The sequence below is a fragment of the Cervus elaphus genome, chromosome 33 (assembly GCF_910594005.1).
Source record: "Cervus elaphus chromosome 33, mCerEla1.1, whole genome shotgun sequence".
Classification (NCBI taxonomy): domain Eukaryota; kingdom Metazoa; phylum Chordata; class Mammalia; order Artiodactyla; family Cervidae; genus Cervus; species Cervus elaphus.
Window position 1 is genome coordinate 51,420,852 of NC_057847.1, and position 72,089 is coordinate 51,492,940.

Sequence of the window (72,089 nt, forward strand, 5' to 3'; positions counted from 1 at the left end):
TTTGCCTAGGGGCATACCACCCTGGATTGTGATCTTAGATGTGATAGACTGAGCAAAGTTTAGTCCAACTTTAGGTTGTGGAGGCCAGAAAGACCACCTAGGAGAGTTGTGCATGTGATCACTTAACTCCCGATTTACTGATGCAATAAGAAAGCCATGAAATAATATGGATTCTTAAGCGGATTTAAAAAAAAAATCTGGAATTGAGACAAGGAAGTTAGAAAATGGTTTGATGACCTTTGATTATACTTGAATCATTTTATTCTTTATTTGGTATATATGTTATAGGATACTTAATAAGCAATTTCAAAGGTAAGATTTATTAATAGCTACTAAATGCCTAACGCTGGGCTGTCTCATTTACTCTTGGAACAACCTCCTGAAAGATGCACCTCTATTTTGCACATGAGGAAACCAAGTCTCAAGGATGCTAATCTATTAAAATGGAGCTCTAAGAGGAAAGAAAGGAGCCAAAGTGTGGGATAGGTGAATCAGACTTAGTCTATAAAAGAGTGCCAGTTTTTAAACTTTTAGGTGTTTATTGATTCGAAAGCATTTCAAAAGTTAACTTTTAGACTGTAGGATTAGGCCAAAGTGAAACATCTATTGGTTGAAACCTAACTTCAAGTCTTTGGTACTCCTTTAAGAACCGTGGCAACTTTTAACTTGTACAGAAATAGAGATGCCAGGATTTATGCCAATCTCCAGTTTATCTAAAAGTCCTCCCACAATTTCAACATGCTCCTAGCACTGACTGAATGAGTATGGCTATGAAAACACATAAGCGTGGCTGTACCATTAATCAGGTGCGATCTTTCAAAGTATCATAAATTTCAGTGATCAATGCCAAGGCTCATTTTGATGACTTGGGAACTAAACCCATGGATCAGCCTGACAGAGACAAATAAGAAACTAAATAGGGATGTGATAGTCTGTTAGGGGCGGGAGCTACTTCTTAGATTTTCAGACATGTCACTTGTGAAAGATGCTGGGTAATTTGAAACTCTACATATCTCTCATCTATAATTCCTTATGCTTGAAAGTGGAATTTTGCATCATTACTAACAGACTTTATTTGGATTAAATAAAAAAATTATCATTTAAGTAATTAAAAAATTATTTCTGCTTGAATTTCAAATGAATTAAAATTAAAAGCAATGAAAATAAATTTACTTTACCCATTTGTTTCTTGTGAGTTTATGAAGATTCAGTGGGAAATTTTAGGTTGATTTCCTAAGAATATGTTTCCTGACAATGTAATACAATTGATAATTTTACCTTAAAATTAATAACAATATGTACAAAATTTATAATTATTTTTATTATTATAATGATTGTAAATCTTTAGATATTTAAATATTAAAAAATAGATATGTTACTTGAACAGCCATGCAGTATAATCTATTCAGTTCAATTCAGTTGCTCAGTCGTGTCCGAATCTTTGAGAACCCATGAACCACAGAATACCAGACCTCCCTATCCTACACCAACTACCAGTGTCTACCCAAACCCATGTCCATTGAGTCAGTGAGGCCAACCAACCATCTCATCCAATGTTGTCCCCTTCTCCTCCTGCCCCCAATCTTTCCCAGCATCAAGGTCTTTTCCAATGAGTCAGTTCTTTGCATCAGGTGGCCAAAGTATTGGAGTTTCAGCTTCAACATCAGTCCTTCCAATGAACACCCAGGCCTGATCTCCTTTAGGATGGACTGGTTGGATCTTTCTGCAGTCCAAGGGGCTCTCAAGAGTCTTCTCCAACACCACAGTTCAAAAGCATCAATTCTGCACTCAGCTTTCTTTGTAGTCCAACTCTGATATCCATACATGGCTACTGGAAAAACCATAGCCTTGACTAGATGGACCTTTGTTGACAAAGTAATGTCTCTGCTTTTTAATATGCTGTCTAGGTTGCATAATTGTCCTTCGAAGGAGTAAGTGTCTTTTAATTTCATGGCTACAGTCACCATTACAGTGATTTTGGAGCCCCCCAAAATAAAGTCAGCCACTGTTTTCGCTGTTTCCCCATCTATTTCCCATGAAGTGATGGGACCAGATGCCCTGATCTTAGTGTTCTGAATGTTGAGCTTTAAGCCAACTTTTTCACTCTCCTCTTTCACTTTCATCAAGAAGCTCTTTAGGTCTTCTTCAATTTCTGCCATAAGGGTGGTGTCATCTATGTATCTGAGGTTATTGATATTTCTCCCAGCAATCCTGATTCCAGCTTGTGCTTCCTCCAGTCCAGCATCTCTCAGGATGTACTCTGCATATAAGTTAAATAAGCAGGGTGACAATATACAGCCTTGACATACTCCTTTCCCAATTTTGAACCAGTCTGTTGTTCCATGTCCAGTTCTAACTGTTGCTTCCTGACCTGAATACAAGTTTCTCAAGAGGCAGGTCAGGTGGTCTGGTATTCCCATCTCTTTCAGAATTTTCCACAGTTTATTGTGATACACACAGTCAAAGGCTTTGGCATAATCAATAAAGCAGAAATTGATGTTTTTCTGAAACTTTCTTGCTTTTTCGATGATCCAGCAGATATTGCCAATTTGATCTCTGGTTCCTCTGCCTTTTCTAAGACCAGCTGGAACATCTGGAAGTTCATGGTTCATATATTGCTGACGCCTGGCTTGTAGAATTTTGAGCATTACTAGCATGTGAGATGAGTGCAATTGTGGGGTAGTTTGAGCATTCTTTGGGATTGCCTTTCTTAGGGACTGGAATGAAAACTGACCTTTTCCAGTCCTCTGGCCACTGCTGAGTTTTCCAAATTTGCTGACATATCGAGTGCAGTACTTTCACAGCATCATCTTTTAGGACTTGAGATAGCTCAACTGGAATTCCATCACCTCCACTAGCTATGTTTGTAGTGATGCTTCCTAAGGTCCACTTGACTTCACATTCCAGGATGTCTGGCTCTAGGTGAGTGATCACACCATCGTGATTATCTGGGTGGTGAAGATATTTTTTGTACAGTTCTTCTGTGTATTGTTGCCACCTCTTTTTAATATCTTCTGTTTCTGTTAGGTCCATACCATTTCTGTCCTTTATTGAGCCCATCTTTGCATGAAGTGTTCCCTTGGTATCTCTAATTTTCTTGAAGAGATCTCTAGTCTTTCCCATTCTATTGTTTTCCTCTATTTCTTTGCATTGATCACTGAGGAAGGCTTTCTTATCTCTCCTTGCTATTCTTTGGAACTCTGCATTCAAATCGGTATATCTTTCCTTTTCTCCTTTGCTTTTCACTTCTCTCCTTTTCACAGCTATGTGTAAGGCCTCCTCAGACAGTCATTTTGCTTTTTCGTTTTTGGGGGGATGGTCTTGATTCTTGTCTCCTGTACAATGTCACAAACCTCCATCAGGCACTGTGTCTATCAGATCTAGTCCCTTAAATCTATTTCTCACTTCTACTGCATAGTCATAAGGGATTTGATTTAGGTCATACCTGAATGGTCTAGTGGTTTTCCCCACTTTCTTCAATTTAAGTCTGAACTTGGCAATAAGAAATTCATGATCTTAGCCACAGCTCTGGGTCTTGTTTTTGCTGTCTGTACAGAGCTTCTCCATCTTTGGCTGCAAAGATCTGATTTTGGTATTGACCATCTGGTGATATCCATGTGTAGAGACTTCTCTTGTCTGGTTGGACAAGGGTGTTTTCTATGATCAGTGTGTTCTCTTGGCAGAACTCTATTAGCCTTTGCACTGCTTCATTCTGCACTCCAAGGCCAAATTTGCCTGTTACTCCAGGTATTTCTTGACTTCCTACTTTTACATTCCAGTCCCCTAGAATGAAAAGGCCATCTTTTGGAGGTGTTAGTTCTAGACGGTCTTGTAAGTCTTCATAGAACCCTTCAACTTCAGCTTCTTCAGCATTACTGGTCAGGGCATAGACTTGGATTACAGTGATATTGAATGGTTTGCCTTGGAAACGAACAGAGATCATTTTGTTGTTTTTGAGATTGCATCCAAGTACTGCATTTTGGACCCTTTTGTTGACTATGTTGGCTACTCCATTTCTTCTAAGGGATTCCTGCCCACAGTAGTAGATATAATGGTCATCTGAGTTAAATTCACCCATTCCAGTCCCTCTTAGTTTGCTGATTCCTAGAATGTTGACATTCACTCTTGCCATCTCCTGTTTGACTACTTCCAATTTGCCTTGATGCATGGACCTAACATTCCAGGTTCCTATGCAATATTGCTCTTTACAGCATTGGACCTTGCTTCTAGCACCATTCTTATCCACAACTGGGTGTTGTTTCTGTTTTGTCTTCATCCCTTCATTCTTTCTGGAGTTATTTCTCCACTGATCTCCAGTAGCATATTGGGGAATTCATCTTTCATATTGGGGAGTTCATATTGGGGAGTTCACCTAACACCCTGGGGAGTTCACCTTTCAGTGTCCTATCTTTTTGCCTTTTCATACTGTTCATGGGGTTCTCAAGGCAAGAATACTGAAGTGGTTTGCCATTCCCTTTTCCAGTGGACCACATTCTGTCAGACCTCTCCACCATGACCCGTTTGTATTGGGTGATGCCACACGGCATGGCTTAGTTTCATTGAGTTAGACCTTACTATAGTCTATGTGATCAGATTGGCTACTTGTCTGATTGTGGTTTTACTCTGTCTGCCCTCTGATGCCCTCTCTCAGTGCCTGCCATCTTATTTGAGTTTCTCTTACCTTGGACGTGGGGTATCTGTTCAAGGCTGCTCCAGCAAAGCACAGATGCTGCTCCTTACCTTGGACGTGGGGTAGCTCCTCTCGGCTGCTGCTGCACTGTCTGTGGATGATGTCAAATGTCTTCCATAAGGATGTTCAGTATTACTCAGGGCATCAGTCAGTATTTGTTTAGAAAAACAAGAACTGGTCGACATGTCTTTAATAACATACAGAATCAGAGGCATCTATAGTTGGGGATGCCAGAACAGAGAAGGGCAGTAAGCTGTCACTAGCTTTCTTGACCAGCAGAATGGAAGTGGTGGATCTCAGGAGCTTGTGTTGGAGCCATTGCAGAACTCAGGTACCTCTGAGACGTGCCCTGTGTTTGTCTCAGACAGTTGCAATTAAGGTAGAGTGGCTCCCAAGGGGCCTTATCAGCTATGCCAGCTGCAATGAGCACTGAAGTGCAGACTTTGCAAAAGTTCACCCTGAATTACCTGCACACTTCACAACTGATACCTGCTCATGTGTCTGTCTGCAACTGCCTCCACTGAATAATTATATTTTCTTCCCTTTTATTTTCCAAAGCTCACATGGGTGACTATCAGTGGTAGACTCTAACTCCACAGGAAACTATTCTGGAAAAAGGATTCTGGAGAATGTGATACTAGTCTCTTCTGCAATGAAGAGAAGACTATCAAAGGGGGTGACAGTGATATTGACTTAACAGCAGTTAATCCAGCATAGTCCAACCATATCTCCTCTCAGCATCCTATCACATTCTTATACCCACATTTTAAATTCTGATTACTACCACCACCGACTAATCATGGTGTTAACATGACACAAACACACATATCCCTCATATGATGGAAGCTCTGATCACCTTCTCTATATAAAATTGTGGGGGTGGGGGAGACACAATTTCCCATATGTCACCATATCTATATCTAGAATATCTCTAGATATTCATTCCTTTACTGGACTAGTGGAATCCCTCTTTAACATCCTGTAACTTAAAGACCAAATTATAGGATCAAAGTATGAACATATGATAGAAAGTAATGTAGTAGGCTTGTCTTTTTATTTCATATTGATCAAGAGGAGTTCTAACAGGTTTTGATGAAAAGGCAGCAGGGATTATCTAGAGATTCTGTATTTTAAGCTTGAAAATGTGACCACATGGATTGTTTCCTTTTGGGGAGGTTGAGTGTATTTACATGCAGGGAAGAGAGTGAAGCAGGCTTTTTTGTCTTTATCAAAAGACAAGTCTTTAGAGTTCTTTATCAAATATTTCTGGTCCATCTGAGTAAGTGGTGGTGTGGTATTTCTCCTTTGTTTATAAATAGGTATGGTTATGTGACTGGTTTTGAACAATGAAACATGAGCAGAGATATGGTATATGCGACACTGTTTGTAAGCTCTGAAAGCCAGTGTATGATTTGCCATGCTCTCTCTCTCCCATGGCTACTGGAAATATTACAAACACCAGCTGCTCCATGAACCTGAATCTTGGAATGAGGATGATGAGTAACAGAGCCTCTACCAGAGCTCTGACAGGCATATAATGTGTTGGAAAAAGAAAAGTATATACTGGATAGACAACAATATTGTGTTATAGACATCAAACTTTCTAAGAGACTAGATCTAAATTATTCCCACTACAAAAAAGAAATAACTATATAAAGTGACAAAAGTGCTAGCTACTGCTACAATGGCAATCATACTGAATTATTTAAGTGTATCAAATCAGCATGTTGTAGACTCTATACAATAATATGTCAAATAATTCAATAAAGTGAAAAAAGTGTTTTAAAAAAGACTTTTACAATGTGAAGCAGCTGAGACTTGGGGTGTTTTTTTTATTGTAGCCATGTCCCATTCTGAATAATGTATCCAATATTAAATATTAAAAAATTATATCTATATAGTATCAAGTTTTAAAGTCTGCAACTTGTCAAACACTCGGAAAGCAAAAGTTATTAGAACACGATCTTAGCATTTCATGAAGTTAAGAAAATAGGAGACTGAACTGGTTGAGTATATTTCTGATTATGTCATGGTTTATTATACAGCATAAAACTTTTCATAAACTTTCATCACATTCCATATTATGGGGCATGGAGGACTAGCAAATTAGCCATGTGGTGATTTGTCTACATAATATCTGGCAGTGCTGCTGATCAGCAGTTTTCTCTCCTGATACTTTTACAAGTGTCATATGAACCAGTCTATTGAATGTAGGCATTCAATAGAATGTAGGCATGCCTAGCTCTGTTTTATGTGCTTACAGATATATCAAAGTCACTTTTCAAACTATTTTGAAAAATTGATACTATTACAGATAATCCAAAGTATTCTTAATTCTTCAAAACCAGGGTGTGTTATATTAAGGCTGACATATCTAGGAAAAATATACTTCTGTGAAATAAATAAGGACATGAACAAAGGGTCAATAAAGTTATTAATAGCCATATTACTTGCTTTAAATACTAAATTTTCAATTCAAATTTTAGCTTATAAAAACTGAGGATAATAACTACTTCATAAATTTGTAGTAAGGTTTGATTAGTGCATCAAAGCAGCTGTTCAACATATATATTGGGTTTTTATTTAAAATTTTATCCTCAATATAAATGGGATCAGAGAAATTTCTTAGTGATTACTTGATAGTAAGTAATAAACGTGTCTCTCCTCTTATCCCACTGCCTATCACTTGGACAATGTGACGAGAGCCTGTGGATTTTTTCCCATGTGAGTAGCCAAACAGTTCATAGGCAAGAGATCAGAAAAATTGATTTTCTCTGCATGTGTATGGAGGTGGCTATCTCCACCCACACTTGAAAGGATCTCTTTGGAAGTGTAGTGGGTCTCAGTACTATCTTTTATTTGATGGACTGGCTAGTGGCTCAGACAGTAAAGAATCTGCCTGCAATGCAGGAGACCCAGGTTTGATCCCTGGGTCTGGAAGATCCCTTGGAGAAGTGAATGGATCTCATTACTATCTTTTATTTGATACTGTCTTTGGCATGGTGTATCTGCATTAGGCACCAAGCAATCCTCCCCATTGGCAGGAACAACTGCTCAGCCAAGAATAACATTCTCCCAGCATCTGTAAGACAACTCCTTAAAGATAACGTTTCTTTCTTGATTTTGTCAACGGTCTCATGACCCACCATTGTGCCACTTAGACCTAGATTGAATAAACTGTCGATAATATGACATTTGGTGTCCAACCTCTGTCTCTAAAACCTTACCTGTTTTGTATATTTATGTACATATACTCACATCAATTGAATTTGGGGATATTTATTTCAGTTTTTTTTAAAGAGTGACTTTTTTTTAAAAGTTTTTTTCTCGATGTTTCTGAGTGGTTGAAAGCCCTCAATCACCTAAGTCCCGTGGCGCCACCTTTTCCTTCTAACAGTCCTGTTATCTCAGCTGTTTGGCAGAATTAAATGGAAAAGTTTCACCAGCGGACAATGTCTAGAAGGCATGTGGCCATGGCACAGGGCAGTAGCTGTGAGATGTTTTCTTCTGACTCTAACTAGGAAGCCATGGAGCATGAGAAACCCTTTCCTGGACAATGTGAAATGAAACAGGAAAGTACACTCCAATTACTGTCCCACATAAATATCCAAAGGGAACACAGCACATCAGTCAGGAGGCTATTGTCTCCCTAATTAAGTTCCAAATTGGAAATGGCAACTTGTTTTCTTCCTCACATAATAGTTCTCTAAATAAATTGTCTTCTCCCGCTGTCTGCTGCTCTCTTGAGGATTCGGTTATTTAGGGATAAAGAACTTTGTGGTTGTGAAAAGCATGGGTTACAGCCAGCTCCCTGTCTGAGAGAGAAAATGGAAATGAGCACTGGGGTTAAGACATACTGAAAATCAGATACGTTTCAGCAATTCATTTGTGGTGTTGGATACCCTGGAAGCCTTTTATACATTTTATATACATCTCTTATAATTTAGACTATTGACCTGGCCCACTCTAATGAATGACTTTGCTTCCTAAACATCACAAATAGAATGTTTGATACCTCTTTGTTAAATTAGCTTGATAGGTATTCAAAATAAGAATTTATTTGGGAATTTAAGAGAAAAACTTTCATTAGTATTAGTTAAGCTTTACCATAAGTTCATGTTTCCTATGTATTTTTCAAAAAACTATTTGCCTTCAGAATGTTTCCAGAATTCAACCTTAACAACATTTGATGCTGAAATTTTTTTACACATTTTTTATATATATTTTATACATTATTTTTATATATATTTTTTATACATTTATTTTTTTTGCTTAAAGATTTCCTCCAATTATGAAATACCTTCTATGATTTTCCTTATGAGAATGTTACTGCGTTTAAGCTTTGTCAATAAAATATCTCACTTGTAAGGTAAAAAATTCAGTGGTGGATGTTGCATGAATAATCTATCCGAAGTTTGTTTACTTATTTGTTATTATTTTTGTCTTATATTCATAGAACTTGCTTTCATTCTTGAAAATGGTTATCAACTCATTACCATCTGTGAATATGGCCATGAAATGATATCTTTATTTTGGTCCTAAACTAATTTCTCCTGAGTCCTCTCAAAGTGTTTTTAAGTTACTAAGGATGTAAATTATTCATAGGTTCCAATATATTGATATTGTCCTTTAGGAAGTTTTGTTTACTTTGTGGTCTATGTATTACTTAAATCTTATGTATCAAAAGTGATTAGAATATACTTTGTCTGTTGCTTCGTTTGCTATTATTTTCTCCCAATCTGAGGGCTGTCTTTTCACCTTGCTTATAGTTTCCCTTGTTGTGCAAAAGCTTTTAGATGTCCATCAGCAGACGAATGGATGAGGAAGCTGTGGTACAAATACACCATGGAATATTACTAAGCCATTAAAAAGAATTCATTTGAATCAGTTCTAATGAGATGGATGAAACTGGAGCCCATTATACAGAGTGAAGTAAGCCAGAAAGATAAAGACCAATACAGTATACTAACGCATATATATGGAATTTAGAAAGATGGTAACGATAACCCTATATGCAAAACAGAAAAAGAGACACAGGTGTACAGAACAGACTTTTGGACTCTGTGGGAGAAGGTGAGGGTGGGATGTTTCGAGAGAACAGCATCAAAACATGTATATTATCTAGGGTGAAACAGATCACCAGCCCAGGTTGGATGCATGAGACAAGTGCTTGGGCCTGGTGCACTGGGAAGACCCAGAGGGATGGGATGGAGAGGCAGGCAGGAGGGGGGATCGGGATGGGGAATACATGTAAATCCATGGCTGATTCATGTCAATGTATGACAAAACCCACTACAATATTGTAAAGTAATTAGCTTCCAACTAATAAAAATAAATGGAAAAAAAAGTGATTAGAAGATAGTGCGTCATAGATTTTTAATCTTAATATTTTGTCTTTTATTATAGTGTAAATAATTAACATAATATTTTAACAAAGTGAAGTTACAAAAACTAAAGACATAAAACACTAAGAAGCAAAAGCTTAGGATACCTTTAAATGAAAGTTACAGAAACTTAATTCTCAAGGAAACTTGTATATATCAGTGTCATTTTCCTGAGCATAAATGTAGCATAGAATAAACTGTGATAAAAAATTAATCCAACAGTTTACTGTCAAGTATAAGAATACAAATAATAAGTATGTTATTATTTGAAAACTTATTCTAATTACTTTGGATTTTTCTTTATTGCTCTTTTTTTAAAGTATAGTTGATTTCCAACTTTGATTGATCAGAAAGCCTCTCTGTTGAAATATATTTTCATGTAAAAGTATAAAAGCTCCTAGGACCTCTTTTGCTGTTTTGGAGAATTCCATGTTTGTCTGATCAACAATTTTAGAGTTATTAAAAACTTGCAAAATTCTACATAGACCCATTTGTCGCCCCACTTCCCACTTTTGGTTTTATTTTGTTTTTTTTTCCCTCCAAACTTAGGCATTACTTTTTCTTTGAGATTTACATGCATTTGTTTATTTAGTCATCAAAATAATCCCACTGATTAAAGTTGATTTATCAATTTGATAACAATGAGTTTCAGAAACTTTAGTAATTGGACAAAATTGCATGTATACAATGTCACGTGCATTTAAAACATACAGTAAGAAGTGAGACAGATACAATTACAATTTGAATTTCTCTCTCAGACATTTGTTTTTGGTTATTGATTATGTTTCACAAAGTATCCATTTTTCTTCAACTTCATTGTGGAGATTTGGGTTTCTTGGCAATTGGTAATAATTTTTAGGTAAACTTCTCTAGATTTTAATTCATAACTAATAAAGCAGATTGAATTATAAAAGATAAATAGCCAGACTGACCATTCATATTTGAATTGATATAATAAAACTAGATGCACAGGCAGGAAGCAAGGAGCAGTGTTGAGGAACACCACTTCTGCTCATAGGTGTTTTTAACATTCCTGAACATTTTATGTTCACAAATGGAGTGGGATGAATGAAAAACCCAGGTTAGTTAGTGATGGCAGTAGAGATGAAGTTTCCTTCCATATACTATTCCCCACCTGAGCTATTACAGATCATCTAATGCTATCCAGTGAGTATGGAATAACTGATGTAGATAAGGCATGACATTTTCATCCGAGGTTTCTGATTATTTTCATATACAGCTAAGCCTTTTTAGATATCATGTCAGGTTCACCTAAAAAAAAGGCAACAAAACAAATGGACACCCTCTTTTTCCGTTAGATCAAATATAATGACATTCATTTGCCTAACCTTGGAAGTGGACTGTATTAGGAACCAGAGCACTATCTAAATTTTAAGATAAACCTAAAAATCTATACCTAAAATATAAGCAGGCCTAATAATTACTCTGGTGATGACTGACAAGTAAAAAATTCCTCTTGAATTTCCCTATAGCTCAATTTAATTCATATAGGCTAATATATAAATTTTCATTCTTCCTGTCTATGTGAATACTTAAGGCTAATTATTCATGGAAACAGGTAATTAAGGATCATGTTTAAATATCTGTAAGTACCATGTTGCCTTATAACAGGAATGTAGGGTTTCAGTAAATAAGCTATATATTATGATACATATAACCAAAGTTTTCTAATCTTCATACAAGTCCAGTGGATTAATGGCAGATTTAGTTTCAGATGAGAATGTACAAATTCACATGAGTAGATCAGACAGTACAGTTTTCAATTCTTTGCTAAAATATACTTTTTTTAAATAGCATTTTCAATTATCAGGGCAAACTCACGTGGAACTCTTTCCCAGCTTTCCTCACAATGTGTTAGTGTGATAGGTAAGTGTATTTCTGATGAAAACTCAGAAATCTTAAGCTTCTTGCTCAGTAACCCTGACTATCAGTTGCTGCACTCTTTAGGAGTCACAAGCCTAGACTATGCTGCAGATTTTCTTGAAATATCTGTTCAGTTGTACTTTGGACTAAAGATGTTTTGGTTGGTGAATATGCTATTTGTGTTGGGAAAATGGTTATCTGTGCAATGGTTTTATGATAACAACCAGTGATGATAAATCCAGGTAAGCTGATAAGCTTTTTTTGTTATTGATAGGGTGGCTTTGATCTTTATCTTTTCATGAAATGGACCTTTTCCCAGACATATTCCTTAATGTAATTAGTTACATGTACATACAGCTGTGTGTGTGTCTATGGGTCTGTGTGTGTAAGACAGGCAGGCATGAATAGTATTACACACTCATAAGAATGAGTTATGGTTGAAATATCAAATTCACTCCTCCAGAATATGAAAAAACATGGGACAGATGAGAGTATTGATTCCACAGTGTCACATGCCATGTGAATTAGTCACTAATGCAGTTGGAAAACTCAAACAATAGCTTTTGAGATTGCTGTTATGTGTTTGGGTAGATCTTCAAGGTTTTATAGATGAATTCACTAGCTTCAGATTCACATTTTATTTCAGAAGAGAGCATTGCAAGTTTGTTTTTTGTTTTATTTATTTTTTGTCAAATCAGCTATGTTTGAAAGGAGTTTGTATAGAATGTAGTCTGTAGTTAAACTGGAAAATACATTCTGGTTTTCAAATAAATAATGAATTAACCAAGATTTGAGTAATTTCTCTTAGGGTAAGTTTTTATAAGCTATGCTGGGGAATGATATATAGTGTTTGAAGCATTTTCTGCATCACTTGTGATATAAAACTAATAGGATGGAAAATTACTTTGAGAAGAAAGTGAGTTCCATGTTAGTTAATTGGCCCTTTTTATTTAGAAGTATTCAATAACTGAATGACAATTGGGGAATTCAGCATTTATGATGCTGAAATAATATCTCTGTAAAAATCTATAATTTAAACAGGTGTATTTTTAGTACATAAGTGGAATATATTACATGGTAGCAAGAGGCAGATTTTTTTCAGGTCCTTTTAAAAGTATACTTTATTAGGTATCTCACACACTGTGAAATCACAATATTTTACTTTTATTGTCATTATTTTTATTTCTGGCTTTATGAAAAGTAAGATTTTCCCCTTTAATTTTCTCCAACATTAACTTTATTCTTAAATATTAGTAAGTTCAAGGAAGATAGAATCTTTGAAATAGTTAGGCAAATAAAATGTCATTTTAGAAAATTGAGTGTTCCTTGATATATTAATTTTCTACATCCCTAAAACAACTAATTGTTTTAAGTTAAATTATCAGTAAATTATCAATTCTACATATATCATGTACATCTATATCCATACAGCAACTTTAATTCATTTTTTGACAGTTGCTAATAAATTTGCTTGAAAAATGGAATACACTAAAATTGTGGTAAATCTACCAATTGGAGAATTTGGTCAACAGTAGGGGAAGCGCCCTTCTTCCCTTTTGTCTTTTTCAACCCTCTTCTCATTGTCCAGAATTAAGACGTACTGAGCAACTATCTTTAAGAATAAACAACAAAATATTGACTCAGTTAATCCCCAAAGACATTTTTTTTTAAACTTCTGTCCCTAGCCAGGTCAGCTTCTTCCTTTCACTATAGGATGGTTGTGTCAGTAGTTGGTGACAGCTTTCTGAACCCCCTTGCTAGTAGTTCTTTCTACACCTTGTTAGCTAAAGTTTGTTTTTCCTGGCTGGCCCCCTTCTACTCTACTTCATTCCTTTCCTCAAATTTCCATGGATCTCTACTAATTATTCTTCTTCATTTCCCTTCAATCCCACCCCTTCTCCAGAACTGACGTCAGTTTACTTCAACTGCTTCAGCCTAGAATGTGAATGTGTTAGCAAGTATCCTCTGCCTCCTTATCTTCCATCTTAAATTGACTTTTCAGTCAATACTAGAATAATCCTAATGATGATAATGACAAAAAGTTGGTATATATTTAGTGCTTACTTGTGCCAAGTCTAACCCAAGTGCTTTATGTGGATTTGCTCGTAGGATTCTTTCAACCACATCATGAAGTAGCTGCTTCAGTTATCTCCAGGTTATAGCCTAAGAAACTGAGGCTTACTGTGGTCACCAGGCTAGGAACTGGCAGAAACGAAGTCTGAACCAGGGTTATTGTTTTGCAAAAGCCTCATATCTATGTAGGAGGGATCTGTCCTCTACAGAGGCAGGGTATCTAACTAGTGAAAAAAAAAGTATTGAGACTTCTAAGTTTTCTTACCATTTATAGGGATCCTCACTCCATGGCCACATCCAGATTTATACTCCATTAAATAGATGTTTACTGATCACCTACGAAGTCTTAGGCCATATTCTAAGTATTGAGGTAAGCAATGAACAAAATTGATTAAGTCACAAATATGCCATTTGCATTCTAATGGGAATGAGCAGGTGATAGTACAAATATAATACATATAGTAGAAGTAAGTTCTATTAAAAAAATAAAGCAGGGTAAAGAGAAAGAATGTAACTGTGCAGATGAATAACATTTTTCCTGTTCATCTCCTTTAATAAAGTGATATTTGAATAGAGACCAAAATAAAGTGAGGAAGTGAGCCATTAAAATATCTGAGGAAAGAGAAGTACAGGTTGAAAAACAGTATATACAAAGCACTTGATATGGAAGTATGTTCTACTTGGTATTTGTAAGGACAGCCAAGGACTAGACTGAAATGAACTTCAGACTAGATTGAAATGAACAGGGGAAAAATAGTAGGAGAAGAGATCAAGGATGGAGAGAAGTCACAGGTCATAACGAACCTTGTAGGTCATAAGCAAGCTCTTCAGAATTTGCTTGGAGAGATATAAGAAGCCACAGGAAGCTTTTGAACAGATTAGTTGAGTTATCTTGCTGCCCTGGGGAGAATAAACTCTAGGGAGTAAAGAATCGACAGGAAGCTATTGTAATAATCCAAGTGAAAGATTCAGGTGGTGTAGAATAAAGCAGTTGTAAAGGTGGTCATTGTATAGGTATATGTATGTGTGTGTGTACATATAAATACACATTTATATACCCCTGAACTTTTTAATTGAAAATGTCTCTGCTAGACAGCATATTAAAAAGCAGAGACATCACTTTGCTGACAAAGGTCCATATAGTCAAAGGTATGGTTTTTTCAGTAGTTAGGTATGTGCGCCTGTGAGTGTTAACAACCATAAAGAAGGCTGAACACTGAAGAACTGATACTTTTGAACTGTAATACTGGAGAAGACTCTTGAGGATTCTTTGGACTACAAGTAGATCAAACCAATCAATCCTAAAGGAAATCAGTCCTGAATATTCATTGAAAGGACTGGTGCTGAAGCTAAAGCTGCAGTACTTGGGCCACCTGATGTGAAGTGTTGACCCACTGGAAAAGACCCTGATGCTGGGAAAGACTGATGGCAGGAGGAGAGGGAACAGCAGAGGAAGAGATGGTTGGATGGCATCCTTGACTCAGTGGACATGAATGTGAGCAAAGTCCAGGAGGTAATGAAAGACAGGGAAGCCTGGTGTGCTGCAGTCCATGGGGTCTCAAAGAGTTGGACATGATTTAGTGACTAAACAACAATATAGTGTGTGTGTCTGTATACACACGCTTGTCAGGCAAAGAAAAGAGAGCAAATGTATCATAAAGGGGAATGTTGCAGCACCCTTCACTAGGGATACACACACACACACACATTTACATCCCCCCAAACTTTTTATTGAAATGTAGTATTCATATATAGAACGCATGCACCATAGGTGTATGGCTGGATGAATTTGTTTTACTGAGCACTGAAAGAAAGAAAAAGAAAGAAAGAAAGAAAGAAAAAAAAGAAAAGAAAAGAAAAGGGAAAGGAAAGGGAAAGGAAAGGGAAAAGAAAAGAAAAAAAGGAAGGAAGAAAGGAAGAAAGTGAAGTCGCTCAGTTGTGTCCGAGTCTTTGCGACCCCATGGACTGTAGCCTACCAGGCTCCTCTGTCCATGGGGTTTTCCAGGGAAGAATACTGGAGTGGGTTGCCATTTCTCTCCAGGAGAGCTTCCCAACCCAGGGATCGAAGCTGGGTCTCCTGCATTGTAGGCAGACACTTTACCAGGGGAGTCCTTACTGAGCACTAGTGCAGCTAATCCTCATATCAAGAAACAGAACATTAGAACTTTAGAAACCCCCTTATGCTACATTCTAGTCATTACCCCTACCACCCTTGGCAAAGATAAGTACTGTTCTAAAACAGAGGTTGGCAAACTCTTTCTGCAAAAGATCAGAAAGTAAATATTTTAGGCTTTAAAGGCCACATGTAGTTTCTGACACATACTGTTTTTCCCAACTGTCTTTGTAGTTTTGTTATGTATATATTTCTCTGCTGGAAATAAGTATGCCATTATAATTTTGAGAGCCTTCCTCTTCAGTCTTATACTTTTCAGAGGAATATAAAATTTTGAGATCATAATCTTTCATTTCTGACTTATAAGCCCTCAGATGAGGCACCTTTTGATCTAGAGATTTGGACTTTTTCCCAAAAATAAAGCTGTCTGTCGCACTCCCCATCCCCGGCATATAATGTGACTCAGTGACTCAGTTTTGTCTTCATTGGATTGTCCTATATATCAAATATTGAGTGATCAAATGTTTTATAATGCAAATGCTATTCAAATATTGGTCTCATTTTAGGAAAGTAAGCAGGTTCACTACATTTAGATTGCTCAGGTTTCACAGTACTCAGAGAAGCAGATATTTCTGATGTTATACCAGAGGCTGTCCAATCCTGGGACAGTCTTTATCTAATCCAGAAGTATACTTTCCTCAGAACCAATATTTTAAAAGAAAAGGGGACCTTGACTACCAAGAGAGTTCTGGATACTTGGAGGGATTTCCTAGAGATATAGTGGCACCCTTCACTAGGGATTTAGTGACATGCCTTCACAATACATTTGCTCTCTTTTCTTTGTCTGGCAAGTAATCAGATTTTAAGAATGTATGAGGCCAATAGTATTGATAGGGATCCCCAAGACCACCTTCAGTTTCAGGGATTTCCTGGGAGAGCTCATGGAGCTCTGAAATCTGTTAGGGTTTATTAAAGTGAAAGGATACAGATTAGTATCAACAAACGTGGAAGCCATGTAGGGCAGAATCCAGGATAGACTAGATGTAAACTTCTAGTTCACCTTTCCTAGAAGTCTCTAACACCAACTAGGAGTCTCACAGCATCTACTTCTTCCAGCAACACTATGTGACAACACATATGGGTTTTCTTAAGCCAGGAAGTACACCTAAGACTTGATGTCTAGATTTTTTTTTTTAAATTTGGGGTTAGTTATGTAGACATGGAGTGCCCATGTGGTTGACCTTACTCTCCAATCCCTTTGAATGTCAAACCAATATCATGTGATCCAAAGCCCCCAACATAAGTTACATTGTCAGCATAAACTACCTAGCTTAGCTGAAGGCACCAGATAAATGAAGACACTCTTTGAGGCAGAATTTTTCAAAGGCTTGGAGGTTATCTCCCAGCACCGGTCAAGTACCAAACCTCTATTTGAAACATGTGGGGTTTGAAAACCTCAGATCCACTGAATCAATCCCTCCCTATATAAGTAAATTTTATAACTCAAAACTAGGGTTAAATTTCATACAAGGTATCTGTGCATAGATTTCTCAAGCTCAAACTTGATTTTAAAATATTACCTTACATATTGAAAGAGCTTTTCCCCCCATTTCTGGTTGAAATTCACTTATCTTCTTATTATGATAAATTCACTTATCAAGTTATAGAACATTTCAGGCTGTGAAATATTTTGTTGCTGCTATATCATTCAATATTTGAAGACTCTAGAAAGCTGTAGCAGTCAGATTTTGCTAGGCGACATGCAATAACAAAAATATCCATGGCAAACAAAACTCAGTACTTCTTGCTCATGTAAGAAAGCACATCCTGGTGGCCTGTGAATTATCTGTAATTGTCTGTGTCTGTGAGGCAAGGCAACTCTGCTCCATTTACCTCATTTAGAGTACTCTGCTGGAGGGGGAGCATCTACCTGGGTATGTTCTTCTCATGGCTATGACAGGAGCATAAGAGGACAACCAGAAGTGTCTAATCATATTTCAAGCTTCTACTCAGGTCACATCTATCAATCACTGGCCAAAGCAAATCACATGGCCAATACGAAAGTTTAGGGATAATTCCACCTACCATAAGGCCATCATAAAGGAATGGGTGAGTGTTAACAGTACAGGGGAGAGAATTGGGACCATTATTCAGTCTACCACAGAGGTCATGGTATAGTAGAAAGGTTCAGAATGACTTTCAAACCTTGGCTTGATGACTGTCTAGATCATAGATTTGGATGTAGTTAATCAACATCTTTGGGCTTCCCTGGTGGCTCAGTGGTAAAGAATCTGCCTGCAGTGCAGGAGATGTGGGTTTGATTCCTGGGTCAGGAAGATCCCCTGGAGAAGGAAATCACAACCCATTTCAGTATTCTTGCCTGGGAAATCCCCTAGACAGAGGAACCTGGTGGGCTACAGTCCATGGGGTTGCAAAAGAGTTGGACATGACTTAGTAACTAGACAACAACAATCGACATCATTATTACTTGGTTTTCTTATATGTAAAAAGGAAGTCAAAATAACTATTTAGAGTTTTGTTATAAGCATTGAACATAACATATGAAGTGCCAAGCACAGTGACCTAATCACAGGTGCATAGCAAGGTTAATTGCTATAATATTGGTGAAGACCCTAAGAAGCACTAATAAGGGTAAATTGATATGGACTGAACATTTATTGAATATATATTGAGCATTTATTGTATATATATGTGTGTATATATACATATAGACATATTGTATATGTATGTATATGTATATATGTGCAATATGTACATATATACAATATATGTACCATATGTTACCCTAAATGCTTAACATAAAAGGTAGGTACTCTTCTTTTTTTTCTCACCATTTTTTAATTGAGGAAGAAAAGCTGAGAAAAGTTTAAGAAATGTGCCCAAAGTTAGCTCCCATTGTATCTCAATAGTCACATTTTAAATGACATAGATTACAAGGAAGAATGATGGATTATTACCAGTTTTGGAAATGCCAGTTTGCCTTCTGGCTGCAGTTTTCATATCCCTTCCCATGTAACTTATATTCTTCTTTATCTGAGTACCTCTAAAAGTCAGACCATGGAACTATAATATCAAACTTAAATTCTAGGATGTAAATTATCCATGTAAAATTCAGATGAAACTTATATGTGAATTTCCCTGATACAGACACTCATAAAATGAAATAATCTATCCCACAACCATCTGATATAAATTGATACAGGAATAGGGTAAGTTCAATAGATCTACCATTCCAAAAGACCAAAAAACGAGAAGTGCATAGCAGTGACTGGCCAATAGCACTTTTAAAGTCTAGGTGGGAAAGTCGTCAGGCTCCTTTAACTTGATAATGAATATTCTTTGATTAAGGCAAGATTATTCCTTGAGTGTTTGCAATGACCAGTGTGTTCTCTTGGCAAAACTCTGTTAGCCTTTGCCCTGATTCATTTTGTACTCCAGGGCCAAGCTTGCCTATTATTCCAGGTATCTGATGACTTACTACTTTTGCATTCCAATTCCCTATGATGATAAGGACATCTTTTTGGGGGGAAGCCTAGCATGCTGCAGTCCATGGGCTGCAAAGAGTCGGACAAGATTTAGTGAGTGAACAACAATAACAATGTTCCTTGGGAGTAGGTCCCCCACTTGTTTTTCATGGCTCTTGGATCTACCCTCTGGGCTGCTGACACTGTCCTCTAGAACATCTTTCCTTTATGATTTTCTTCCTTAGCCTTTTGAAAAATTTTCTTAACCAGCTTCCTGACTATAAAGTTGGAGTCCAGAGGGCTTTTTGCAATTTGAGCAAAATCATTCTCAGTGAGACAATGTTGCTTTTATATATCCAAGTCATATGGACTTAGTATAAGTTTGATTTGTGCTTATTCCATTTGTGAAAAAACCTTACCCATGATTGTCTCTAAGACTTGTGCGTCTCCAAATAGACTTGTTTATGTCTCTTTGGAGTTGGACTTTTGTGAAAGCACACTCTTAAGAATGTGAGGAGCAGTTTTGTCTATTTGAGAGAGTCTATTTGACAACATATTCTTTCAGATATCTCAAGAAAGGGTTTTGGAGCTACACTCTTGAATAGATCTTTTTCCTCAGGCCTCATTTTACTTTGAGAATTTTTTACTGGCTGGGAAGACTAAAGATAAAAAACAAATTCCTTTATATCCCAGAAAATTTTGTCCCCTCTCTATTCCTTCAAAATTCTTCTTGCAAACTGGCCAGGTCTTTATTTAGCCCATTTCTTTCTTCCTGTACATACATGCAGCTAGGACCAACCAGCTGACATTTCAACATTCTGTGGAGATCTCTTTAGCCAAAATCAAAAGTTAATTATATACATTCACCATCTTTCAAGTTCCTGTAGGCAGCGCTTTTGCCAATTATTTTATTCTAAAAAGCATAGATCGCCATTTTTTCTAACCTTCAATAACAATTTGCTTTATTTTTTCCCCCAGCATTTGCTAAGAGTTTGTTTGCCATTTTTTCCAGCCTCTGCTCGGTGCTCACTGCCAATGGCGCTTATTTTAGATTTTTGTCATGGCAGCACCTCAATTCTAGGAACCAATTACTTCTGCATCAGTTAGCTTTTCTCATGGGGAAAAAAAATTACAAAACTTACTGGCTTAAAATAATAATCATTTAAAATTTTTTTTAGATGATTCTGCTGGTCATTAGTATGGGCTGGGCTTTGCAGCTTATGTCAGTAGTCAGCTACCAGGTCAGCTGGGGGCTGTTTAGTCCAGAATGGCTTTTGTTGAGGCTGCTCATCTCGGTTCCATGTGTTCTTTCATCATCCAGCAGGTAGCCTGTGATTGTTCTCATAGTGGCTGCTCAGGCTTCCAAGAGAATGAACAGAGAGAGGCAAGTAAGGCACTTGGGACCTTGGATTGAACTCGCACACCATCACTCCTGTTGCATTTTCCTGCCTCAAACAAGTTACAAGGCCAGTCCAGATTTGGGAGAAGGGAATATGGACTCAAGCTCTTGATGTGAAAAGCTGCAAAGTCACATTGTAAAGAATATAAATATAGAGTAGGAGAAACGTGCAATGTACAATACAGTGGCACTAGTATTGGTGGTAAAGAACTTGCCTGCCAAAGCATGAGATGTAAGAGATGTGGGTTTGATCCCTGATTCAGGAAGATCCCCTGGAGGAGGGCATGACAGCCTACTCTAGTATTCTTGTCTGGAGAATCCCACGGACAGAGGAGCCTGGTAGGCCACAGTCCATAGGATTGCAAAGAGTTGGACACAGCTGGTGACTTAGCATGCATAGCATGAACTGACATATCCAGTGAAAGGCTATCACATTGATCACAGCAAAAGAGCAATGGGAGCCCTGATAGGTCAGCTTGCAAAGGGACCTGCTGCCCAGCAATGGCCAGAGCTGTACTCAGGGCCAGCTTTGATGCCCTCAGACACCCTGTACCTGTATCTTACTACCAGTAAATTTTGTTACAATTATTGTTTTCTCAAGAAACACAACAAAGTAATTATTATTCCTTCCAAAAAAGGATGGCTGTAGCCTCACCAAACTTTTATATTTCTTTAGGAATTTATTCTAATTTTCTTACCGCACAGCTCACTTACCCCCGTATCTATTACTAACCTACTCCCGATACCCCTCAGTAGTCTACTTGTTTCAATAGATTGGGATTAGGAGTTGTCATCTCCCAATCTGACTCTTGCCTGCCTGCCTGTCCCCATCTCTGAACAACATCAACAGGTTGGATCCAGACCTGTCTTTGGAGTGGCTTCTGATACCTCACCCACTTTGTAATCATTGTTAGCACTGCTTAGCCTATTGTTGGAAGGGACACTCAGCTAAGTCTCTGTAAATCTCATCTCAGTGGTGAACATGGTCTAAAGTGCCCTGTTTTCCCACGCACTTCCTTTTGATTAGCTTGACGACTGTTCTTGTCTCATGAGGTACAAGTTTTCTAAAAAACTCAGCATGTAAAATATATAACTCAGTTCTCTTTTCATAATCTATGAAGAGTGAAGTCTAAGTTTGATTATTGAGGCTCTCGAATTTTGCTGAGGTGAATTTCCTACATAAAAATATCCTTCATTTAACATTTTTGCTTAGAAGATACATGGGTAGGATTGGCTCAGGGTGAGGTGACAGGGCTTAAAAAATGTAGAAGTTTCCTTTATTATATATTTTATATAACAGAAATTAACAACTACTCAATTTATCATGGTCAATTATTTAATAATTAATTTGGTAATATTTGACCTAATTGCTGATCAGTTTTCTCAACACTCTCAAGTTGATTTCTTATAGTGTTAGAAGTTTTTGCAAGAAAGAATCTTCTCCACCTGTCACACAGAAACAGTGGTGCAATAATCTACATAAAAATATATTGGGAGAGTCGTTTGCTGTTCTTTGAAGAAGCATCCTCAGCTGAGTGATTCATCCTGTATTTCAGCTCTGTAAGAGGGTTTAATCAGATTGATTTGACACTTCCAGCACGGGGCGGTTTATGAGCATTCTCTCAAAGTGACCTGTATTCAAATACATTTGTTTAACCATGTAATGCCTTAGACATTAAAAAAAATTGCTGTGGTAATTGTTTATATGACTTTGACAGTAGTCTCCAGCCTAATCTAGGCTAGCATCTAATTTCATGCCACATATGGTCTGATTCCCATATGTGTTGGTTCTGCATCTACAGATTCGACTAACCATGTATTGAAAATATTTGAAAAAAATATTCCAGAAAGATCCAAAAAACAAAACTTGAATTTGCCGCAAGTAATTAAATAGCATTTACATTATACAGTTGACCCTTGATCAACATAGGTTTGAAATGCACAGGTCAATTTATATCCAGATTTTTTTCAATAAAGTATACTATAGTATTGGATAATCTGCGATTGGTTTGATATATGGATGTAGGACCACAGATATGCATGGCTGACTGTAAAGTCATATGAGAATTTTTGACTGAGAAAAGTTCACCACCTTTAACCCTTGCATTGTTCAAGGGTTAATTGTAATTGCAACTATTTGCATAACATTTACACTTCATTAGGTATTATGAGTAATAGTGTCTGAGCCTCCAAAGAGGAGGGTGAAAAAGCCAGCTTAAAACTGATTGTTAGAAAAACTAAGATCATGACATCCAGCTCCATTACTTCATGGCTAATAGGAGGGGAAAAGTTGGAAACAGTGACAAATTACCTCTTCTTGGACTCTTAAATTACTGTGGATGGTGACTGCAGCCCTGAAATCAGAAGACAGTTGCTTCTTGGGAGAAAAGCTATGACAAACATAGACAGCGTGTTGAAAACCAGACATCACTCTGCCGACAAAGGTCCATGTAGTCAAGACTATGATCTTCCCAGTGGTCATGTACAGTTGTGAGAGCTAGACCGTACAGAAGGCAAAGTGCCAAATAATTGGTGCCTTCAAACTGCGGTGCTGAAGAAGACTCCTGTGAGTCCCTTGGACAGCAAGGGGATCAAACCTGTCAATCTTAAGGAAATCAACCCTGAATACTCATTGGAAGGACTGATGTTGAAGCTGAAGCTCCAGTATTTTGGCCACCTGATGTGAACAGCCAACTCATTGGAAAAGTTGAGGGCAGAAGAAGAGGGCACTAGAGGATGAGATGGCTGGATGGCATCACCAATGCAAGGGACATGAACTTTGGCAAACTCCAGGAGATGGTGAAGGACAGGGAGGCCTGGCGTGCTGCAGTTCTGAGGTGACAAAGAGTTGGCTATGACTTGGCGACTGAACAACAACAAGAATAAATAATATAGAGATGATTTAAAGTATATGGGAGGATGCAAATACAACAGAATTTCATATAAGAGACTTGAGTGTCTCTGACGTTTGGTACCTGAAGGGGTTCTTGGAACCAATCCCCATGAATACTGAAGGACATATGGATATGCCCCATTGTGACAGCAATTACTAAAGTAGGGAAACTTTGTTGGAGCCACTTTCTTCAAAAACTAGCCATGTTGAAAAGAGGAATAGAGTGCTTAGCTAGGTCAATGGTATCAACTCTAAAAGAATATACTGTATAGAAATGTTTGTTATATAATACAACCTTATAACTATCTTTTTCCTCCTACAGTGAAAATAAAACTTACTTTCTCTGAGAAACTTCACATGTAACATATAGAAGCAATATTTGTTGAATGACTGATTAATAATCCCCCTCCAAGGTTGTAAGATAATTGACCTTATTTTAATCATTGTGAGAACTGTACTTTTACTTTTTCTACATTTATGAAAATGATGAGGACAATGAAACAGGGATGTATTCATCTGACATGTTAGTGTTATACCTGGTTGTTAGCTGTTAGGTCATCTTTGAGCTCTCCAACCTGCTGAGGCTGTGTTGAAACATTCAAATAATGATTTCAGCCCTCATATCACATATGATAGAAATCCTCAAATCTTTCTAATATATCCCATGATTTTTGAGGAACTTTTCTGATAATGTTGAGAAAGGTGGTAAAGTGGAAGTTTTCAAAGGTGTTTTTGAAGATTAGAAAAGAGAGTAGACTAAGAAAACCAGAAGGATTATCAGGCAGGTGTGAAAGTCCAGTTGAAATTATGGCCATAGGTTTTAAAGTTGAATGAGCGTGTGAGGTGGTAGGATTTTTCTTTTCTTCAGTAGTGTGATAGCAGAAGTAAAAGCACCAGATAACCAATTAACCCAAGTGTGTTTTAACCCTATGGGGAAATTAACATATGTTTTTTTATTAACATAAAAAAACAAATAATTATTTTATAATAGAGATTGCAAATTTATGTAATAATTACTTTTTTTAACGTTCTTTGACTTTTAATAGGAAGTTGCTTGTGAACAGATATCTAGAACTTAACCCAATGCCATTTTAACAGAAGTCTTTAGATTACTTTGGGAGCCAAGCTGTTTGTTTCAAGAAAACACACATAAACCCACAAAAATTGAAGCCCAAAGACCTGTTGCTATACACAGAAATTTTTATAAATTAGTGGAGGAAATTACAACCCACTCCAGTATTCTTGCCTGAAAAATCCCATGGATAGGGGAGCCTAGCAGGCTACTAGTCCTGGGATTGCAAAGAGTCAGATGTGACTTAGCAACTAAACAACAACAAATTCAGCTTTTAGTTATTTCACCACTTTAGATCACAATTTCTCCAATCATTAGTAAGTTTTCTTTTTACCTTTCATGTTTTTATAGATAATTCTTCCACAAACGAGATATAGAATTTAGTTGAGAATGTTCAAAGAATTCAATTTTCAAGGTACAGAATAATACCAAGGGCACACATTCATTAAGTTGAACAGTATAATCACAGCATACCTCTCAAGAACTATTTAAAAGTCTGTAATGTATTTACTTGTGAATAAATGCTTATTCTCTTATTTTTCATAAAGGATAAAATAATTTTGAGTTGATTCTGAATTTTTAAGTTTGCAAATTAAAAGCACAAGATTCCTTTATTGTTCACACATACATACAACATAGATGATAAAAAGTATTCCTTTCCTCTTAGATAGCTTCAATAAGAATTTTCCCACAAAAGAAGCAAATATCTATCTATATATATACATGCCAATTGGCCTTGCTTACTTTAAATAGAAGACAACTCTAATTTCTAATTGATTCATCAAAGTATACCATTATAATATTAAGAAACTGAACAATAATTTTGAGAACTGGTATTGTAAAACCAATATATTGGTATATTCATATTTTTCTTATAGCCCCTGATGCAATATTTAGCAAGCCAACATTTACTTTAGAATAGTGCTAATATATATACATTTGAGAGGAACAGATATGACTAGGTCTATAAATTATAGGAATTGTTAATATACCCACTTAAATTTAAGATATACAAGAAAAATGGATGCTTAGAAAATACAAAAGGGAAACAATTACTACAGCAGTTTTTTTTTGTAAAGGCTACCATATTATATGGTTATATTTTTGTAAACCAAGCTGTATGGGATAACTTTTAACTTTTTTTCTAGCAAGAACTAAATACAGTCCTGAAATAAATTTGCATATGATTTACAAATTCTCACTCATATGTGTTCTCTGGCCTTTTTTTGACATTCAGTAAAGAATATAAGAATTTGAAACTAAAAATTGATCAGTTCAACCTTACAATGAAAAGTACTTCAACATAAAATCTTTAACATCATTATATATATATATATATATATATATATATATTATTATTTGTTTGTTTGTTTCTTATATGTTAGAACATAAGACTTTTTTCCTTGAGTATCCAATTTGAATTTTAACAAAATTTAAACTTTTTTCTTTCAGCATGGACTCTGAGGAGCTGAATGAGATGGTGGCATCAGCAGAGACTCTTTAAGGTATGCTTCCCTTCTTACCTCAGCCCAACCAGCAGATTAACATTGCCCTACAGCATACCTCAGGGCAATATCTAGACAAGATCCTTATTTGTTCAAAAAATTCACCCAAGAATAAACGTTCCATCTAATCTCTCAGCTGTAATGGAAAGGAGCTATGACAACAATTAAGTTTCACAAAGTTGAACCAAAATGCCTAGAAGTGCACAACAAAACTTGTTCAGAAATGTTCTGAAAGGCAGGCACATGAAGGGCACCTAATTCTTGTCCTTTGGTGGGGACATGAGACAGTGTCATTGAAAGGATCAAGCTGCCCACCTCTGGAGGGCAGAGAAGTCTGTCTAGCACTAGTGGAGATCATAAGTAATCTTAGGGAAAAAAATCAGGAATGGTGAAATTATCTAAGGCACAAAGCAATATGCTTCTGTTTAAGAAAAATCAGCTGTTACTGGAATTCGGCCTGGACCTAATATATATGCAGTTGGGTCTTCTCGGCTCAGATCAGGAAGTGCTGAATGGGGGCAGTTCAGTTCAGATGGGAAAACAGTGAAGCGCTCTGAGAGTTCTCTCAATTTGCCCTGCTGTAGGCACAGCACATCACCTTTGGGTTTACCAGCTTCTGTCTAGGAAAGATACACAGAAAGTAGCATGTCATAAATATGACTGGAAGAATTGGTGTATAATGTTGTCGCACATCTTCAGAAAATGGAATCCAGGCTCTAGTTCCATTAATGATTATGGCACTCCAGTCAAATTTTACATTTGATTTTTATATGCCTACATAGATTTAAGTGACAAGTATTTGTCTGTTTTATGATATGCAGTTAATATCATGTGAAAAAGAGGCATCAACCTTAAACTGTCCTTTGTAATTTATCAAGAAACCTGTTTTCTTTAAATTTTTAAATAATCACAGAGAAGGAGCTATTATATTTTGACTAATTTTAACAGTAATCTATTCACTTTTGTCAGATATGCCTTTTAATACCTAACCATCTCTTACTTCCTAGAACAGTCAACTGTTTACAATTTGATTTTTTCTGAATAAGAATCCAAGTGTAAAAAAAAACTGTCATTTCTTTATAAAGAGCAATTCTATTGTAATAGTTACTATTATTTTGACAAACCTGTTTATGAAAACAAACCATCTTGAACTCTTTGGGACTTAAAACTGGAAGGTTTATTTCTATGCTACATACTCTTATCATATCAGCTCTCCTTTGTTCTGTCCTCACTAAATGAACAAACTGATGAAGCAGTTGCCATTTGGACATTTTCTTTTACTGTGGTGAGGGAAAGGTGAGTTGTAGTGAAATATGTAGCATGGTAGAATATTTCTACTAATTTCATGTTGTTAGCCAAAGTAAATCACATAGCCATACATGAAATTACTCAATGAGGAAGGAAAGTACAATCCAATCAGAATCAGGGCTTTGTTAAAAGCCTCAGTGACCATCTCAGGGAAAACTTGGCAAAAAGCACTCAAAATTAAAAATGTATAGATTTGATTGAGTGATTTGATTTCTAAGAATTGACACTATAGCACAAGCATGTTCATTTCTGTGTTTTTATAATGGAAAGGAGAAAATCCTTAAGAAAGGTTTTTGGTTAAATAAATCTAGTGCAACCCATTTAGTGAGATACCTCATGAGTGAGTGAAATCCCTCAGTCGTGTCTGACTCTTTGCGACCCCGTGGACTGTAGCCTACCACGCTCCTCCGTCCATGGGATTTTCCAGGCAAGAGTACTATAGTGGGTTGCCATTTCCTTCTCCAGAGGATCTTCACAACCCAGGGATCGAACCCAAGTCTCCTGCACTGTAAGCAGATTCCCTACTGTCTGAGCCACCAAGGAAGTCTCATAGCCTTTGAAAAATGAGTGAGATGTGTTTGAGTTAACATGGTAAACTATTTTAAGATGATATTTTAAATAGTAATTAAAGTGCATGTGTCTTTGATGGTGGGAGTGGTGATTTGGTGCTGGAGTTGTGTGTGTGTGTGTGTGTGTGTGTGTGTGTGTGGATGTGAATGTGTGGGTAAATAAATACCTGCAAAGCACTTACAGCAGTGCTTGGCAAAAGTAATGATTGTAACAACTTACTATGTGTAAGGTACTCTGCTAAAAATTTCACATTTTTTTAAGTAATTGGATACAAAAATCATTTGTGATGATATTATTATTCTTAGTTTTCAAATGAGGAAACAGTATATGCATGAACAATGTCTGGAATGATTTTGAGAGCTATCTGGAAAGAGTGTGGAGTGGGACTAAAGGATGTAGTGGACTTTTACAATTTTGCTGTGTTGCTTACTTTTGCTATTAGAATTTTTTATCATGACCACATATTACTATCATAGTAAGACTTTGGTAATAAAAATATGTGTCATGAAAATGAGTCAAGAGGAGCTGACGTACTTTTGCTAGAATGTATCCTGCACTCTGATGAAGGTGGAGGTGTTCCTATGTAGGAAGAATACTTAAGATCTAAACTCAACTCCAATTCTTCTCTTGGTCATAATGAAAGAAAGTCTGAGTGGATCACTTAAGAAAATTAAAATTAAAAAAAACACTCCCTAAATCCCAACAACTTAGCTCATTTCTCCAAAAACTGATCACTGTTGATATCAAGTTATTTATTTGAGTGTGATGATCTGTAATAAATTTGATTATTATTCAGTATGTTCCCTTCTTCTTGGATTCTGCATCCATGTGCTATGGCCACCAGGCTTGGCCCAGTGACTTACTTTGGAAGTGGTGTGTTCTGCTTTCAAGAAGAGAACTTAACCATAACTGCAAGATTATACTTTTCTATTCTCTCTCTGTGTTGGGAATTGTAATATCTAGATAGGGCTGCTTCTTTATCTGGGATCTTGGAAGGAAGAGTACATGAAGAACAGTTGTAGAACATATTACATGAGTGAGAGATTAGAAATAAAATTTATGGTGCAAGTCACAGAGACTAAAACATTTCCTACCATGGCATGTAATACAGGACCTCAGAGAAGTAGTAAGAAAGAAGAATTGGAGAAAATTCTAGACATCCTCTGGGACAGGGATTGTGGGACACTTCAGCCTTTTGTGTGTGCACACGCATGTGTGTGTGTGTGTTTTACAGTATTTTGTTCCTGGAACTGCATTCTCTGAAGTTCTTTATAACTCGTTCTCCTAGAAGAAGAAAAATGTGTATTGTCCCACTGCTTTTATATTGGCAGGCTTGTTATACAATTTCAGTTTGGTTTTTATTTCTGTGTGAGGAAGACTGACTTGTGTTACATGTCCTGTCGTTTGAAAAAGAAGTGCCAATATTATAGAGGGTATAAATAGTTACAGTTGTATTTCCTTTCCAACAACTCATTTCTCTAAAGTTTCTCGCTTAATTGCAAAATGCTGGAATCATTTTAACTTCCAGTGATTTTTTATATTATATAAACTAAAGCATGCAGTAAGACTATAGCATTTTTCCTCTAGTTGATCTTTGTATTTCATTTGGCATGAAATGCCTAAAATAAGAACTTCCAGTTCTGTAGTTTGGTCTTGATTCTGTGTCCTGTTTTAATGATCAAATTAACTGCTGCTATTAAAAGAGTCATGCTATAAATTAATCTCTCCACCAAGCACAATTGCCAAGTAATATAAAAATAATTTTCCCGAGAGTAGTTAAGATGTGATCCTACTTTTACTCATATAAAGCAAAAGGTTTGATTTTTTAATGGACTTTGATTACTTATATCTCGTATCAAAAGAAGAGAATAATATGGTTTGTTTCTCTCTTCCAAAGGTCCAAATGTCATCAATTTTTCGGCTAAAGAGGAATACACTAATTTACATGTGTGTTTATTTCTGATAGGTATGCTGCCCAGTGGCGAATTCTTAGAAATATTCTTAGAATATGTGATGTTTGGGAGTTTGCCTTGGTCTCTAATAATACTGTACATGAGCACCATTTCAGGACTGTTGACCAAGGAGGAGGCAACCCTGCCCCAGTATTAAACAAAATATCTAGAGAAAAGATCATAAACATTATAATCAGTCATCAATTAAGCAGATCCTCTCCTACTGAACAACCCGGAGAAGGGGCTGCACCCCTCTCTTACATATTATACACAGGATATAAGCCCTTCGGTGGTATCTTGTTGTGCAGTTGCTAAGTTGTGTACAACTCTTTGCAACCTCATGGACTGCAGCACGCCAGGCTCCCCTGTCCTCCACTATCTCCCAGAGTTTGCTCAAATTCATGTCCATTGAGTCAGTGATGCCATCCAACCATCTCATCCTCTGTCGTCCCCTTCTCCTCTTGCCCTCAATCTTTCCCAGCATCAGGGTCTTTTCCAATGAATCAGCTCTTCACATCAGGTGGCCAAAGTATTGGAGCTTCAGCATCAGTCCTTCCAACAAATATCCAGGTGTCTATCTAGAGACTAACCCTTGTATCCTGATTTCCAAACATGACCTCAGTAGGTGGGCTGACTGAGAATACCATGTGATTTATGCTGTGCTTTACAAGGTCTAGAAAGTACCTGATGACCACACATCAGCCTGTATTGAGGGAACTAGGAGACTTCAAGGATAATCCAGCCTTTCCTCCTTCCCCCTTCAAAGTCACAAACAGAAATCTTCAGATAGCTTTCTAGATAGAGTAAATCTTTAAGATTTAGGAAAGGTAGAGAAGCTTGGATGGTTTTCCAAAGGTGATAGGGAGTTATAAAGCTTGTAAGGGTGGTGCCTCTATCTTTTTAAAAAATGCTTTATGCACATGACCTCAATTTCAATCTAAACTATATACATTTTAAAGTTACTACTAAATATATAGAGGAAATATAAATGGGGGAAAATAAAAATTCAGATGGTTTACATACAAGATGAATGATTCTATCAGCATTTGGAAATGTTTAAGGATATGAATCTGAGAGAACAAAGAGTTCCCATATGAAAATACATGCCAATTCAAAAATGTTTACTGTCAATGACTAGGGTGTTTGATTAAGTAATGAGTCATTTGATTGAGTCAAATGTTATTACTGAATGTGATTCTTTGTATAACAAGATTCCATCTTGATGATAAATATTTTGATTTATACATGTATTTATTTACATGAGACCTGTTACATTTATTGCTGATATATTTAACACCAAACCAGATACTAATGATATGGGGTCAAGCTTGAATGACATAGCATAGTATGTTGAGGGATGGCTTTCAAGTCTGAGTCCTAAGAGAAGGTTCAAGGAAGAGAAGGGATGTAGTTGCTGGAAGAACAGCAGGAATTTTGTATTCTGACATAAATTTTCCTAAAATAGTCTCTAAAGGCAGGAAGAAGAAGAGCTGGTAATATTAAGGAGACTAGTAAAATATTGAGTTATTTGAGGTTCTTTCTCAAGCCGTTATCAAGCGTAGAAGAAACACTTTTGTATACATTTATATAAGTAATATGTATAATATATATATTTTAGTAAACTTATGAATTTTTACCTAACTAAAAAATTTATGATATTTTTATTTCCCTTGTTTGACTTGGTATGAATAGAATGCTAGATTTATAATTTTCAAAAGTAGATATGCAACAAGGATTTACTGTATAGCCAGGGAACTATAGTCAGTATCTTATAATGACCTATGATGAAAAATAATTTCAAAAGGAATATATGTTTATATGTATAACTGAATCACACACACACAAAAAGAATTCTACTTTTTGAAATTTTGTAATGTTTATCTCTTTGCAAGTTTTTCTGAACATCCTATGGACATCTAGTGACAACATATGAGATACAAAATTTTAAATATATTTGTGTAGGATATGATTAATATAAATTAATTAAATATAAATCTGTTATATTTAAATTATTAATGACATAATTCAAGATGATTATATTCTTACTTTTCCTGAACTTGATAAAATATTTTCAGAGAAATGTTAATATATCTCACGATGATTATATTTTTTTTCTTTTCCCTTATATTTCTTACAATTTTTGCTTTATGTATCTTTGTTTCTTTGTTGTTAAAGTGTCTAGTAGTTTATAATGTCTCTCTTCTTTGTGAATTGTACCTTTTATTGTTAAAAATATTAATCTTTGTTTCATTTAAAATTTAAAAAAAATCTAACTTCCATCTTGATAGCTATTGTCTGTGGTCAGTGGCTTGATAGTATATGAAGAGACTCACTTGCTGGCTTTGATGTAGCAGCCTACCATTTGGGTCTATCCCAGATGGCCAGAAAATGAAACCTACTAGGAACCGAGGCCCTTAGTCTGAGGGACTTTGAGGAACTGAAAATCTGCTAATCTCATGTGAATTTAGAGTTAAATATTACTCTAGCTGAGCCTCCATATAAGCCATCAGCCTTGCTTGATTCTCTGACTGCAGCCTTGTAAGAGAGACTGAAGCAGAGGACTCAGTTAAGATATGCCCAAATTCCTGACCCATAGAAACTGTAAGATAAATGTATTGTTTCAAGCTGCTGTTTGTGGTAATTTATTATGTAGCATAAATACATAAACAATGCGTACCAATCAATCATAATTTTATGGTTCATTTTATGACTAATTGCTTCAGTATGATTTGGCTTGATATTAAAATGCATATTGTTGTTCAGTCACGAAGACTTGACCAACTCTTCACAACCCCATGGACTGCAACACGCCAGTCTTCCCTGTCCTTCACTATTCCTGGGGTTTACTCAAGTTCATGTCCATTGAGTCAGTGATGCCATCCAACTATCTCATCCTCTGACACCCTTTTCTCCTGCCTTAAATCTTTGCCAACATCAGGGTCTTTTCCAATGAGTTGGCTCTTTGCATCAGGTGGCCAAAGTATTAGAGCTTCAGCTTCAGCATCAGTCCTTCCAATGAACATTCAGGACTGATTTCCTTTGAGACTGACTGGTTTGATCTCCTAGCTGTCCAAGGGACTCTCAAGAGTCTTCTCCAGTACCATAGTTTGAAAGCATCAATTCTTTGGCTCTCTGCCTTCTTTATGGTCCAGCTTTCACAGATGTATGTGACTACTGAAAAGACCATAGCTTTGACCATATGGACTTTTGTCAGCTAAGTGATGTCTTTGCTTTTTAACACAGTCTAGGTTTGTCATAGCTTTCCTGACAAGAAGCAATCTTCTAATTTCATGGCTTCAGTCACCATCCACAGTGACTTTAGAGCCTAAGAAGCGGAAATCTGTCACTGCATCCATCTTTTCCCCTTCTGTTTGCCATGAAGAGATGGGACTGGATGCCATGATCTTAGTTTATTTAATATTTAGTTTTAAGCCCATTTTTTCACTCTCTTCCTTCACCTTCATCAAGAGGTTCTTTAGCTCCTTTTCATTTTCTGCCATTAGAGTGGTATCATTTGCATTTCTGAGGTAATTGATATTTCTCCCAGCAATCTTGATTCCAGCTTGTAACTCATCCAGCCTGGCATTTCTCATGCTGTGCTCTGCATATATGTTAAATAAATATGATGACAATAAACAGCCTTGTCAAACTCCTTTCTCAATCCTGAACCAGTCAGTTATTCCATTCAGGGTTCTTACTGTTTCTTCTTGACTCACATACAGGTTTCTCAGGAAACAGGTAAGATGGTCTGGTATTCCCGTCTCTTTAAGAGTTTTCCACAGTTTGTTAAGATCCACACAGTCAAAGGTTTTAGCAGAGTCAATGAAACAGAGATAGATGTTTTTCTGGAATTCCCTTGCTTTCTCTATGATCCAGCAAATGTTGGCAATTGGATCTCTGGTTTTCTCTGTCTTTTCTAAACCCAGCTTGAACATCTGGAAACTTTCGATTCATGTAATGCTGAAGCTTAACATGCATGATTTTGAGCATAATATTACTTGCATGTGAGATGAGTGCAATTGTCCCGTAGTTTGAACATTCTTTAGTGCTGCCATTCTTGGGAAATGGGATGAAGGTTGACCTTTGTCAGTGCAGTGGCCACTGCTGTATTTCCCAAATTTGCTGACATGCTGAGTGCAGCACTTTGATAGCATCCCGTCTTTTAAGATTTTAAATAGCTCTGCTGGAATTCCATTGCCTTCACTAGCTTCACTGACAGCAGTGCTTCATAAGAGCCACTCAACTTCACACCTTAGAATGTCTGGCTCTGGGTGAGTAACCACACCATCGTAGTTATCTGGGTCATTAAGATCTTTTTTTATACAGTTCCCTGTATTCTTTTCATCTTTCCTGGATCTCTTCAGTTTCTATTAGATCTTTACCATGTCTGTCCTTTATTGTGCCCATCTGTGGATGAAATGTTCTTTTGATGTTTCCAATTTTCTTGAAGAGGTTTTCAGGAAATACATATTGGGTGCCTGCTAAGTCACTCAGTTATGTTGACCCTAGGGACTGTAGTCCACCAGGCTCCTCTCTTCATGGGATTCTCCAGGCAAGAATACTGAAATGGGTTGCCGTGCCCTTTTCCAGGGAATCTTCCTGACCCAGAGATTGAACCCATGTCTCTTACATCTCCTGCTTTGGAGGGGGGTTCTTTACCACTAGAGCCACCTAGGAAGCCCAAAATGCATATTGTTTATTGTATATTTAGGCAAAGTTCAGTGTGTAAGAGGATTTGATATAGAATAATAGTTTTCAATGTTTTGTTGTTCAGTCACTCAGTTGTGTTGGAGTCTTTGTGACCCCATGGACTGCAGCATGCCAAACTTCCCTATCCTTCACCATCTCCTGGAGCATACTCAAACTCATGTCCATTGAGTCAGTGATGCCATCCAACCATCTCATCCTCTGTCGTCCCCTTCTCCTCCCGCTTTCAATCTTTCCCAGCATCAGGGTCTTTTCAAACGAGTCAGTTCTTCACATCTGGTGGCCAAAGTATTGGAGCTTCAGCTTCAACATCAGGCCTTCCAGTGAATATTCAGGACTGATTTCCTTTAGGATGGACTGGTGTGATCTCTTTGCTGTCCAAGGGAGTCTCAAGAGTCTTTTCGAACACCACAGTTCAAAAGCATCAATTCTTCAGTGCTCAGAATTCTTTATAGTCCAACTCTCACATCCATACATAACTACTGGAAAAACCATAGCCTTGACTAGATGGACCTTTGTTGGCAAAGTAATGTCTCTGCTTTTTAATATGCTATCTAGGTTGGTCATAGCTTTTCTTCCAAGGAGCAAACATCTTTCAATTTCATGGCTGCAGTCACCATCTGCAGTTATTTTAAAGCCCAAGAAAATAAAGTCTGTTGCTGTTTCCAGTGTTTCCCCATCTATTTGCCATGAAGTGATATGACCAGATGCCACAATCTTTGTTTTTTGAATGTTGAGTTTTAAACCAGCTTTTTCATTCTCCTCTTTCACTTTCATCTAGAGGTTCTTTAGTTCCTCCTCACTTTCTGCCATTAGGGTGGTGTCATCTGCATATCTGAGGTTATTGAGATTTCTCCCAGCAGTCTTGATTCCAGCTTGTGCTTCATCCAGCCCAGCATTTCACATGATGTACTCTGCATATAAATTAAATAAGCAGTGTGACAATGTACAGCCTTGATGTACTGCTTCCCAATTTTGAACCAGTCCGTTGTTCCATGATCGGTTCTAACTGTGCTCAATGTTTAGTGTATACAGAATGACCAGAGAGCTTGTTAAAACAGCTATCCCTCCCACAAGTTTTTTATTTAATAAGCCTTGGAGAGTTCTTCACAATTCACATTGCTAAGACATTTCAAAATATTTTAGTTTCCTATGACTGCTATTACACTTTACTTTGATCTTTAGTGATATAAAACCATCAAAGTGAATGTATTACCTTCTAATTCTGGAGGTCAGCAGTCAGAATTTGATCTGTATGTGTTAAAATCAAGGTATTTTTCTAGAAGCTCTAGGGGAGAATATATATCCTTGCTTTCTGCAGCTTCTAGATGTTGTCTGCATTGCTTAGCCTGTAGTGTCTTCCACCATCTTCAGATTTCTTTCTGATTCTGACCCAAGACTCTCTTGTGCCTTTTTCATTTATAAAACCCTTGTCATTATATTGGATCTATCTAGATAATCTAGCATAATCTTCCCACCTCAAGACCCTTAATCACATCTTAATCAACAATCTCTTGCCATGTAGCAGTGGTCCCCAACCTGTTTGGCACCAGGGAATGGTTTTGTGGAAGATGGTTTTTTCTTGGACCAAGATTAGGGGGAGGGTTTTGGGATGATTCAAGCATATTACATTTATTGTGCACTTTATTTCTATTATTATTACATTAATGCCACTTCAGGCCTTCAGGCATTAGATCCCAGAGGTTGGGGACCCCTGATGTAAGGCAACATAATCACAGGTTTCAGGGATTGGGATATACCCATTATTGTGGGTTCATTTTTCTGTCTACCACATTAGGTAGTGTTGATGCTGCTGGCCTAGGGATCACAGTATGAATATTAGTCACAATAGGTTATTGGAAAATCAAACTTTCTCTTTCTTGGATTTGGTCTGCCTCTACCATGGCTCTTCTTAGCTTTCCTCTTCCTGAGATCCCACAGTTGCTGTTCTCTTAGCGGGGATGGGGAACAAATGCCTTAGTTTTTTCATGTATGCCCCATAGAAGCTCTCAGGGATCTCATTTGAATGTAGGCAGAAGTTGCTGTATGGCTGACAACTGAAATGCTTATCAGTAAGATCAGTTTTTATGATTTTTGATTTTATCTGTATTTTCCCACAACAAAAATCTTTCCTTTGGTGATGTGTTTTTTTTTTTTTTTCTTTTTCTTTTTCTTTTCTGAGTTAATTCCCAGTAGGTTTTAAAGCTTTAAAAAGTGTTTTCCATATTGAGTGAGAAGTTTCAAAGATAATACAAAGCTAACTAGAAATAATAATAGGCTGGAAATATCTACTGTGAAAACTTTGCTCACATTTTCATATGATTTCTAAAAAAAAGAAAACCTTTGATTATTTTTTCTTCTATTGTATGTATTCACGAGTATGTGGGCACTGATTTCAGCATTTAAACATGCCTTGACTCCAAATAAGTAAGATACTTTCTTATCAATGATTCCTCAAAGAGAAGCATAATTATTGTCAGTGAATTAAAAGATTGAGATTGAAGGTTTAAAGAAATATGTCATCTGCCCTTGTTTGTCACTTTATGTAGTGGCACAGTGTATGATATGTGTGTATCTACTTGTAGATCATAGAACTCTCTTAAAGGGCAGGGTTATGCCTTTAGATTTATATCTTTGTGTTTTGCCTCCTAGCATGCTCAGACAGACACTTTGGTGGTTTTATCTCTTCTAGGGACTGTATCTTTCTCAAATAACTCAGGGTCATTCAGAATTCCAAGGAGTTCGCTTGATTCTGTGTGGAAGCATTAGGGATGTTAAGGGTCCAAATAAAAAGACTCTAGAATCTTAATATGTATTACAATTGAGTATTATTTAGGATCTGTTGTTATATGCAGGTGTTAGAATTAAAGAATCATATCTTGTTGTGTGACGTCTTTGACCTTCTACCAGTCCTTGTATTCCAGGATATTCAGGATTCCTATGGATAAAGTCCTTTATTCATCTGTTTGTGTTATGCTTCTTTACCAGTACAGCACCAATGTCAGGGACCTTGGTGATCTCATGTGCTCCTGCCTTAATCTCCACAACCGCTGGCATCAGATGCTGTCTAGAGCAAACATTATGTCACATCTTACTCCCAACCTGTATTAGCAGTTGGGTTTTCAGATACCTGATGTCTTCATTAGGATGGCATTAAAAATGGAAAGTATAAAATCTTTTCAGTTTTTTTTTTCCAAATTAAATATAAATTGGATTTAGAAGCACATGCTGCAGTGAATGCTTTTGTGTGTCCACAGATCTGCTAAAAATGGAAAATGCTTACATGTGAAAGAGAAATAAATGTTAATAGGCCTCAGTAAAACTTCTAAGTGACACCTGTGGCTATTTGACCACCTTTGTAGGTGAATTTCAAGTAAGTAAAGTCCCACGCTGTCCTTAACAAAACCATCATAAAGCATTTTTGAAGAACTTTAAGTTTGCTGTGTCTAAATTAACTATGAAATGAAAAATAATTTTGCTACTTTCCTTTAACTGAAAATTGTATAGTAAACCTAGCAGCCTGATCATTTATAATACACGATTTTTCAGAGGGAAGAGTTGACGCATGTACGTTCCTTGTGATTTTTAAAAAATAAATATTTTTGCTTGCTTTGGCCATGTTGCTTACGTAAATTCACTGTTTCTACTGATACTTTCCAAGAGTCACTGTAAGTCATTTTAGATTTTTTTCAACATTTTAAAATATTTTATTTCTATTAAAGTTTCCTAGATTGTGATGTTAGGGATGTTTTGAGAAATAGTTGACATTTTCTACTGGCAAAATTAGTTTTCTCAATACATTTATGTAAAAAAAATCAGTGCTTTCATGAACCACAAGAATTATAGGTAAATATATTATAGGTATATATTGCAACACTGGTTAAAGAGACCAGCTAATGTACATTTATTATCCTCTCTCTATAACATTCAAAGCAGATATTTTCTGAAATTTTTTAGATTTAAAGACATTTGCCTCCTCTTGAATTATTTTAGTCCATCTCTAGGGAGGAGTTCTGTTGCCGACTTATCAGATGTGAGACAATTTACACGGTATAAAAATAAGTGAAAGTAATGTGATGTGCCAGATTTCTTGTGGAATATGAGTAATCATCCTGTTGGCATGGCAAGGAGATTCATAGAAAAACACTCTTTTGTGATTATCGCTGAAAATTAATTGTAATTAAAGACTTTATGTATAAAAGAAGAAATACAGTAGGTTGGATTCCTAACTGAAAATGAAGAGCTTCTTCTGTTCCTTAGCATGCTTTCCTTGAAAGATGTGTTTTCTCCCTGTATCACTCATTAATAAATAATTATTATCACTTTCTATGGCTAAGATACTATGGTAGGTAAGGAGAAGAATAAGGAATAAAAGATGCCCCAGAATATGCAGTGTAACTGATCATTGAATAAAGAGTGATACACATACCAGGAGTGATAAGGAAGCAAGCTGGAGAAGAGAAGAGATAATTTCTATCTAGGGCTTTAAAGGGAAAGCTTAAAAAAGACTCTGACAAAGGAAATACAAATGAATATTATATAATATGCTTGCATGCATTCTAAGTCGCTTCAGTTGTGTCTGACTCTTTGAGACCCCATGAGCTATAGCCCGCCAGGTTCCTCTGTCCATGAGATTCTCTAGGCAAGAATACTGGAGCAGGTTGCTATCACCTCCTCCACAGGATCTTCCCAACCCAGGGATCAAACCCATGTTTTGTATGTCTCCTGTATTGACAGGTGGCTTCTTTATTGCTAGTGCCACGTAGGAAGCCCAATATAATATGCAAGCATAGGCAAATGGGAAAAGCTGGCACAGCTAATGTTTCTTCTACTCCTGATGTGGACATCAGACCACATTAAGAGGCTACAAAAATAATTATTCAGTTGCACTGACATATATCTTTCAAAAAGTTGAAATTGTCAATAAGTCCATTTAAAATATGAATTTATATGTAGGATTGCTAATGATAAACCATTTTCTAAATATGGCATTTAAACATGTTTATTTCATCTTTAGCTCAACTTTCAAAAATGTATTTTCATTTGTGTTTTGTAATATTTATATATAATAATGTTATAATGGTAAGCACAAATATTTCAAAATAAGTAAACATGCATATATCAGGTGTGTCCTCAAAAATGGTTTACTGACAGATTGTTGTTGTTTTTCCTGTCTGACTCTGCGACCCCATGGACTGCAGAATCCCAGGCTCCCCTTTCCTTCACCATCTCCCAGAGTTTGCTCAAATTCATGTCCATTGAGTCGGTGATGCCATCCAACCATCCAACCATCTCATCCTCTGTCAGCTCCTTGTCTTCATGCCCTCAATCTTTCCCAGCATCAGGGTCTTGACCATGATGAGTCAGCTCTTTGCACCAGATGGCCAAAGTATTGGAGCTTCAGCATCAGTCCTTCCAGTGAACATTCAGGGTTAATTTCCTTTACGATAGACTGGTTTGATCTCCTTGCTGTCCAGGGACTCTCCAGGGTCTTCTCTAGCACCACAGTTTGAAAGCATCAATTGTTCAGCTTACTTACTGATAGATGGGCATTGTCAAAACAAACTAGTTCTTTTTCTAAAGCAGAGAATATATTTCTTTCCTCAACATTAGTCATTTCTCTCTTGTTAAGCTCACCCAGAAAGTGTCAACTTCTCCTTAATCTCTTTCTAGATTAGAAATGGACAGAACTGATGCTTTATTATCATCTTTCCCTAGGAAAACTGAGGCATTCCCTAAGCCATGGCACTTAAATCCCTTCTCTTTGAAATGCTCATGCACTTGACTGGCATATAGATATTTTTATATTTTATTTGTTATATATTCTTGCTGTTCTGTAGCCTACAGATTTGTCCATAAACCTATCAACTCAGTCTCTAAAATGTTAAAAATGAGGAGTTGAGTCAATGCAACTTTGGGGGCAGCTATAGTTAACGGTGGGAATCTACAGATACATGTCTGTTTTAATACAGATGAAGCTCTTCTAGTGGTTTGTTTCCTGCAAAATCATTATTTTCTCTTGTATGAATATGTGGATTTTAAGCAAGGAGGCATAGTTAAAGGGGGAGGGCATCATTATGTGATATGTTTGGTGGAAACTACTATGCTACCATTTCCTAAATGTCATATTTTATTGAACAGACTTAATGATATGAGCTAAATGGTGGATATCCCTTTTTATAACATGAAAGGATGGATTTTAGTGTCCATTTGTTGTGTATGTTTAAAAGGACATCTGAATGGCTCTTCCAGGAGAATGAAGGTAGAAGCCATACAGGGTAGTAGCTGTATTCACTTCGTCTGGGCGCTTGTTAGAAATGCAAAAACTTTGGGCCCCAGGCCAGGAATTCCTGAATCAGAACCTCAAGATACAGGACCCAGAAATCTGCGTTTTAACCAGGTCTCATGGCTTCCCAGGTGGCGCTAATGGTAAAGAACCCACCTGCCAATACAAGGAGAGATAAGAGACTCCAGTTTGATCCCTGGGTTGGGAAGATCCTCTGGAGGATGGCATGGAGATTCCTTGGACAGAGGAGCCTTTCTGGCTACAGTCCATGGGGTCGCAAAGAGTCAGACACAACTGAGCAACTGTCACTTTTTTCACATGATTCTTATACACATTAAAGTTTGAGCAGCACTCTCAGGGAAAAACAATAGTAATTTAGATTGTCACTTCAGAATAGACATGAGATCTTTCAACATTCTCCAGGAAACTATGTCACAGGTTCTTGTTAGCTACCATGACCCACTGATGCGTTTTAAAGCAGGGCATGAATTAGTCACATGATATTGCATGGCAGTGAAAAATGACATTGTAATTTCTCAAACTGGTAGAGAATAAAGCCAAATAAGACAGTATTTTGTGGAATTATATTTGATGAGCGTATAAAATACAAGAAAGAGTAAAGGTAATCCATAAAGGAAAGTGGCTTAATTTATGTACTAATTATCACAATTATACTGGAACAATGAAAGTGAAAGTCGCACAGTTGTGTGTCTGACTCTTTGCTCTATGGACTGTACAGTCCATGGAGTTCTCCAGGCCAGAATACTGGAGTGGTTAGCCTTTCCCTTCTCCAGGGGATCTTTCCAACCGAGGGATCGAACCCAGGTCTCCCACATTGCAGGCGGATTCTTTACCAGCTGAGCCACCAGGAAAGCCCAACGGGTTAAATAGTAGCACTAAACTAATGCCACCTATACTTCTGTTTTCCTTCAAAGAAGAAAACCATGCCTCTTTTGGGAGAGGTTAATCTAGGTACTAGATTTCTAAGAGAGGTAAGGAAGCCTGGGTGATAAGGCATTAAAAAACAATAATAATAGAGTTAAACATTAAAAAATAATTTTGTCAGTAGTTTCATGAAAATACAAGCTCAAGCTTGTTTATATGTGATTCAGTTTCAGCTTGTTAATTGCTGCTTGCATTCCAGTGTTAGAGCATCATCTAGGCATTGAACTGTTACACTATCAACTAAAAGGAAAAAGATAAACAGCAGTGCTTAACAACTTACTAACACTGATCCTGTTTACTATGTATCAATTTGTCACCCTTGGCTGAATAAGGAAAATATGCCACGTAGAAACTGATAGCCTGTTTGCCTGAATTACACATGCTTGTGTATAACCATTTATATTTTCAGCAGGGAGTGGCAAAATTTATGCCATTTATTATCTATTGTGTCTAATTCAGATCCTAGCAATTTGAGGGCTGTTTATAGTTTCATTTAAATGAACGTTACCCAATGTGGGAAATCAGGCTAGCTTATCCTCCCTTAGCGCTTAGTGGCTTAATGTTGTAGATGAAGATGAGGAAACTTTGATTCTACCCTCATTTATACTTTAGTTTTTTGTTAAAATATAATTTGTACTTTATATTTTTTCTTCCACTTTTACTGAAAAATAACTGATACACAGCTCTGTATAAGTTTAAAGCATTTAGTATAATGACTTGACTTACATACATCATGAAATGATTACCATAATAAATTTAGTGACCATTCATCATCTTATATAGATACAAATTCATTGACCTACAACACTGTTTTGGTTATTAGTGCACAACGTAGTGATTTGGTATTTTTGTACATTTCAAAATGATCACCATGATAAGTCTGATTACCATCTGTCACCATACAACGATGTTACATAATTATTGACTATATTTCCCACACTGTACATTTCATACTAGTGACTTATTTATTTTGTAGATGGAAGCTTGTACCTCTTAATCTTATCTTAATTTATCTCATTACCCTATGTTCTTCTCCTCTGGCAACTGCTTGTTCTCTGTATCTAGGACTCTGTTTTGGTTTGTTATTTTTATTTGTTTTGTTTTTCAGATTCCACATATAAGTAAAATTGTATGGTACATGTCTTTCTCTTACTTAGTTAACATAAAATCCTCTCAGTCCATTCACGTTGTGGCAAATGGCAAGATTTCATTCATTTTTATCCCTGAGGAATATTACATTGTATATATATAATATACCCATTTAATATATATACATAATATACTATATTATACATACATACATAATATACATAATATTACATTGTGTATATTATTAAAATTACATATTACATTGTATATATATAATATATTATACTATATATAATATGCAATATATTATATAACTATGATTGCATTATATTATTACAGTGTGTATATTATTACCTTGTGTATAATATTACATTGTATTTATATAATATACTATACTATATATAATATAATATAATTAGGGCTTCCCTCATAGCTCAGTTGTTAAAGAATCTGCCTGCAATGCAGGAGACCCTGGTTCGATTCCTGAGTCAGGAAGATCTGCTGGAGACGGGATAGGCTACCCACTCCAGTATTCTTGGTCTTCCCTTGTGTCTCAGCTGTTAAAGCATCCACCTGCAATGCAGCAGACCTGGGTTCGACCCCTGGGTTGGAAGACCCCCTGAAGAAGAGAAAGGCTACCCACTCCAGTATTCTGGCCTGGAGAATTTCATGGACTCTATAGTCCATGGGTGGAGAAGGAAATGGCAACCACTCCAGTGTTCTTGCCTGGAGAATCCCGGGGACGGCGGAGCCTGGTGGGCTGCCGTCTATGAGGTCGCACAGAGTCGGACACGACTGAAGCGACTTAGCACCAGCAGCAGCATAGTCCATGGGATTGCAAAGAGTTGGACATGACTGAGTGGCTTTCACTCACTATATATAATAAATCTTTTTTATCCACTCATTTGGTGATGGGAACTTAGCTTGCTTCCATATTTTGACTATTGAAAAGCTGCAATGAACATAAAGTTGCCTATATCTTTTTAAATTAAGGTTTTTATTTTCTTAGTATAAATACCCAGGAGTGAGACTGCTGGAAAAATCTGTTGCATATATGTAAACTAACAATGAACCATCAGAAAGTAAAATTCAGAAAACAATGTCATTTATAATCACATGTGAAAAAATTAAATATTTAGGAACTTTAAGGGGGTAAAAGAATTGTACTCAGGAAACTATATGACACAAGTGAAAAAAAGTGAAGATGAAGCAAACAAATGGAAACATAAACTCTACTTATGGATTAGAATAGTTCATATTGTTAAAATGATCATAACCTCAAGGCTATCTGCAGATTCTATATTCAGTTCACTTCAGTTCAGTTGCTAATTGTGTCTGACCCCTTGCGACCCCATGGACTGCAGCACGCCAGGCTTCCCTGACCATCACCAACTCCCAGAGCTTACTCAAACTCATGTCCATCGAGTTGGTGATGCCACCCAACCATCTCATCCTCTGTCATCCCCTTTTCCTCCTGCCTGCAATCTTTCCCAGCATCAGGGTCTTCTCAAATGAGTTAGTTCATCACATCAGATGGTCAAAGTATTGGAGTTTCACCTTCACCATCAGTCCTTTCAATGAATATTCAGGACTGATTTCCTTTAGGATGGCCTGGTTGGATTTCCTTGCAGTTCAAGGGAGTCTCAAGAGTCTTCTCCAACACAACAGCTTAAAAGTATCAATCCTTCGGTGCTCGGCTTTTTTTATAGTCCAACTCTTACATCGATACATGACTACTGGACAAACCATAGCATTGACTAGACAGGGCTATGTTGGCAAAGTAATGTCTCTGCTTTTTAATATGCTGTCTAGGTTGGTCATAGTTTTTCTTCCAAGGAGCAAGCATCTTTTAATTTCATCACTGAAGTCACCATCTGCAGTGATTTTGGAACCCCAAAATATAAGTCTGTCAGTTTCCAGTGTTTCCCCATCTATTTGCCATGAAGTGATGGGACCGGATGCCATGATTTTAGTTTTCTGAATGTTGAGTTTTAAGCCAAATTTTTCACTCTCCTCTTTCACTTTCATCAAGAGACTCTTTAGTTTCTCTTTGCTTTCTGCCATAAGGGTGGTGTCATCGGCATATCTGAGGTGATTGATATTTGTCACAGGAATCTTTATTCCAGTTGTGCTTCATCCAACCCAGTGTTTCTCATGATGTACTCTGCATATAAGTTAAATAAGCAGGGTGACAATATACAGCCTTTCTGTACTGCTTTCCCAATTTGGAACCAGTCTGTTTTTCTATGTGTGTTTCTAACTGTTGCTTGCTGACCTGCATACAGATTTCTCAGAAGGCAGGTCAGGTGGTCTGGTATTCCCATCTCTGAAAGAATTTTCCACAGTTTGTTGTGATCCACACAGTCAAAGGCTTTGGCATAGTCAATGGAGCAAAAGTAGATGTTTTTCTGGAACTCTCTTGCTTTTTCAGTGATCCAACTGTTGTTGGCAATTTGATCTCTGGTTCTTCTGCTGTTTCTAAGTCCAGCTTGAACATCTTGAAGAACTATGGACAGAGGTTCATGACCTTGGGTAAGAGGCAGTGATCAAGATTATCCCCAAGAAAAAGAAATGCAAAAAGGCAAAATGGTTGTCTGAGGAGGCCTTACAAATAGCTGAGAAAAGAAGAGAAGTGAAAGGCAAAGGAGAAAAGGAAAGATATACACGTTTGAATGCGGAGTTCCAAAGAATAGCAAAGAGAGATAAGAAAGCCTTCCTCAGTGATCAATGCAAAGAAACAGAGGAAAACAATAGAATGGGAAAGACTAGGGATCTCTTCAAGAAAATTAGAGATATTAAGGGAATATTTCACACAAAAGATGGCACAATAAAGGACAGAAATGGTATGGACCTAACAGAAGCAGAATATATTAAGACAGGGTGCCAAGAATACACAGGAAAACTATACAAAAAAGATCTTAATGACTGAGATAATCATGATGGTGTGATCACTCACCTAGAGCCAGACATCCTGGAGTGTGAAGTCAAGTGGGCCTTAGGAAGCATCACTACAAACAAAACTAGTGGAGGTGATGTAATTCCAGCTGAGCTATTTCAAATTCTAAAATATGATGCTGTGAAAGTGGCTGCACTCAGTAGGCCAGCAAATGTGGAAAATGCAGCAGTTTTCATTCTAATCCCAAAGAAAGGCAATGCCAGAGAATGTTCAAGCTATCGGACAGTTGCACTCATCTCACACAATAGCAAAGTAATGCCTCAATTTTTCAAGCCAGGTTTCAGCAATACATGAACTATGAACTTCCAGATTCAGTGTAGCCCCTATCTAAATACCCAATGGTATTTTTTATAGAACTAGAACAAATAATTTTAAAAATAATATGAAAGCAAAAAAAATACCAGGTATTCATAATAATTTTGAATAAGAACAACAACACCAGAAGTATCATACTCTGTCTCTGATTTCAAACTGTACTGTAAAGTTACAGTAATTAAAGCAGAATGGTACTGGCCCCTGGCTATACTTTTAACTTCTCCCATAATGACTCTGTGACTTGTTTTTCCAGTATTTAAGACAAAGGAATTTAAGTAAATTATTATAAAAATTATATGATTCTATAAACATCAATTACTTTTGGGGCATAGTGCAGGGGAGGATGACCAGGAGAGATCTAATTTGAAATTAAGTTCAAGAGAAATTTGCAATTCAAAATTTAACCACTGATCAAATGAAAATTATTTTGGAACCCAATATTAAATTATGCTTTTAAAATTTCTTTTTAAGAGAACGTGCAGTATTATCCCATGATGAGAAGTCTTAGAAACACTATTAATAATTGCAATACTATTGAGAAATTGGCTCTCTTCCTGTGCCTTAAGGTGCCTCTTTAGAGGCTTGTTGATATCATCAAAGTTTGCACTTGCAAGCTCTTTAGTGTAGCAGTCTAGCACACTAGAATACTTCCATATATAACTTAATAGCTCTTTAAAAGAAAAGCATAACTTATCTCACTCAATTTTAATGGGCTTCTAATACCTATATTTACATATTTATTTCATTATTTAAATTAGAAAAAGAAATGTCTGCATCCAAGGGTAGATAAGACTTCTCCAAAGAGTCTCCTTTTTTATGGTCATGGACAAAAGGAGAATCTTTCCTAAGATACTAGGGGGGATTCTCTGGAGGCAATCTATGGGTTCAGACCGTGGATTTGAAGACTTGTTCCCCAATCTGAATGGCAATCTCTAAAGATGAAATGAACTATGTTTGCTTAGCACTTTTGTTCTTGAGAGACACACAGTCCAACTTGAAGATGATTCTGGTTTCATACGTTTTCTTACTCAGAATAGGTAGTTTATCTTGTGATTTGGTCTTCCTTGGTGGCTTAGTGGTAAGGAATCTACCTGCCAATGCAGGAGATGTGGGTTCAATCTCTGGATCCAGAAGATCCTGTGGAGAAGGAATGGCAACCCTCTCCAGTATCCTTGTCTGGGAAATCCCATGGCCAGAGGAGCCTGGCGGGCCACAGTCCACGGGTTCACAGAAGAGTTAGGCATGCCTTAGTGACTAAACAACCCCAACATTTTGTGCTTTAAAAGCTGCATTAATAGGTTTATCATGAATTCAAGGACTTGTGAGTCAGGAGGGTCCAGGTTAAATCCATTCTCTGTAACTTATGGGCCATGTACTTGACCTCTTTGAATCTGTTTCCTTATCCATAACATACAAAAACTACCTATCTTCAAAGGCTGATATAATGCATTAAATTCTTTCCATAAGGTCTGGAAAGCACTGAGCAGTTGATCAAGTGAGCAATTTTTATTATAATTGAAGAAAAGATAGAACTTAGATTAGAGAGCTTAGCCTATTATAGATTGGGGAGTGGAGGATATTACACACAACAGAAATAGCAACTGTGCAATCCAGGACAAAGTATAACCAGTGAAAGAAAAGTAGATGCAAGAGTAAGGGCTGATTAGACAGAAATAAGGACATAGAAATACACTGGGTTGGCTCCTAAAGGGCCTTCTATACCAAAATAAGAAATTTGAATTTTGTCATAAGGAATATTAACAGCAATAGAAATATATGAGTCTGAGTGATTGATCTGATTTATGTTTAGAAGTTTTATTCCCTTGTCTTTGACTCCTTGATTTGTTCCAGTTATTGCTACCATCCTGTCCCGTTGGTTTTGCACCCTTTTTTCCTCAGGGGCTGGCTCCATACTTTTCTGTATCCCTGAGTTGTCTGTTTGACCCTTAGCTGTCCCCTAAAACCCAACTTTTATTCATTCCTTGGCTCTTTCTTCTCCAGGTTTTCAGATTTATCATGTAATTCTGGTCTTTTGAGTCCCCAGGGCAAGTCCATCCACCAGCCTATATCCTGCCTGAGCACCCCTCTTGGGCAGAAGTAGAAAAAAACAACAACAACAAAAAAAACAGCAGTCCTGCTTTCGCTGAATTTCCTTTGCCTTTGCCATTTAAGATTAGCTCTTTCTCCTCCAGACAGTTGCTCCCCTTAATATAACATTATGCTTTCACTTTAATCCTCTTTTTAAACTCTTCTATGTCTTGTCCAGTAACATTAAAAAAAAAATAAAAGAAAAAATTTACTGTGTGGCATCACAGTTTAAGGCAAAAGGCAAAATCTTTGATGTCAGACAGATTAAATTTTAACGTCAGTACTAACTCTTATTAATCACATTAATTTGGGCAGGTTGTATAGTCTCAGTTCCCTTATCTGTAAAACGAGATTATTATATTTATTGTGATTTTAAGTTTGTTAAATTTATAGCAAGTCATGATTTGGTAAGAAGACCTGCAAATACTGAGCTGTTGGCATACCAGCATTTCCTTGGTGGTGGTATGTAAACATCTGAGCATCTGCAGTCTCTTTCCCAATGTCATAATTCTTATTTTCCTTCTTCTCCCAGAAGACCTGCCTCTCTTCTTCTGACTCTGAGCACCTCCTAGGGTACACACCTCTCTCCATTTTTCTGTAGATATGATTTAGGGTGATCTTGATAATTTAGACTTGAAAAGCAAAATCTAGGAAAAGAATACTGTTTTCATACAACTCTTCTTTGGGACTTTTCATACAAATTTGGACAAATTTAGGCAAAAAAAAAATGATAACCATGTTAGGTAAAAAGAAAACTATGTAAATTATTTTAGAACAAAGTATAAATATCTCAATAAATTTATTGACATGTATGTTGCTACATTTGGATTGTATTACAATCTCAAGCAATGTTAGCTTCCTTCTTCCTGTTTCCATTTTTTTTTTTCATTTTCCTCAAATCTGATGTATTGATTAGTTTAAAGGAAAAAGGCTACCACTGACCAAGTAAAACAGCAATTTGAGGTGTTAAGGTGATAGTAAGAAATTCCTTCCCTCTGTCCCCATTGTCACTGCTCCCACTTTGCTTCCAGACCTTTCTAAATGCAATGCCTCAGTGTAATGAGAAGGCTGAAGCGCTTTTTAAATGTTTTCTAATAGCTTTTAATCTTCACCCCTCTCTCTCCCCTTTTGCCAGATCAGCTAATTATCCACATCTGGACCAGGTGGTAAGAAAGCCTAGGTGCCTAGTCTCTTTTCCTTGGCTCTCACAAACCATTTTGAACAAGGTTCCGAACTTCCATCATTATGTAAACTCTAAACCTTCTTAAACTCTCTTGATGTATGTGTGATATTCAGTCTAAACATCAGAACCAAAGTTTGAGTGAGAGTTCAATTGCCTCTGCAAGTGACCATAACACTTAGCAAGATGATACAATTTAAATATATATAGATAAAACCAAGTCATTGACTTTAATTTTTAACAGTCTTTGAAATTTAAAGCACACAATGGTTATGTATCTAAAGCAAGCTTTATTTGTGTGCCCAGTGTTGACTGTAAGGTTCAGCATCTTGGCAACTTTTAGATTGTATTGACTATGAAAGTAGTCGCTGTATAAATATGGGTTTTCAACCCCAATTAAAATTCCAGTAAGCAAATGGAATGAAGAGTTTTAGCAATAACAATCACCATGCATGCTCAGTCCTAGAGGTAAAATCCCAGGGGCTTCTGTGGAGGCATAAAATGGCCTCTGCCTCACTTTCCTAGCTATAGCTCAAGAAACCTGAAAACTTCTTAAGAGAAGTCTCACCCAGCATGGCACTAGAAGAGCATGCCACCTGACCCGCAACTCCTGTAGAGTATAGAAAAAGCAGGGGGCCCAGGAAGAAGGATGAGAAGTGAACAGGCAATGAAAGCTGAGAAAGTTGAAAGGCTGAGAAGTCTGGGAGGAGGCCAAGGAAGGTGGAGGGAAAACCTGAGTAGAGGCCACATCTGAGGCCTTGGCTACCAGAGAGGTTGGTAGTGCGTGTTTCCTGAAGACCAGGCAGGACTCATAGACCTAATTACATACCACCTTCCCACTTGCAAAGTCTAATAGACAACCTCGAGTTTAATAGGGCTAATCTTTCTCCTGTATTAATCTCCTTGTACCACAATAATGATCCAATAGCATTAAGCCCTGAATATTGGTGGCTTACAAAAATAAATATTTTTTTTTTTTAACCCATGGATCTTCAGGTCAGCTGTGGTTGCTCTGTTCCAGGCTGTGAGTCAGGTTTAGGTTTGCTCTGCCAGTTTTCTCAGTGTGAGACCTAAGCTGCAGAGAGAGATCCTAAGGAGCATCTGTCTTCATGGTAGAGGCCAAAGGACAAACAAGATAAAAGAAATGTGCAAAGCCGCCATGTCGGATTACCTCAAAGTTCATATCTGTCAATGTTCCATTGGGAGAAGAATCATAGCTTTAAAAATGGATTTAAAAAAATCCATCAATGTATACTATCTATGGTGAAACAGATCACCAGCCCAGGTGGGATGCATGAGACAAGTGCTCCGGCCTGGTGCACTGGGAAGACCCAGAGGAATTGGGTGGAGAAGGGAGGTGGGAGCGGGGATTGGGATGGGGAATACGTGTAAATCCATGGCTGATTCATATCAATGTATGACAAAACCCACTGAAATGTTGTGAAGTGATTGGCCTCCAACTAAAAAAAAAAAAAAAAAAAAAATCCATCATAAAAAATGTTCAGATGTTTACAGCAGAAAATCTGAGACACACAGGAAAACGTCATAGTCCACTGATGATACATTGATGTATGCATTATGTAGCAGTTAAGATTGCATTGCATATGTAGTCTTGCTTCTCTTTTTTTAGACTTTCAGTTGTAAAGTATTATAAAAATTATATAAAAATTATTTCAAGTACTGAATAATATTCCATGGTATATATGAACTATAGTTTTCTCTCTTTTTTTGGTAGGGGGGATTTCTAGTCTTCATTTTTTTAAAAAAAATTTATTGGAGTATAGTTGATTTATGATACTGTGTTAATTTCAGACATACAGCAAAGTGAATCAGTAATACATACATATATATTGACTCTGTTTTAACTCTCTTTTCCAATATATGAACTATACATTTCTTAACTATATTCCTCCTAAAGGACATTAAAACTGCTTCCAATTATTTAATCATATTTTTATGCAACAAGCATCTTTATGTATGAAACTATAAATTATACATTTGGAATAAAATTAAAGAACTAGTTTCAAACCACAAAGCATTTGACAGTCATTCATTTAATATGAATCCCATGAAATTACTGGTATTTGATAACATTGACTTTAAAAATAGCAATTTCTTAATTAAATAAACTAAATGAATACATTTATCAATAAATCTAAAATAAAATCTAATTCATAATCTTGCACCTTAGTTTATCCTCTTTAATTAAATATGTTTTCTTAAACATGTATGTTATAATTTGAAATCAGTTTCTTATTTCTGCTTTTTGTTTTGTTTAATTACTTGTATTCAACCAAAGGTTTTCTTTAATCAAGTATTATTATACATAAGCATTATATCACCTACCTTATTTTGCCAAGAGTTGGCAAGAGTGAATGAGCTTTAGAAATATAACCAGTTTGTAACACTGAAGAAATTTGGTACTTAAAATATTAATAAAATAAGGCTGTTTTTTGAATATTAAGATGTGGGGTGAATTTTTTTAAAGATCACATGATCAGAATAGAGATGGAATGCTAATGTGTCTTTTAACTATGTATAATTTCTGTGCCTTATGTTTACTAAGCTTTTTATTCTTAATTGTCTTTGTAGTATACAAAATATACACACAGATACTTGTTTCATTATGTAAAATTTATTTTTATTCCATTGCTTTAGTAAATATTACTAATGGAGTAGAAAGATGAAAAACATGCAATTTATAACATAGTATCAAAATAAGTTTTAACATAAATAGAGGAAAACACCAATTTCACTTATATATTAAGAAATAGCTTAATACAATGTCAACATAATTATATTATTGTTAGAATATATCTCTTGATAAAAGTAACTAATAAAAGTTGATTATTCAGCTACTCTTGTTTATTTATATACCATGTATTATTTATTCCTTGAAAACAGTTTTACAGGAAGGCAATTTGCTCAACATGTATTTTATATTATAGATTTAGTAGATTTGTTGGTAACGGACAAATGTAGCTTACTCTGTCCCTAGTGGCTCAGATGGCAAAGAATCTGCCTGCAATGCAAGAGACGTGGGTTTGATCCCTGGGCCGGGAAGATCCCCTGGAGGAGTGCGTGGCAATCCACTCCAGTATTCTTGCCTGGAGAATCCCATGGACAGAGGAGCCTGGTGGGCTACAGTCCATGGGGTCACAGAGTCAGGCACGACTTGAGTGACTAATACTTTCACTGTTAAATTAAGAGAAATTCTAAGGTAGAAAACTTTCTCAAGGGCTAACTTATAAATATCTATAGGCAATAAAATTACAGTAAATTCAGAGATATCACTTATATTGACTTCTCGCGTGACAATATTTGGTGAGGGAGAATCTTTAACAAAGCATAAATATATAAGAAGGATTTGAATAGTTTTATAGTCAGACATACAATTTAAAATAATAACCTGCTCTATCATCACCATTACCAATATTTGTATAGGACTTTATAGCTTTTAAAATAATGCCTCATCTAATTTTTCCTATGGTCCCAGAGGTGCAGTGAAACTTTCCACACATTAGAGGTTTAGAAAAAAAGGGACCTCAGATATGCTTTAGTCCAATAGCCTAATTTCACAGCTGAGTAAACCAAATGTCAATGAAGTGACACTCTTTGTGCTTATGATTGTGAGAGGATTACACTTACTGATAAATCTTCTGAACTGCTTCCCATAGCTTATCTCAGCAGTGGGGCCATGCTATAGAGAAGTGGAAATGCCAGCATGGTTCAAGATAAAATACAGAACATCCATTAAACTTGAATTTCAGACTAACAGTGATTTTTTTTATTATAAATACATTTCATTTAAGATTTGGGTTTACCTTAAGATACAGGTTTACCTTGTTTTATTTTCCTTTGCTTTATTGTGCTTCACAACTATTGTGTTTTTTACAAATTAAAAATTTGTATCAATCTTGTCTATCGGTGCCAGTTTTTCAACAACATTTACTCACCTTATGTCTCTGAGTCATGTTTTGAAACTTCTCATAATATTTCAGAACTTTTCCTTATTAGCATGATTGTTATGGTGATCTGTGATCCTTGATGTTACTGTTGGGGCATGTTTTGGGGCACCACAAACCATGCCCATATAAGACAGTGGACTTAATCCATAAATCATATGTGTGGTCTGACTGCTGCACTCACTGGCTGTTCTCTCACCTTCTTGCTCTCCTTGGGCTTTCCTGTTCCCTGAGACACAACAATATTTAAATCAGGCCAATTAATAATCCTACAGTGGTCTCTAAATATTCAAGTGAAAGGAATAATTGCAGGTCTCTCACTTTAAATCAAAAGCTGGACATGATTAAGCTTAGTGAGGAAGGCATGTTGAAAATCAAGATAGTCAAAACTAAGTCTCTTGTGCTGAATAGTTAGGCAAGTTGTGAATGCAGAGGACAAAGTATTGAAGGAAGTTAAAAGTGCTACTCCAAAAAAAAAAAAAAAAAGTGCTACTCCAGTGGCACATGAACAAGGAAGCAAAACAGCATTATTAATAATATGGAGAAAGTTTCAGTGGTCTGGTCTGATAGAAGATCAAACCAGTAACAACATTCCCTTAAAGTCTTAAATTGAGGAGAGTTAGCAAGCCACTACCTCTCTTCGGTTCTACAAAGGAGGAGAGAAGTGAAGAAGTTGCAGGAAAAGATTTGAGGCCATAAGAGGCTGTTCACAGTTAAGGAAAGAAGCTGTCTCTACGACATCAAAGTGCGAGTGTTGGTGTAAAACACTTGTGTTGGTGTAAAACAGCAAGTGTTGGATACATAGGAAAGCATCCAGAGGATCTGGCTAAGATGTTTAATCATGGTGCCTACACTAAACAACTGGCCACACACTCCAGTAATCTTGCCTGGAAAATACTATGGACAGAGAAGCCCAGTGGGCACCTGTCCATGGGGTTGCAAAGAGTGAGACCCGACGGAGCACGCACATTTAATAACAGATTTCCAGGGCAGGTGAAACACGCTTCTACTGGAAGAAAATGCCGTCTAGGACTTTCATAGCTAGAGAAGAGAGGTCAATCCCTGGCTTCAAAAGACAGGCTGACTCTCTTATAAGGGGCTAATGCAGCTGGTGACTTGAAGTTTAAGCCAGCACTTATTTACCATTTTGAAAATCTTAGGACCCTTAAGCATTATGCCAAATCTATGCTGCTTGTGCTCTCTAAATGGAATGACAGAGCCTGGATGACAGCTCATCTGTTTACAACATGGTTTACTGAATATTTTAAGCCCACAGTTGAGACTTACTGCTCAAAAGAGAAGATTCCTTTCCAAATGTTACTCCACATTCATAATGCGCCTGGTCACCCAAGAACTATGATGGAGATTTAACAGTGTTTTTATGATTTGCCAACACAACATCCATTCTGCAGTCCATGACTCAGGGGGTAATTTTGACTCTCCAGTCTTATTATTTGCGGCTATAGCTGCCATAACTACTGACTCCTCTGATGGATCTGGGCAAAGTAAATTAAAAATTTTCTGGAAGCGCCACTATTCTAGATGCCATTAAAAACATTTTTATTGATAATTCATGGGAAAAGGTCAAAATGATGAAAAATTAGCAGTAGTTTGGAAGCACTTGATTCCAGCCATCATAGGTAGCTTTGAGAGATTCAACACTTCAGTGGATGAAGTAGCTGCCAGTGTGGTGTGTCAGAGCAACAAACTGATGAGGAGTTGCTTCTCATGGATGAGTAAAGAAAGTGGTTTCTTGAGACAGAATCTACTCCTAGTGAAGATTCTGTGAAGACTGTTGAAATGACCTTAAAGATTTAGTTGATAAAGCAGCAGCAGGGTTTCAGAAGATTGACTCCAGTTTTGAAAGAAGCTTTGTTGTGGGTAAAATGCTACTGAACAGCATTGCATACTACACAGAATCATTTTGAAAAGGAAGAATCACCCCAGTGTGGCAAATTTCATTGTTGTCTTATTTGAGAAATCCCTATAGCCACTCCAGCCTTCAGCAACCACTGCCTCGATCAGTTAACAGCCATTAAAATCAAGACAAGGCCCTCCATCAGTAGAAACATTACAACTTACCGAAGGGTTCAGTTCAGTTCAGTTCAGTCACTCAGTTGTGTCTGACTCTTTGCGACACCATGAATTGCAGCACACCAGGCCTCCCTGTCCATCACCAACTCCCGGAGTTTACTCAAACTCATGCCCATCGAGTCGGTGATGCCATCCAGCCATCTCATCCTCTGTCGTCCCCTTCTCCTCCTGCCCCCAATCCCTCCCAGCATCAGGGTCTTTTCCAATGAGTCAACTCTTTGCATCAGGTAGCCAAAGTATTGGAGTTTCAGCTTCAGCATCAGTCCTTCCAATGAACACCCAGGACTGATCTCCTTTAGGATGGACTTGTTGGATCTCCTTGCAGTCCAAGGGACTCTCAAGAGTCTTCTCCAACACCACAGTTCAAAAGCATCAATTTTTCAACACTCAGCTTTCTTCACAGTCCAACACTCACATCCACACAGGAGCACTGGAAAAACCATAGCCTTGACCAGACGGACCTTTGTTGGCAAAGTAATGTCGCTGCTTTTTAATATGCTATCTAGGTTGGTCATAACTTTCCTTCCAAGGAGTAAGAGTCTTTTAATTTCATGGCTGCAGTCACCATCCGCAGTGATTTTGGAGCCCCCAAAAATAAAAGTCTGACGCTGTTTCTACTGTCTCCCCATCTTTTTTCCCATGAGGTGATGGGACCAGATACCACGATCTTAGTTTTCTGAATGTTGAGTTTTAAGCCAACTTTTTCACTCTGCTCTTTCACTTTCACCAAGAGGCTTTTCAGTTCCTCTTCACTCTCTGCCATAATGGTGGTGTCATCTGCATATCTGAGGTTATTGATATTTCTCCCAGCAATCTTGATTCCAGCTTGTGCTTCTTCCAGCCCAAAGTTTCTCATGATGTACTCTGCATACAAGTTAAATAAGCAGGGTGACAATACACAGCCTTGACGTACTCCTTTTCCTATTTGGAACCAGTCTATTGTTCCATGTCCAGTTCTAACTGTTGCTTCCTGACCTGCATACAGGTTTCTCAAGAGGCAGGTCAGGTGGGCTGGTATTCCCATCTCTTTCAGAATTTTCCGCAGTTTATTGTGATCCACACAGTTGAAGGCTTTGGCATAGTCAATAAAGCAGAAATAGATGTTTTTCTGGAACTCTCTTGCTTTTTCAATGATCCAGCAGATATTGACAATTTGATCTCTGGTTCCTCTGCCTTTTTTAAAACCAGCTTGAACATCTGGAAGTTCTCGGTTCATGTATTGCTGAAGTCTGGCTTGGAGAATTTTGAGCATTACTTTACTAGCATGTGAGATGAGTGCAATTGTGCGGTAGTTTGAGCATTCTTTGGGATTGCCTTTCTTAGGGACTGGAATGAAAACTGACCTTTTTAGTTGACAGCATTTTTAGCAATAAACTTTGTAAGTAAGGTATTTGAATTTTTTTTTTCTGACATAAGTCTATTGTATACTTAATAGACCACAATATGGTGTAAACATAACTTTTAAAAGCTCTGGGAAACCAGTGTGGCTTGCCCTGTTGCAATGCTTGCGTTATTATGATGGTCTGGAACCAAACCGGCAGTATTTCCTAGGTGACCCAGTGCTTACACTAAAAATTTTTTTGCTTATTTAAAATTCAAAATTAATCCGTGTCTTGCATTTTTATTTGCTGAATCTGATGACCCTAATAACTAATGTTTTCAATACACTGTTAGAAAATAGTCTATACTGTTCCAAATATTCAAACAGAAGTCTGTTCAAATCTAGTGTCCAATCCATTAGGTAACCAGCATTTAATAGAAGTAAAAACCCCTTTGCAGAAGGAATATCCTGTTAATTTTTAGGTAGCACTTTTATTGAACAAAAAAATAATAAGGAAACACAATTTCAGGCACTCTTGCTAACACATCTAAACTGGGCAGTCAGAAAGGGAATTAAAAATAAAGCATACAGGTGATAATTTTTCCATTAAAAGCTCGGGTGAAAGTGTGATGGGAAGCTATAGTTTGTTTATTGTTTCCTATGTCCCAGTCAAAAAATCTCTTTGAGAAATGCATCGCTCTTCTAATTTTAAGAGGAAATCAAGGTGCCTAGATAGGAAATAACTTGTCATTATCTACAAGGGGTAGGAATTTGGTTTCTAAACAATCTGTTTGAATTCAATAGCTCAAGGTCTTTCTATTGCTTTCACTGTTCCATAACAAAGGAATGTGAAAGGGTTAGTTTTTCAACATTTATTCACTCACCCTTCTACACATCCATCCTCTGATATCCCCTTTGCTAACAGAATACTGTTTTGTTTTTTATTCAGTTATCCCTCAGGAAAGGCCCTTATCCTACCCTCCAGGCTATGTATTCAGGTAGTTTAAACAAATTGTGGTAATTTTTCATTTTCCGTGATTGGTTGAGGGAAATGCTCTGCACATTAGTGTGTGTTAAAATCTCCTGGAGAGCTTGTTAAAGTGCAAATTGTTGGTTCGTAGCCCCACAGTTTTTGAACTAATAGGTCTTTGTTGAGATTGGAAAAATTAATTTCTAACAAGATCCTACTGTTGCTGATGGAGACACTTTGAGAATCTCTTTTTAGAGATACTCTACAATCTTGTGGCCAGTGAGATGAGTGAAAGGCTTCTGGGAAATGTTTAGCATTTTCACATTCTTAAGAGACAACATATTTCCTTACTATTTGAAATAATTTGTATTATGCTTTTCTGTTACTTGCAGCCAAAGACATCTGAAGTGATACAAAAGAATGAGAAGTTATTATCCCAGTATTATTTGTAAATTTAAGCTACTCTGTTGTAAAGTTATAGGTTAGCCTATTAATGGATCCTGCTGTATTAGCATATATGTTCACAAAATATTTAATTTCTAATATGCTTTATTAGAGGTAGTCATTACATTAAGAGATTATCATAAAATTGCCTATTAAAGATATTAGTAGAAATAGTCAAAATAAATAGAATTCATGACTTTGTCACACCAAAAAAATTCTACTAGTAGGTTATGCAGTACATTGGATATATGCTCTGAGATTTGTATCTCTAGACCTCTACTTTGGTTTTTGTGTGCTATTAAAGGATTTTCACACTAGATGTCAGATATATTTTATTTAGTAGCTAAGCACTGCCATCCAAGGGTCTCCAGATATTTTTTTGCAGGCATTGAAGATAGTTGTTCTGAAATTATTTTAATGAAAATATCCACTGGTATACAATGTTTTACATAACTCATTCCTAAAATGCATTAAATATGGTGATGGCATTTGAAATGATCAAGAGCTCTTTTCATTCTTATATGAATAGCAACTGTTGTTGTTCAGTTGCCCAGTCGTGTCTGACTCTTTGCGACCCCATAGATTGCAGCATGCCAGGCCTCCCTGTCCCTTACTATCTCCTGGAGTTTGCCCAAGTTCTTGTTCATTGCATCGGTGATGATTTCCAGCCATCTTATCCTCCGATGCCCTCTTCTCCTTCTGCCTACAGTCTTTCCCAGCATCAGGGACTTTTCCAATGAGTCATCTGTTCACATCAGATGACCAAAATACTGGAACTTCAACTTCAGCATCAGTCCTTCCAGTGAATATTCGAGTTGATCTCCCTTAAGATGGACTGGTTTGACTTCCTTGCTGCTCAAGGGACTCTCAGGAGTCTTCTCCAGCACTGCAGTTCAAAGGCATCAATTCTTCAGCATTCTGCCTTCTTTATGGTGCAGCTCTCACAACCATATGTGACCACTGGTAAGACCATAGCTTTGACTATATAGACCTTTGTCAGCAGAGTAATGTCTCTGCTTTTCAACACACTGTCTAGATTTGACATTGCTTTCCTGCCAAGAAGCAATCATCTTCTGATTTTATGGTTGCAGTCACAGTCTGCAGTGATTTTGGAACCCAAGAAGAGAAAATCTGTTACTACTTCCCCCTTTTCCTCTTCTGTTTGCCATGAATTAATGGGGCCAGATACCATGATCTTAGTTCTTTTTTTTTTAATATTTAATCTTAAGCTGGCTCTTTCACTCTCCTCCTCCACCCTCCTCAAGAGGCTCTTTAGTTCCTCTTCACTTTCTGCCATTAGAGTGGTATCATCCACATATCTGAGGTTGTTGATGTTTCTCCCGCCTGTCTTAATTCTAGCTTATAACTCATCCAGCCCAGCATTTCTCATGATGTGCTCAGCATATAGATTAAACAAACGGGGTGACAGCAGACAGCCCTGTTGTACTCCTTTATTGATCTTGAACTAATCAGTTGTTCCATAAGGGTTCAAACTGTTGCTTCTAAACCCATATACAGGTTTCTCAGGAGACAGGTAAGATGAGATCTCTCAAAGAGTTTTCCACAGTTTGTCATGATCCACACAGTCAAAGGCTTTAGCGTAGTTGATGAAACAGAGATATATATATATTTTTGGAATTTGCTTGCTTTCTCTACTCAAATAATTTACTATCGTCAAGAAAATAATTTAATTATTATATCTAGAGAAGTCTTTGGCTTATGTTAACCACAATGATCTGAGAAAGTTAGATCACCTGAGTCTATTCTGTTCCTAAAACTGTTGAATCTTGTATTTTTTTTAAATAGGAAAACAGTTTATTCTCAGTCCATCCCAAAACCTTAAGCAATTCCCCAAATATCACTAAGATATATTTAAACACATACATAACATCTGCCAAGGTTTTATGCAGAATATAAAGTATGAAAAATACTAATTACCTAATTATGAGTCATTTAACAAACTCTTAAGTGGCCCTATTTTGTGTGCAGTATGCAACAATACTGTGTAATGTTGGATATGAATTGTTTTTCTTCTACATGGAAATAAATAAAATGTGATGTAAAAAATACATTTGCTAAAACAAGATGATGAATACAGATAAATCTTAGCAAATAAGCAATGATGCAGTTAAGATTAACTACTTCCTGGCTGAAAAAATTGCTTGAGTGGCATTTGATGGCAGGAAAAAATGCATCCTCATCCTTAATATGTAGGAAAGATAGTTGTTGTTCTTGCTTAGTCAGTCACTATGCTGCGTCCAACTCTTTTGCAGCCCTATGGACTATAGCCCACCAGGCTCATCAGTCCATGGGATGTTCCAGGCAAGAATATGGGAATGTGTTACCATTTCTTTCTCCCAGGGATCTTCCTGGACCAGAGATTGAACCCATGTCTCCTGCATTGGCAAGAGGATTCTTTACCACTGAGCCATCTGGAAAGCCCTGGAAAGATGACAGCACAACTTAATATTCAGTGTTTTTAGACAACATAAGCACAAGATTGATCTTATCCGAAAATAGTTGAGATACAATTATTGAGTGCTAAATATTCTCTCCCTGGTCTCCCATGTAACTTGAGTGTTTTCCTGGTGCATGCATGCACATTCTCTGTAATGTCTTTTCAATTATGAAAGTAATTTTTCAGGATTACTCACTCTATGTCAGTCATCAGAATGAGCATCTGCATGATGGAATTTCAGATAGCTTCGGATTCTTGTATTAGCTTCAACCTGTTGGAACACGCCTTGTATAAGTCCCTCCTGTGACTTAAAAGTAAAGTGACTGGATCTTGACATAAAAATTTTGATTAATAGAACTAACTGTTGGTACATTGATTTTGATATAATTTCATACATTTTAGAGGGGAAGAAGCCAACTCTTTTTTTTTATATTCTAAAGACAAATACCTTTGATCAAAGTTAACTTGTAAATTGGAAGTAAGCATTCTGTTAGTCCCTGAATTGATGTTAACTCAAATGGAAGAATAGGCACTTTGTGGTAATTTGAACTGATTGCATCAAAAGTCAATTTTTTTTTTTTAAAAAACGGTAATGAATAATACCTCTCAAACAATTTGACTTAGTTTAGATTTGTAGAAGATGGCCTCTCAAAATGCCATGGAGTACATATAGCAACCTGTTCTTTGCTTCAAGACCGCTCTCCTGTGTCTACCTCTAGTTGATTTCCAGGAGGAGGGATGGGTTTTGCTGAGTCTCCAAGGCTGCCTCAGTTGAACTTCCTTTTGATTATCCACAGAATTTTCCACAGAAACCTATGAAAGTATTTGGCAGTGCTAAGAACTGACTGACTTCACTCTCATGAACTTAGGTTCTTTAAGGTTGTTCTTAAAATTAAAAGTGGGTATTGTCCTGGGTTTAGGAGACTATCAAGTATTGAGTTAACACAATATATTACAAAGTTAACTAAGTGCAGTAATTTTGTAAAGTAGACATTTTATCTTTTGGTTTCCCCAAATGAACTTTTGGGCCGACCCAATAGATTTTATACATGATAAAACTGGGAGTCAAATTTTTAAGCAAAGTCACATGACCAATAAGCCTATGAATCAGTTTGATTCTTTGCTTGACTCCAAAATGTATAAAAACCTTTTAGTGGATTCTAAGTTGCTTTTCAAAGCCTGCCCTCAAAGCCTGAAATCCCTAGGATCTTCCTGAAAGAAAATCCAGTGTGATTCCTCTGGCTAACCATAGGTCTTAGAGAAGGAACAGTTACGCTTTAGAGAATACCTCCTCTGTTATAGAGGATACATCCTAATTCACCTTCATGACATAAATGGAGCCATGATAAATAAATATGGAAGGAAATATAAAGCCAAAAATAAATATGGAAGAAAATTAAAACCTTTAAATGGCAAAGATGGTGGCAAGGGAGAAAACAATACCAGGGAGAGTTTATATAATATATACGTGGAATCATAAGAATAGAAATTTATGAAGTGATAGGATAACCTTGCATTTAAATTTCTTAGCTCTTAGTATCACTTTTGCTGTGTTGCCTCCCCAGTCTTCTAAGATTCTAGCAACATAAGATATACCACGGTGAATTGACTATGCATGTTCTGCGGTTCTATTAAACCCATGGACTTAAATGTGATTTTTAATCTCAGCTGGAAGAAATAGAATGCAGCCTTTCTCATTTTTTGTATGAAGACTAAAGCTTAGAATGGTGGCATGACCTAATTCAGACCATGTTTGTAAGTCATTGTAGAGCAGCACGAGACTTCCAGCCTCCTAATCTAATTTTCTTTCCCAAAGAAAAGTTTTTTATTTTCCTTTTTTTTTAAAAATTTTTTTAAAATTTCACTGAAGATTTAAAATGCCAGAGTTCTACTAAGGAGATACAGAACCCTTTTACATCAGACTTCATAAGTTTTCATATCAAACTGCATTTCCACAACTGAGTCTTGACTCTTAATCTAATAAAATCCCTTTTCCACTGCTGTGTGAAATATTACATATATGACTACCTTGCTTGGGAACTATTTCAAGTGGTTTTTGTTTTTTAAAATTGCATTTAATTTATCCTGTGGACTGCCTTAGATGTCTGTCAAGGGCCACTCTTACTGAAATTTCCTCTACATTTAGAACAAGTAATAAAATTATATTTGGTCAAAAGATGGAAAGATTTTTATCAAGCTTCTGTGTGAGAATAGGCTTATGTCCACAATAAATACACATACTCAGCTTCTTGAGGGGAATGCCCTTTGTAGAGTTTGAAATGGCTTGCGGGTGTAGCTTATAAGCCTTGTGTCTTATGAGGGCTGGTGCTTACTTAGTTTATTGATGGAGTTTTATTATATTGATTAGAGAACACAATTTAGCTGCTTCAAGTGTCCTGTGGTACTTTCTAAATTGGTATAAAATCTTTATTTTTCTTATAAATTCTCCTGTCATCATCCATCATTTTCACTAGTGAAGCAGGAACAACATTTCCATGGCTTGATCCCATGTCTATGCATTTTAGTTTCGACACATTATCCTGTGCTAGAAATGTTTCATATTTTTTAATGATCATTCTTATCTTCATTAGAATGACAGCACATGTTGCTAAATGCTGTGCTGAGCATTTAGCTATATATATGTATATACACACACATATACACACACACACATACATACACACACACACACACACACACATATGTATAATGATCCCAGGAGAGTCAGTGCAAAGGGGTCCTGGGTCCTGTCTATTGATTCAAATCCTGTCCTGTCCACTGATTCAAATAGTCTGATTTCATCCAATTTGTGACTGGTGATGGTGGAAATTTAATTTGTCAGACTTTTCAGATAAAGAGGTTCCAGAGACTTACCACACTTTTCCTTAGAGTTTATCTCAAGGAGTTTTTTTGCCTACAAAAAAATCAAAGTGTGTTTTAATTAGAAAGGAAAAATACCTGAGGGATTTTAAAATATATCCATTGGACAGGGCCATAACTATTTGTTTAGAGCCATATCAGTGCCTGAAACAGCGAATTTAGAGATTCTGATACCTGGGACCTGATTTTCTCCCACCCTCCCTCCCTCACTACTTGTTTCTTTCTTTCAATTTTTTTTTTTAATCTCTTCTCCTTTTAGACCTATTTCCTCTCTACTTTCTCTCAGTTATGTGGTTTAAGCACAGCAGGTGTTATTGAAGTTTCTTTTAAACATAGGTCATCCTCTGTAAGTCATGAAGCACTTATCTTACACAGTGAAAAAGGTCTTTAAGAGGCAGTTTCATGAATGTGTCTAAAACAGCCATTAGAGGTACCTGAGATACCCTTTGCCAAAGGAGCTCTGGCAAGGATTTTTCTGCAGACTCTTTTGGTAATATCTGCAGATGTTGGATAACTTGAAGTATCATTAATTTGCTAATTACTTAATGAACAGAGATTATACCCTTTGTCTAAAAGAAGTCTCCATGGGCTCATTTTTAAGAATTTTTTTTCCTGTTTAGTTTTCAGTGAAGATGGAGTATAGGATATCAATGACCTTGCAATTATATTTCAAATAGTTGGAAGAGTCACCAAACTTTAATTGAATTTTCTTCTAAATAATTTTGAATTTCTTCTATAATTTCATCATACTTTATCTTTTTAAATTTTATTTTCTTCGTGGCTTCTTTCTGGCTTTTCCCTCAAATTTTTGCTGTTTGATGAGTTTCTGGGCTTTTGCAATATAAGTTGGGATGGAGTGGATGAATCAGCAGTCATTGTCTTAGTTAAGAAAAAGCTATATTTTAAGGAGACAAGGATAAAAGAAAAGTTAAGCCAATCATATGAATGATGAAAAAGGAAATGTATTTATTAGGACTAAGCTTTTCAGCATTGAGTATTGATTTATCAAGAGATGTAAGTGTGAATTCTAGCATTTTGGCTTACTGCTATTCATAGAAGATGAAGTGTTTTCCAAAGATCATGGTTCTTTAATGCCAATAAAGACCTATAATTCAGGAAGTAATAATTAAAGAGTAGCCAGTGACTTAACAGTGAGGCAGTTAGATTTTGTCTTTCTCCTAAGAGAAAACTGTAAGTTTTAAACAGTGCCTTCTTGTGTCACACATAAAGTAGATAATCTAATGGATATTTCAGAGTAAGGCAAAACGTGGCTATCCCCAGTAAGATAGTTTGGAAGGAAGTTGGCAAAATAGCATGATGTATTCCTAAACATTTATGTTGTTGTTCAGTCCCTCAGTTGTGTCTGACTCTTTGTGACCCCATGGACTATAGCATGCCAGGCTTTCCTGTCCTTCACCATCTCCCAGAACTTGCTCAAACTCATGTTCGTTTAGTAGGTGATGCCATCCAACAATCTTGTCCTCTGTTGTCCCCTTCTCCTCTTGCCTTCAATCTTTTCTAATGAGTTGGCTCTTCACATCAGGTGGCCAAAGAATTGGAGCTTCAGCATCAATCCTTCCAATGAATATTCAGGGTTAATTTCCTTTAGGATTGACTGGTTTACTCTCCTTGCAGTCCAAGGGGCTCTCCAAGGTGCAGTCCAAGACTCTCAAGAGTCTTTTCCAGCACCGCAACTCAAAAGCAGTGATTCTTCAGCACTCAGCCTTGTTTATGGTCCAACATTCACATCTATACATGACTACTGGGAAAACCATGGCTTTGACTATACAGACCTTTTTAACACGTTGTCTAGGTTTGTCATAGCTTTTTTTCCAAGGAGCAAATGTCTTTTAATCTCATGGCTGTAGTCACCATGTGCAATGATGTTGGAGCCTAAGAAAATAAAGCCTGTCACTGTTTCCATTGTTTCCCCATCTATTTGCCATGAAGTGAAGGGACCAGATGCCATGATCTTCATTTTTTAAATGTTGAGTTTTAATCCGGCTTACTCTCCTCTTTCACTTTTATCAAGAGGCTCTTTAATTTCTCTTCACTTTCTGCCATAAGAGTGGTGTCATCTGCATATCTGAGGTTATTGATATTTCTCCCACAATCTTGATTCCAGCTTGTGTTTCATCCAGCCTAGCATTTCGCATGATGTGCTCTGCATATAAGTTAAATAAGCAAGGTGACAATATACAGCCTTGATGTATTCCTTTCCCAATTTGGAACCAGTCCATTGTTCCATGTCCAGTTCTAACTGTTGCCTCTTGATCTATATACAGGTTTCACAGGAGGCAGGTAAGGTGCTCTGGTATACTCATCTCTTTAATAATTTTCCACAGTTTGTTGTGATCCACACAGTCAAAGGTTTTAGCGTAGTCAATGAAGCACAAGTAGATGTTTCTCTGGAATTCTTTTGCTGTTTCTATGATCCAATGGAGCATTTGTGACTTAACCATTAAAATGTAATGGAAATAAAAATTGTGCATCTGATCTAAACCAAAATATTTTGTTTTGTAACCTAAAACTTCCAAGTTATCATTTTTCATATTCAACCTCACACTTATTATAATTGCAGAAGAAATAATATTAAGAATAAATTTATAAATGTGATATAAAACTACTAAGAATTCCATCTTTAATATTAAGGAACATTTTAGAAGTAATAAAGCCACAGGATTGCTTGGAATTTCAACCTCTCAATTTTCAAGAAACCTGATATCTGATATAGTTAAAAAAAAATGTCTAGAAAGTGTATTTTCTGGTCAGAACTCTGGAATAGCCTGATATCAGATGGAACATGTGTTAGAATTCGAAGGAAGCAGTGGGAAAGTCTGAGAGTAAATTGAAGGGCTGGGAGAAGGTTCTGCCAGGTATGCCTCTCAGTGACATCTGTGGTGCCTAATCCTGAGTCCAGCTCAGCGTAAATAAAGGGAATGAGCTTCTGTGGAATTGCCACCAAAGTACTGGAGCTAAAGACAGAGAAGGAATACTGCTGTAAGGAATTCCTCCTGCTTCTCAAGACTTGGAGCTCTTTATCCACTTACTAAAACTCTTACCTTTTATATGTGTTTCTAAGCCTTGGACCACAGGGATTTTTATTTGGATTAAAGGAATCCAAGCCAGCTGTCAGCACTAGTCAACCTAGACCAGTGGTTCTCAGATCTCTATGTATATTTTAATCACTTGGAAAGAATTAAAAACACAAATGCTTGGACTTTACTTGTAGATATTCTGATTTAATTAGTCTGGAGTGAGGCCCAAGTATTGATATTTTTAGAAGCTTTCCAAATATCAGAAAGAGTACTGGTTGTTGTCATGGCAGAGGAACAGACTAAACCTCCTGCTAATAACAATGGTTAAAGCCGGACAAAATGTAAAAGGCGAGCATTTGAAGGCATTGTAGAACAACTAAAATAGGGAGGATAAACTAAAAAAGGATCTGGTCCTTGAAAGAAGGGGAAAATACTAGGTAAGTTCAGTAGATACCAAATTCTTCCAGTGAGGACATCTCTCATATCCTCTGGGTACAGATCAACCCTGCAGTAAGCAGCAGTCTCACCGGACTGAGGAGACAGAGAGCAATGTTGGACTTTGTCAGGGACTGAAAACTGAGAAGAAAAATATCAGAGGAAGCCACAGAGAAGGTAATCTCAAAATCTGCATAAAATTTCTTTCAAGTAGTTAGCTGACTCCCACTGCATACATAGGATTATACTGTAAAGAACTCAGAAGAAAAGTTAAGTCTTGGAGGATGAAGAGTGGCACAAGACTTTAGCAGCTTCTAGCCATACATAGATAGTTTGGAGTTCATGTCCTACCAAGTTAGAGAGACTTGGTAAAAACATTCAGGTTTTCTTTGAAACCTCAGAAGTACTATGCCTTAGAACAATGGTGGGAAAAAAATAAAGTGTACCAGTTCTCATTAAGCTTAATCCCCATCCTCAACAGCATCAAAGCGATGGGCTGCTACTCTTTCTTCTTGCCAAAGGAAAGTTTATTTTTGGGGAAAGTAACTTCCTCTGGAGATTATAAATTTTTTTTTTAATCTACAATGTCTAGCATGCAATCAAAAGTTAAGGAGAGATTTGATTCTGCTCAAGTTGGAGTAAAATGGATTGGGTTTTACCCTGTCACCTGAAACAACAAAAACATTTGAATAATATATTAGAAGCAGCCACACTCAAGACATTGTACACCATCAAAGGTCAGTTTTTTCCTGAGAGATAGGAAACCAATGAGATATATCCTCTGACTAAACAGTTCACTGCCTGGAGAAAGTTTCCAAGCCAAAGCACAGGGAAAACAGACCTAAATAAAGTGCAGTGGCTGTGTTAAGTTGAGGAGACTTTACGATGATTCCAGAAGAGAAAGCTCATTTTCATGTGATCCCCCAATATATGCAGCAGAGTACTGAACAACGAATGTGTTGGAGGATACTTCTTGATTTTAGGGTATGAAATATTAAGGACTTCCCAGGTGGCGCCAGTGGAAAAAGAACCCACCTGCCAATGCAGGTGACGGAAGAGATGAGGGCTGGATCCCTAGGTTGGGAAGATTCCCTGGAGGAAGGCGCGGCAACTCACTCCAGTATTCTTGCTTGGAGAATTCCATGGGCAGAGGAGCCTGGTGGGCTATAGTCCATGGGGTCTCAAAGAGTTGGACATGACTGAAACAAATATCCCTTTCACTTTTCAAAGTATGATAAGAAAGAGTAGCTGAAGGTCTCATAGACCAAGAAAAGTGACTGTTTCTAACAAAGCAGAAAGCCTCATAATGTGTGGAGGATTGGTTATGGTATCAAGATGGTATTGCTTCAGTCCTAGGGAAATTTAATTTAAAACTAAATGCTACTCTGGTCCTGCCTAAATAAGGAAAAAAGTGAGATGCAAATATACTAAATTGTTTCAAAGTAACTACATTACCTCCCAGAACAAACTTCAAGCATAGTTGCAGGAATTAAAACACACACACACACACACACACACACACACACACACACACACACACACACACACACACACACACACACACACACACACACACACACACACACACACACACACACACACACACACACACACCAAGAAAAACACCTGAAATGTAAACTTCACAAAGCTATAGATTCAATGCTTGTGTTCTCCAAATTCATATGTTGCAATTTAACTACCAGTGTGATGGTATTAGGAGTTGGGACCTTTGGGAGGTGACTAGGCCCTGAGGGCAAAGCGCTGTGATGGGATTAGTACCTTTATAAAGAGACCCTAGGAGCTCCTTAACCCGTGGTACCATCTGAGGACATGGTGAGAAGATGCCCATCTATGAACCAGGAGGTGGATCCTCACCAGACATTAAGTTTGTCAGTGCCTTGACCTTGGACTTCCCAGTCTCAAAAACTATGAGAGAGAGATATTAGTTGTTTAAGCCACAAGAAAGTGAAAGTGAAATTTGCTCAGTCTTGTCCAGCTTTTTGCAACCCCATGGACTGCATCACGCCAGCCCATGTCTATCACCAAATCCTTGAGCTTGCTCAAACTCATGTCTATTAAGTCGGTGATGCCATCCACAATCTCATCCTCTGTTGTCACCTTCTTCTCCTGCCTTCAGTCTTTCCCAGCATCAGTCTTTTGAAATAAGTCAGTTCTTCGCATCAGGTGGCCAAAGTGTTGGAGCTTCAGCTTCAGCATCAGTCCTTCCAATGAATATTCAGGACTGATTTCTTTTAGGGTCTACTGGTTGGATCTCCTTGCAGTCCAAGGGATGCTCAAGAGTATTCTCCAACACCACAGTTCAAAAGCATCAATTCTTCAGCACTCAGTTTTCTTTTCCATCCAACAGTCACATCCATACATGACTATTGGAAAAACCATAGCTTTGACTAGACAAACCTTTGTTAGCAAGGTAATGTCTCCACTTTTTAATGTGCTGTCCAGGCTTGTCATAGTTTTTCTTCCAAGGAGCAAGCGTCTTTTAACTTCATAGCTTCAGTCACCATAAGCAGTGATTTTGGAGACCAAGAAAATAAAGTCTGTCACTGTTTCCATTGTTTCCCCATCTATTTGCCATGAAGTGATGGGACTGGATGCCATGATCTTTGTTTTTTGTACGTTAAGTTTTAAGCCTGGCTTTTCACTCTCCTCTTTCACTTTCAAGAGACTTTAGTTTCTCTTCACTTTCTGCCATAAGAGTGGTGTCATCTGCATACCTGAGGTTATTGATATTTCTCCTGCAGTCTTGATTCCGGCTAGTGTTTAATCAAGCCTGGTATTTTGCATGATGTACTCTGCATAGAAGTTAATAAGCAGGATGGCAATATACAGCCTTGACGTCCTCCTCGCCCAGTTTTGAACCAGTCTGTTGTTCCATGTCTGTTTCTAACTGTTACTTCTTGACCTGCATGCAGATTTCTCAGAAGGCAGGTTAGATTCTCTGGTATTCCCATCTCTTTAAGAATTTTCCACAATTTTCTGTGATCTATACAGTCAAATGCTTTAGCGTAGTCAGTGAAGCAAAAGTAGATGTTTTTCTGGAATTTCTTGCTTTTTCGATGATCCAGCTGTTGTCGGCAACTTTACCTCTGGACCCTCTGCCTTCTGTAAATCCAGCTTGAACATCTGGAAGTTCTTGGTTCACATACTGTTGAAGCCTAGCTTGGAGAATTTTGAGCATTACTTTTCTAGCATATGTGATGAATGCAATTGTATAGTAGTTTGAATATTCTTTGGCATTGCCTTTCTTTGGGATTAGAATGAAAACTGACCTTTTCTAGTCCTGTGGTCACTGCTGCATTTTCCACATTTGCTGGCTTACTGAGTGCAGCCACTTTCACAGCATCATATTTTAGAATTTGAAATAGCTCAGCTGGAATTCCATCACCTCCACTAGTTTTGTTTGTAGTGATGTTTCCTAAGGCCCACTTGACTTCACACTCCAGGATGTCTGGCTCTAGGTGAGTGATCACACCATCATGATTATCTTGGTTATTAAGATCTTTTTTGTATAGTTCTTCTGTGTATTCTTGGCACCCTGTCTTAATATTTTCTGCTTCTGTTAGGTCCATACCATTTCTTGTCCTTTATTGTGCCATCTTTGTGTGAAATATTCCCTTGATATCTCTAATTTTCTTGAAGAGATCTCTAGTCTTTCCCACTCTATTGTTTTCCTCTGTTTCTTTGCACTGATCACTGAGGAAGGCTTTCTTATCTCTCCTTGCTATCCTTTGGAACTCTGCATTCAGATGGGTATATCTTTCCTTTTCTCCTTTGCCTTTCACTTCTCTTCTCAGCTATTTGTAAGGCCTCCTCAGAAAACCATTTTGCCTTTTGCGTATCTTTTTCTTGAGGATGGTTTTGATCACTGCCTCCTATACAGTGTTATGAACCTCTGTTCCTAGTTCTTCAGGCACTCTATCACATCCAGTCCCTTGAGTCTATTTGTCACTTCCACTGTATAATCGTAAGGGATTTGATTTAGGTCATACCTGAATGGTCTAGTGGTTTTCCCTACTTTCTTCAATTTAAGTCTGAATTTTGCAATAATTTGTAGCAGCCTTAGTGGATGAAGGCACATTTAGTAACTGGATATTCAGTCATCATCTGTCCTTTTGTGTATGTGCTCAGTCACTTCAGTTAAATCCAAGTCTTTTTGAGCCTATAGACTGTAGCCCACTGGTCTCCTCTGTCCATGGGAGTTTTCTGGCAAGAATACTGGAGTGGGTTCCCATTGCCTCCTTCAGGGGTTCTTCCCCACCCAGGGATCAAAGCCATGTCCCCTACATTGCAGGTGGTTTCTTTACTACTGAGGCATCGAGAAAGCCCTTGGGTGCCCCTAGGCTGTGACAGTTTTTCTGAATTCTGTTTTTGAGGACTTTGGCAGTTTTGAGGAGTACTGGTCAGATATTTTGTAGAATGCTCTTCAATTGGAATTGGTCCTATTCTTTTCTTATGGTTAGACTTAGGTTACGGGAGGAAGACTACTGAGTTAAAGTGCTTCTCTTAATCATATTAATCAAGGCCTCACAGTATCAACATGACTTCTTGCTGAAGTTAACCTTGATCACA